Source organism: Bombina bombina, chromosome 8 (genome assembly GCF_027579735.1).
Source record: "Bombina bombina isolate aBomBom1 chromosome 8, aBomBom1.pri, whole genome shotgun sequence".
Taxonomy (NCBI): Eukaryota; Metazoa; Chordata; class Amphibia; order Anura; family Bombinatoridae; genus Bombina; species Bombina bombina.
Window position 1 is genome coordinate 200,977,581 of NC_069506.1, and position 72,089 is coordinate 201,049,669.

The following is a 72,089-nucleotide window of genomic DNA, read 5'->3' on the forward strand; positions in this document are numbered from 1 at the left end:
TCAGATACCTCTGATCTCCTTGCACAAGATACACACCCAATAGTATCCCAACTCTCTGCCCTTTTCTTACCCAAGATTGAGCAGCTTCAAACTGGTATGGACACACTATCTACAGACTTTAAAGCTTTTTCGTCACGTCTAACAAATGTGGAACAGAAGGTGGAGGAGAGTGAGGAAAGACACAGAGAAGCTTCATCATCTATCACCAACCTCCAAAAACAAAATAAGATGCTACAAGCCAAACTGGAAGATTTGGAGAACAGGTCAAAGAGGAACAATATCCGTATAGTTGGAGTTCCCGAATCCGTCCCATCAAGGGATTTGACAGAATTTGCGGAAACAGTTCTCCCAGGCCTCTTAAAACTTCCAATTTCTAGTATACCATGCGTAGTTGAAAGGGCCCATAGAATTTGAATGTTGCAGAGAAATAATGTGGAAGAAAGAGCCCCAAGACAGATAATGGTGCGTTATCTTAACTACAAGGACAAAATGTTGATGATCAGAGCCTGCAGACAGATGCCAAATGTTACATTTGGAGAGAAAAAAATATATATCTTTCAGGATTACTCGGCAGAAGTCACGAAGAAAAGGAGGGAATTCTCTCCATACTGTAGAGAATTGATATCTCAAGGGGAATCAGTGGCACTACTATACCCAGCCAAACTAAGGCCTAGATTTGGAGTTCGGCGGTAAAAGGGCTGTTAACGCTCCGCGGGCTTTTTTCTGGCCGCACCATAAAATTAACTCTGGTATCGAGAGTTCAAACAAATGCTGCGTTAGGCTCCAAAAAAGGAGCGTAGAGCATTTTTACCGCAAATGCAACTCTCGATACCAGAGTTGCTTACGGACGCGGCCGGCCTCAAAAACGTGCTCGTGCACGATTCCCCCATAGGAAACAATGGGGCTGTTTGAGCTGAAAAAAAACCTAACACCTGCAAAAAAGCAGCGTTCAGCTCCTAACGCAGCCCCATTGTTTCCTATGGGGAAACACTTCCTACGTCTGCACCTAACACTCTAACATGTACCCCGAGTCTAAACACCCCTAACCTTACACTTATTAACCCCTAATCTGCCGCCCCCGCTATCGCTGACCCCTGCATATTTTTTTAAACCCCTAATCTGCCGCTCCGTAAACCGCCGCCACCTACGTTATCCCTATGTACCCCTAATCTGCTACCCCTAACACCGCCGACCCCTATATTATATTTATTAACCCCTAACCTGCCCCCCACAACGTCGCCGACACCTGCCTACACTTATTAACCCCTAATCTGCCGAGCGGACCTGAGCGCTACTATAATAAAGTTATTAACCCCTAATCCGCCTCACTAACCCTATCATAAATAGTATTAACCCCTAATCTGCCCTCCCTAACATCGCCGACACCTAACTTCAATTATTAACCCCTAATCTTCCGATCGGAGCTCACCGCTATTCTAATAAATGGATTAACCCCTAAAGCTAAGTCTAACCCTAACACTAACACCCCCCTAAGTTAAATATAATATTTATCTAACGAAATAAATTAACTCTTATTAAATAACTTATTTCTATTTAAAGCTAAATACTTACCTATAAAATAAACCCTAATATAGCTACAATATAAATTATAATTATATTATAGCTATTTTAGGATTAATATTTATTTTACAGGCAACTTTGTAATTATTTTAACCAGGTACAATAGCTATTAAATAGTTAAGAACTATTTAATAGTTACCTAGTTAAAATAATAACAAATTTACCTGTAAAATAAATCCTAACCTAAGTTATAATTAAACCTAACACTACCCTATCAATAAAATAATTAAATAAACTACCTACAATTACCTACAATTAACCTAACACTACACTATCAATAAATTAATTAAACACAATTCCTACAAATAAATACAATTAAATAAACTAGCTAAAGTACAAAAAATAAAAAAGAACTAAGTTACAGAAAATAAAAAAATATTTACAAACATAAGAAAAATATTACAACAATTTTAAACTAATTACACCTACTCTAAGCCCCCTAATAAAATAACAAAGCCCCCCAAAATAAAAAATTCCCTACCCTATTCTAAATTAAAAAAGTTACAAGCTCTTTTACCTTACCAGCCCTGAACAGGGCCCTTTGCGGGGCATGCCCCAAGAAGTTCAGCTCTTTTGCCTGTAAAAAAAACCATACAATACCCCCCCCCCCAACATTACAACCCACCACCCACATACCCCTAATCTAACCCAAACCCCCTTAAAGAAACCTAACACTAAGCCCCTGAAGATCTTCCTACCTTGTCTTCACCATCCAGGTATCACCGATCCGTCCTGGCTCCAACATCTTCATCCAACCCAAGCGGGGGTTGGCGATCCATAATCCGGTCCAGAAGAGGCTCCAAAGTCTTCCTCCTATCCGGCAAGAAGAGGACATCCGGACCGGCAAACATCTTCTCCAAGCGGCATCTTCGATCTTCTTCCATCCGGAGCGAAGCGGCAGGATCCTGAAGACATCCAGCGCGGAACATCCATCCGGACCGACGACTGAACGACGAATGACTGTTCCTTTAAGGGACGTCATCCAAGATGGCGTCCCTCGAATTCCGATTGGCTGATAGGATTCTATCAGCCAATCGGAATTAAGGTAGGAATTTTCTGATTGGCTGATGGAATCAGCCAATCAGAATCTAGTTCAATCCGATTGGCCGATCCAATCAGCCAATCAGATTGAGCTCGCATTCTATTGGCTGATCGGAACAGCCAATAGAATGCGAGCTCAATCTGATTGGCTGATTGGATCAGCCAATCGGATTGAACTTGATTCTGATTGGCTGATTCCATCAGCCAATCAGAAAATTCCTACCTTAATTCCAATTGGCTGATAGAATCCTATCAGCCAATCGGAATTCGAGGGACGCCATCTTGGATGACGTCCCTTAAAGGAACAGTCATTCGTCGTTCAGTCGTCGGTCCGGATGGATGTTCTGCGCTGGATGTCTTCAGGATCCTGCCGCTTCGCTCCGGATAGAAGAAGATCGAAGATGCCGCTTGGAGAAGATGTTTGCCGGTCCGGATGTCCTCTTCTTGCCGGATAGGAGGAAGACTTTGGAGCCTCTTCTGGACCGGATTATGGATCGCCAACCCCCGCTTGGGTTGGATGAAGATGTTGGAGCCAGGACGGATCGGTGAACCTGGTATGGTGAAGACAAGGTAGGAAGATTTTCAGGGGCTTAGTGTTAGGTTTCTTTAAGGGGGTTTGGGTTAGATTAGGGGTATGTGGGTGGTGGGTTGTAATGTTGGGGGGGGGTATTGTATGTTTTTTTTTACAGGCAAAAGAGCTGAAATTCTTGGGGCATGCCCCGCAAAGGGCCCTGTTCAGGGCTGGTAAGGTAAAAGAGCTTGTAACTTTTTTAATTTAGAATAGGGTAGGGAATTTTTTATTTTGGGGGGCTTTGTTATTTTATTAGGGGGCTTAGAGTAGGTGTAATTAGTTTAAAATTGTTGTAATATTTTTCTTATGTTTGTAAATATTTTTTTATTTTCTGTAACTTAGTTCTTTTTTATTTTTTGTACTTTAGCTAGTTTATTTAATTGTATTTATTTGTAGGAATTGTGTTTAATTAATTTATTGATAGTGTAGTGTTAGGTTAATTGTAGGTAATTGTAGGTATTTAATTTAATTATTTTATTGATAGGGTAGTGTTAGGTTTAATTATAACTTAGGTTAGGATTTATTTTACAGGTAAATTTGTTATTATTTTAACTAGGTAACTATTAAATAGTTCTTAACTATTTAATAGCTATTGTACCTGGTTAAAATAATTACAAAGTTGCCTGTAAAATAAATATTAATCCTAAAATAGCTATAATATAATTATAATTTATATTGTAGCTATATTAGGATTTATTTTACAGGTAAGTATTTAGCTTTAAATAGGAATAATTTATTTAATAAGAGTTAATTTATTTCGTTAGATTTAAATTATATTTAATTTAGGGGGGTGTTAGTGTTAGGGTTAGACTTAGCTTTAGGGGTTAATACATTTATTAGAATAGCGGTGAGCTCCGGTCGGCAGATTAGGGGTTAATAATTGAAGTTAGGTGTCGGCGATGTTAGGGAGGGCAGATTAGGGGTTAATACTATTTATGATAGGGTTAGTGAGGCGGATTAGGGGTTAATACATTTATTATAGTAGCGCTCAGGTCCGCTCGGCAGATTAGGGGTTAATAAGTGTAGGCAGGTGTCGGCGACGTTGAGGGGGGCAGATTAGGGGTTAATAAATATAATATAGGGGTCGGCGATGTTAGGGGCAGCAGATTAGGGGTACATAGGGATAACGTAGGTGGCGGCGATTTGCGGTCGGAAGATTAGGGGTTAATTATTTTAAGTAGCTGTCGGCGACGTTGTGGGGGGCAAGTTAGGGGTTAATAAATGTAATACAGGGGTCGGCGGGGTTAGGGGCAGCAGATTAGGGGTACATAAATATAACGTAGGTGGCGGTCGGCAGATTAGGGGTTAAAAATTTTAATCGAGTGGCGGCGGTGTGGGGGAACCTCGGTTTAGGGGTACATAGGTAGTTTATGGGTGTTAGTCTACTTTAGGGTACAGTAGTTAAGAGCTTTATGAACCGGCGTTAGCCAGAAAGCTCTTAACTCCTGCTATTTTCAGGCGGCTGGAATCTTGTCGTTAGAGCTCTAACGCTCACTTCAGAAACGACTCTAAATACCAGCGTTAGAAAGATCCCATTGAAAAGATAGGCTACGCAAATGGCGTAGGGGGATCTGCGGTATGGAAAAGTCGCGGCTGAAAAGTGAGCGTTAGACCCTTTAATCACTGACTCCAAATACCAGCTGGCGGCCAAAACCAGCGTTAGGAGCCTCTAACGCTGGTTTTGACGGCTACCGCCGAACTCCAAATCTAGGCCTCAGGCTGCAAACAGCGCAAGGCCCGAAAGTGTTTGAGACCCCACAACATTTACAGATATTTTTGGAACAAATGAAGAGACCCCTAGGTAACATGCAAAGAGAGAGAAGTGAAGAGGACACTGAAACTTAAATCAGGAAAGTATAATGAGACTCTTATAAAGAACTACACCCAAGGCTTAGCAGCCTTAATTGATCAAGAAGAGGGTTGTTAAGAACTCTAAGTGGTATTGCCACGGATTGCATAACCATACTAGAGACTAGGGAGGGGGGGAGGGCTAGTGGGATTATCTGAAGTTCATTTATTCAGTTGTTCTGTTTGTTTGTTAACTTGTTTGTTTAGTTGCCAACCTGTTTATCTGTATTATTGTTTCACAAAAGGGGTTTAACTTCTTGCCTATGTACTATAGCTCATCACTGCAGACAGAAGAATCAATTGACATTTAACTGTGAACTTTATTTGCAGAGCCAGGGAAAAGGGAATTGATCTGAATTCAGGCATTTCGGTAAGACTGTACTCTCTCCCTCTACCAACCAGAAGTAAGTAAGCACAACGCAAAACACAATCACAAATCAAACTACTATTGAACAGACTAGTTTGACATATACTCAGAGACACAAAACATGAAAATTGTGTCATGGAATGTGGGGGGTATCACATCCCCTATAAAGAGAAAGGCTATACTTAAATACCTTAAGAATCAGAAAGCTGACATTGCTATCCTAGAGGAAACCCACTTATCAAACATCGAACACCAAAAACTGAGACAGGGGTGAGTTGGAGAAGTGATTCATACCACATATGAGGCAAAACGAGCAAGAGGAGTCGCTATCCTTTTTAGGAAAAACTTAGAATATACTATTGACAAACAACAAGTAGACACGGAAGGGAGATATGTACTTATCAAATTACAGTGTGAGAAAAAAACTCTAACTATTGGGGGGGGGGGTATATGGCACACACACTAACAAAAAGGAGTTTTGGAGAGACTTGAGCAACAAAATAATACAATTTGCAGACACCCAAATGATTTTGGGTGGCGACTACAACATAGTCCCGCAGACCCCGGCTGACAGGTTTAGGGACCCTGCATCAAACATCTTGCAGACCACAACTCTACGCAACACTAGAAGGGATTCCCTCATCCTGTCTAAATTTCAAAACTCACTAACATTAGCAGATATATGGAGAGACAAACACCCAGAAGAGAGAAATTACACCTGCTCAACACCAGCTAAAAATACACTCTCAAGGATAGACTTATTTTTGACAACCCACTCACTGGGACCTAACATCACTGACGCAAACATCGACGTTCCCACAATCTCAGATCATGCACCTATTAGTCTCAAAATTAACCTTGCACCACGAAGGGAGGGACCCCGTAAATGGTTCTTTCCAAAATATCTCTATGGGGATGTTAATTTCAAAAATACACTGGTAGGGGAGTGGAGAGCATATATGAACTTAAACAACGCACATAAAGATCACACCCAATTGTTTTGGGAGGCAAGCAAAGCAGTCATGAGGGGAACAATAACCTCATACTCGGCAGGCAAATTAAAAAAGATGAAAACAAGAACAGAAATATTACTTAGAAGAGTGTTGAGTGCCAGAAACAAATACCTGCGTAACCCTAACACCACCACAAAACACAACTACGCGGCAGCGAAAGCTGAGAGGGACACAGCACTCAACCAAGACACAATGAGGGGAATGACAGCAATGCAAGCCAAATTTTACAGATATGGGGACAAAACGGGGAAGTTCCTAGCTAGACTTACCAAACTTACCAAACCCAGTAGATATATCAATGCCATTAGAGGGGAAGACACAATACATACAACCACGCCGGGCATACAAGCGGCTTTCAACAAATACTATCAAACACTATACAAGGGAACTGAAGTAGATAGACAGAAACAGGACCTATTCTGGGAATCCATATCTAACCCGCGTATCTCGGAGGAACACTTAAATCTCTTAAACTCAACAATAACAGAGGCAGAGACCTTGAGAGCTATAAGCACTCTATCACTTGACAAAACCCCTGGGCCAGACGGACTACCCGGGGAGTACTATAAATTGTTGGGAGTAAATGTGGCATCAACTTTAACCGCGCTCTACAACAAAATTATGACAGGAGAAGTTACCCCAAATGACCGTTTCACAGAAGCCAATGTTAGCATTATCCCCAAAGCGAACAGAGATCCACTCTTACCCCAGTCTTACCGCCCTATATTGTTAATGAATCAAGACTACAAACTACTGACAAAAATTCTAGCAGAAAGACTGGCAATAGCTTTACCCACTCTAATACACACGGACCAGATGGGCTTTGTAAAGGGACGTTCTTCAGTTTTAAACCTTAGAAAGCTCCAATTCATTCTAACCCATTTTTGGAACAAGAGAAGGGAGGGGAGACTCAGGCAGCATGTGCGCTGTTGTTGGACGCGGAAAAGGCCTTTGACATGGTTCTATGGGATCATCTTTATTACACACTGAGCAAATTTGGCATCACGGGTCTTTTCGCGCACACGGTCAGGGCACTTTATGCTAACCCTAAGGCATCCATACTAGTCAATGGGGTCCCTTCTCCCTCCTTCCAGCTGGGTAGGGGGACCAGGCAGGGGTGCCCACTTTCACCCTTGCTCTTCGATCTGGCGATCGAGCCCCTGGCCATTAAAATAAGAACAGAAACAGAAGGGTTGTGGGTGGGAGAAGTAAAGTGTCATTTGTCGCTTTTTGCGGACGACATGATACTCTACATACAGAACCCGAAAGAAAACATTCCACAAATAATGCAAATCATACATCAATTTGGCCTTGTTTCGGGCTACAAAGTGAACACGGATAAATCAGAACTGATCTGGTTGAAAAAACAGTCAACACACACAGCCCTACCATTTAGCTTCAAACACGTCACAGACTCCTTCACATACTTGGGAATTAAACTCTCGACAGACCCCAAAAATTACGGAATCAAAATCTGTGAATTAATAGATTAATACATAGAATAGTACAAGGAGAAACATCCATTTCACCCATATACAAACTCCAAACGCAACAGACCAACGATTCAGCAACGAAGCACATTAGTGACACTTGGACGGCTATATTAAACACAGAAATTACAGCAGACACAGTAAAACAAAGCATACAGAAAGTGAGGAAGGCAACGCTATCGGTGGTAAACAGAGAGTCACACACTAGACTTATACACAATGCGTATATACCTCCAAAGATCTATAAAAAATGGAGACCAGACTCAGAAGGAACTTGTCAGAAGTGTAGAGCATCAGAGGCAGACATAATGCATATGATATGGAGTTGCCCAAAGATTAACAGGTTTTGGGGGATGGTTGCGCATTGGCTAAAGACAACCTTTAAGATATCTATAGACATTTCCCCCACCACGATAGTGTTTTTGAAGACCCCAACACCACCCTCGGGGAACATGGAAAAGTGGACTAACAATGTAATTTTACAGGCCAGGAAACTGATTTTCAGGGAATGGTTAGGTGGTAAAGCCCCCACGATCCCGCAACTCAAAACAAGTATACAGAGCCAATTAACAGCAGAGGCTGTAGACGCAATAGCAGATGTACAGAGTAGAACTAAGCCCTTCATTCGGAAATGGGAACCATACATTCATACACTGGAAGTCTCCACGCAAACACATATTTTGTATCCTCTTAGGAACACTGAGTTCTTACTAGGAGAACGTATCAAAGGAAACTGGGAATTTCTCTACAAAGAAGAAACCAAATAGACACAACATAACCTACACACTAACAAAAATAGTCTGTTGGTCTTGATGGAGAGGGGGAGAGGAGGTAACCTTGAATGTAACGTGGAATGTGGGAGGGAGAGACTGCTGGGAGGAGTTGGAAGGAAAGATGGGAGGAAAGGAAAAAAGAAAAAAAAAGGGGTTCTGTAAGGTTGAATTTAAAGTTGATCTAAACGTACTGTAATGAAGTCAAATTTGACATTGTATCTGGAAACTAGTTGTTAACTTTTGGCAACCTCTGAAGAATAAATAAAGTTAAAAAAAAAAAAAAAAGAAGAATTAACTAACATCCAAACAACTACGGAACAAGAAGCAGATCTAAATGCTATGTTAGAGGACAAAGTGGAAGACCTAGAGAATAGGAGTAGGAGGGAAAATATAAGGATTAGAGGGGTCCCTGAGTCGGTGTCACCGAAAGAATTTCCGACCTATCTTACAGCCCTTTTTGCTTTTATGCTGGGAGATCCCACCTTAACAAATATTAAATGGGAGAGAGCACACCGTGCTCTGAGGCCAAGACCACCAGATACTGCACCACCAAGAGATATAATAATAAAATTCAAGAGTTTCTTGAAGAAAGAGGAAATAATGATAGCGTCAAGGTTTAAACAACCAATTAAATTCAGAGGTTTAACATTACAATTTTATGCAGACCTATCACCAAGAACACTTCATAGAAGAAAATAATTTGCTCCTCTTACTACTCTATTAAGATCAAAAAGGATAAATTACCGATGGGGCTTTCCGTTTCATCTTTCAGTAATATATGAAGATAAAAGAATCACCTGTTCCAAATTAATAGAGATTCAGGACTTTTGCAAAGCTTTAGGAATAGAGCAACCAGATCAATCACTAAGCCCACAGGTAAAGGGCACAACTGACATTGGAAAGACTGGAAAAAAATGGAAAATGATTCCTGTGAAGAAAAAGGGGACTATTGCTAACTCAGATATAGGAATTGAAAGCCCAAATTCTAGAGATACAGGAGCTCTACTAAATATGGAAAGAGAAGATTCTTTAAGGGACAAATAATTTTATCTTTAATTACTCTAACAGAAAAATATGGAGAGGTACAGTTCTTGATCTACTTTGTAATGTCTTGATCGTTAAAAATTAGACACGATTAACTTAAACTATACTAGATATATATTAAGTAAATATGCATATTAGATATTTGTAAACTATATGTGAAATATTAGAACTATTATAGAGCTACCATAGGTTCTTACTTTGTAAAGAGCTAATTCATATAATCAAAAAAAAATGTTCTCCAAGGTCCTTCCTTAAACTTCACTCTCAAAGAGAGATGCAGTTTTGGCTTTATTCTGAAGTCATTTATGGTGTTTTTTTATATTTTAATTTAGGGTATAAGTTATATTACCAATTAACTACCAGGATGGTTAGAAATATGTTGAACTGTATGACTTATGTCTATAACAGATATTCAGCGATATTAGTTATGTATCAATTATTTTATAAAATGTTTAAGCATCTTCAGTAATATATAATCCATAAATCCAATTCCTATTTAGAATATGGCACATACTAATAAACAACAATTAATTTTAATTACACATAATGTAAAAGGTTTTAATATACCCCAAAAAAGGAAACAGGCATTTCTAGACTTTAAGCTTAGAGGGGCGGATATCTTGATGCTTCAAGAGACACACTTCAGACCAAATAGAGAGCCAAGATATTTTGAATCTAACTTTGATCGCCATTACCATAGCTCGTTCAATTCTAGGCAGAGAGGAGTTAGTATTATACTTAGGAAAGGGATACCATTTTTACTACATAAAGTAGATAAAGATAAAGAGGGTAGATAGTTGGCAATAAAGGGATTACTATACGGGAGCCTAGTGACAATTATAAATATATATGCACCTAATAAAACTAATATTGATTTTTTTTAAAAAATGTATTTAATAGAATACTAGACTTTACTCAAGGAATGTTAATTCTAGGAGGAGACTTAAATTTCCCTTTTGATCCAAAGTTAGACTCTTCTACGTCAAAATCCACAGTCTCTCAGAAAACACTTAAAACTATCTGGTCTATTTTTGCTAACAAACATGTACATGACTCATGGAGATATCTTTCTTAACCCCAATAAAAGAGACTACTCCTTTTTCTCATATTCAAGTAAAACATATATTGATTATATTTTTCTTGATCAGAAGAGTTTACAGTTTATTAATAGAGCCTATATCAGTCATACCTCATGGTCAGACCACTCAGCAATGATAATCTCTTTAGACTGGCCTACTAAACCAAACACCCCCTTCCTGTGGAGATTAGATGACTTCCTGTTGTCTGACCCAGTTATTATACAGAAGCTCTCTATGTCACTCCAAGAATTTTTTAGTATAAACAAATCACCGGATGTGACTCCATCAATATTATGGGAAACACATAAGTGTTACGCTAGGGGGATCTTATAAAATTCAATGCATACTTGAAAAAAAAAAAAAAGGGAAAAATATAATTCCTTAACTTCGGATCTATCGAGATTAGATCATTTACATAAACTTCATCCTAAAGATGACAATATATTAAAACAACTGACAGATACTAGGCAGCTATTACAAAACCAATTAAACCAACAAGCTTGTCAATCAGCTTTCTATTTAACCCCTTAATGACCACAGCACTTTTCCATTTTCTGTCCGTTTGGGACCAAGGCTATTTTTACATTTTTGCGGTGTTTGTGTTTAGCTGTAATTTTCCTGTTACTCATTTACTGTACCCACACATATTATATACCGTTTTTCTCGCCATTAAATGGACTTTCTAAAGATACCATTATTTTCATCATATCTTATAATTTACTATAAAAAAATGATAAAATATGAGGAAAAATGGAAAAAAACACACTTTTTCTAACTTTGACCCCCAAAATCTGTTACATATCTAAAACCACCAAAAAACACCCATGCTAAATAGTTTCTAAATTTTGTCCTGAGTTTAGAAATACCCAATGTTTACATGTTCTTTGCTTTTTTTGCAAGTTATAGGGCCATAAATACAAGTAGCACTTTGCTATTTCCAAACCATTTTTTTCCAAAATTAGCGCTAGTTACATTAGAACACTGATATCTTTCAGGAATCCCTGAATATCCCTTGACATGTATATATTTATATTTAGAAGACAACACAAAGTATTGATCTAGGCCAATTTTGGTATATTTCATACCACCATTTCACCGCCAAATGCGATCAAATACAAAAAATCGTTCACTTTTTCACAAATTTTTTCACAAACTTTCGATTTCTCACTGAAATTATTTACAAACAACTTGTGCAATTATGGCATAAATGGTTGTAAATTCTTCTCTGGGATCCCCTTTGTTCAGAAATAGCACACATATATGGCTTTGACGATGCTTTTTGGTAATTAGAAGGCCGCTAAATGCCACTGCGCACCACAAGTGTATCATGCCCAGCAGTTAAGGGGTTAATTAGGGAGCTTTTAGGGAGCTTGTAGGGTTAATTTTAGCTTTAGTGTAGTGTAGTAGACAACCCCAAGTATTGATCTAGGCACATTTTGGTATATTTCATGCCACTATTTCACCGCCAAATGCGATCAAATTAAAAAAAACGTAAAATTTTTCACAATTTTAGGTTTCTCACTGAAATCATTTACAAACAGCTTGTGCAATTATGGCACAAATGGTTGTAAATGCTTGTCTGGGATCCCCTTTGTTCAGAAATAGCAGACATATATGACTTTGTGTCACAGTCCTTATTCTGGAATCTAAAATTACAGAAGTGTACCAGTGAGGAATAGGACCACAATTAGCTGAGTTCAACATGAAAGTATAAAAGTATTGAGTGTAGCAAAAAGATACTGAATACAGCAGAATGCTACTATGGAAAGCAGCTGTATTCTTATATCACCAGGCTGTAATTAATGTTGTAGGATTTGTTGGCTATTTCTCCCTATGCCTGCCACCTGTGCTCTGTGTAAGCACTAAAATATTTGCAGGAGGGAGGAATAATGCCGGGAAATCCATAGGAGCAGATTATGCAAACTTAACAAATGTTTGTTATAGAACAAGGCAAGGTGAAATGGCCCAGAGTAGAATTATTAAGTAGTATAGTATGCCTACGTGTATAAGATACCAGCAAGTTAATAAACTGCCCTTAGGAAACCCTTACTTGGTTCAGGGAATAGGATTGGTATCTGGTATTGTATATGTGAACGCACGCATCAAGAAACAAAAAGAGGAATTGAAAGGTAACAGCTTAAGTATATATACCGGAATGTAATGCGATTTAGAATAGGAGGTTTAGCACTTACATTCGGCTTGTTAGAACGGAGCTCCGGTTTGTGAGAGCGCTCAGTTGCAGAGCAGTATGCAGCAGGCGGATGACGTCACCGCGATGAGACTGAAGACGGCAGTTAGTGAGTAAGTCTAATGTATTCCCCGTGAGACGTGCAGCAGCTTCTGAGAGGAGAGGAAAATGGAGACAAAAGTTAGTAAGGAGTTAGAGATGGAACTCCGGTCCGGTAAGCGACAATTTAAGGCAACTGAAATGAACAGCGTTCAAAACAGATGAGGAGGCTTGGATACCAAAGGCAGCAATGCTTCAATACTAAGCAAAGTAGGTAGGGCCTAGATCAGCTATAAATAGGGTGGAGTTGGAGACACAGAGAGAAATCTTAAAGGCACAGTGATTGCTGGACCATAAAGTTAATTCAGATAAATGTCCTGACAGGATCCCCCCTTCAAGGAGCACCCCCGGTGATCAGGGACCAGGAGAATCCGGATTCCTCTGGTGGAACCGAGTTACAAGCCTAGGGGCAGAAATGTTAGTAGCCGGTTCCCAGGAGTCATCATCTGATGATTAGCCCTTCCAGCTCACAAGGTATTGTAAAGCTCCACGAAAAATACGAGAATCAAGAATCTCTCAAACCTCATATTCCAACTCGGGATCAACGGTGACAGGGGGGTGATAAAGATGAGATGAAGAATCTCTAAGTGCTCGATAAGGCTTCAGTAGAGATACGTGGAACGTTGGGTGAACTTTCAGGGTGTCAGGCAATTTGAGACGAAGAGCGTTTTCGTTAATCACATGTTCAACCGGGTACGGTCCAATGTATAGGGGAGAGAGTTTCTTTGAGGGAGTGTTCATCCTGAGATTTTTTGTGGAGAGCCACACTAAATCGCCTTCAACATATTTCGGAGGAGGGGTTCTGTGTCTATCGTAATACCTTTTGTACGTCTTCTTTGCATTTTCAATAGAGGATTCAATAATTCTGAAGTTGGAAGAGATCGTATCCGAAAATTCTGAGATGGTAGGTGATAAGGAATCCTGGGTAGGAAGTAGCTGAAAATTAGGATGAAAACCATAGTTGGAAAAGAACGGAGTTTGGTTAGTTGTAGAATGTAAGGTATTGTTGTAGCAGAATTCTGCAAATGGTAGATGGTCCGCCCAGAGATGCTGTTGAGAGGAACAGAAAGATCTTAAGAATTGTTCAAGCCACTGATTACAGCGTTCGGTTTGTCCGTTGGACTGTGGATGATATGCAGAGGTCAACCTTCTATCAATGTTAAATAATTTACAGAATTCATTCCAGAGTCTACTGGAAAATTGGGTGCCTCTGTCACTGAGGATGGTTTTGGGTAGACCGTGAAGTTTAACTACATGTGAGATCAGTAAGTGAACGGTCTCCAGAGAGGTAGGTAATTTCCTAAAAGGGATGAAGTGACACATCTTTGAAAACAGATCTACAACGACCAAGATAGTATTGCATTTTGAGGATAAAGGCAAATCCACTACGAAATCTAGAGCTATTTCTGACCAGGGTCTCTTTGGAGTAGGTAACGGAAGTAACAGGCCGTATGGAGGTTGTTTCTTCCTTTTTGAAGTAGTACAAATGGCACATGATGATACATGTTCTACGATATCTTTAGTCATGTTAGACCACCAATAATTCCTTTTTGCTAACTCTTGCGTCTTGGCGATGCCAGGGTGACCAGCGAGCAAAGAATCATGGACTGAATGTAGTAAGGATGTTCGGAGAGTTGGGGGAATGTATAACCTACTGTTATGATAATAACAACCATCAGAATGGAGCTGTAACAGTTGTAGGGGTTTAGTTTGGTCCTTTTGTTGTTCATGGCGAACAATAGGTATGGAATCATATGTGAAACAGATGAAGTTTTGTGATGGAAGCAGGGATTGATGATGCAGGCGGGACGGAGTGTCCAATGGTAGGCGTGAGAGGGCATCAGCTTTATGGTTTTTTGCAGACGGTCGGTAGGTTATCAGAAAATTAAATCGAGAAAAGAATAAGTTCCATCTGACCTGTCTTGCAGAAAGAGTTCTTGTGGATTTCAAATACTGAAGATCAGTGTATATTAATGTTGGGATGGTAGTGCCTTCTAGAAGATGACGCCAGTGTTCCAGTGAGAGTTTTATAGCTAGAAGCTCCTTATCTCCGATGGGATAGTTTTGTTGCGCCGTATTGAGGGTTCTTGAAAAAAAAGCAACTGGATGTAAAGGTTGCTTAATATCCTGTCTCTGGGATAGTACCGCTCCAACTGCATAGTTGGAAGCGTCGACTTCTAAGACATATTGAAGTTTTGGGTCTGGGAAATGCAGGATGGGAGCACTTGTAAATTTCTGTTTGAACAGATCAAAGGCTTTTTGTGATTCATCTGTCCATTTAAAAGGTATATTGGCTTTTGTCAGTCTGGTAAGTGGGATTGCTAATTTAGAGAAGTTTTTTATAAATTTTCTGTAAAAATTAGCAAATCCCATGAAGGACTGTACCTGACGTCGAGTTCTAGGTGTAGGCCAATCTAGGACAGCCTTTATTTTGTTATTCTCCATCCTTATACCTAGGGGAGATATCTCATACCCCAGAAATGATATTGTCTGAGAATTGAATATGCATTTCTCAGCTTTTGCATACAAGAAATTTGTTCTGAGTCTAGAAAGAACTTGCCTAACATGGGAGACATGTTGTTCTAAGGTTTTGGAGTAAATCAGAATGTCATCCAGATACACAACGATAAATATATCTAGGATGTCTCTGAATAAATCATTGATTAGATGCTGGAAGGTAGCAGGGGCGTTACATAACCCGAATGGCATGACGACGTACTCGAACAAACCGTAGCGTGTCCGAAACGCCGTCAGCCATTCTTCTCCAGCTCTAATTCGGACAAGGTTGTAAGCACCTCTGAGATCAAGTTTTGTGAAATATTTAGCTCCCTCTAATCTCTCTATAAGCTCAGGGATTAGAGGTAGAGGATAACTATTCTTGACCGTGATTTTATTTAGTTGTCGATAATCAACTATAGGTCTGAGGGAGCCATCTTTATTTTTAACGAAGAATATACCTGCTGCTGCAGGGGAAGTTGAGGGTCGGATGAAACCCTTCTTGAGGTTTTCGTCAAGATAAGTTTTTAAGTGTGCGAGTTCTGGATTGGAAAGGGGAAATATGTGCCCACAGGGGATCTCTGAACCTGGGTATATTTCAATGGGGCAATCGTACTTCCTGTGTGGAGGTAGACTTTCAGCCTCCTTTTTACTAAAAACATCTGCAAAGTCTTGATAAACTTCGGGTATGGTGAGGTCAATGGGAGCTACTGAGGTGTGTAAAATAGCAGGTGGGAAACAGGTTTTTTCACAATAATCAGAGTGAAACAGAAGTGTAGAAGTATTCCAGTCAATGTGTGGATTGTGAGTGTGTAACCAATAAACACCAAGGATAACAGAAGAAAGAGGTGAAGAGATTACGTCAAAAGAAATGTATTCTCTATGATGATCATGTGTTGTTACAAGTAAAGGGATGGTATGGTATTTTACTGGCCCTGTAGTTATAGTTTTGCCATCTATACCTCTCAAACAGACAGGAGACCTTTTTTGCATCAAGGGTATTTTATTAACATCAACGAATTCTTTGTCAATGTAAGAAGCTGTGGCACCGGAGTCAATTATCGCGGATGCGGGGAGACGGTGTTGATCCCACTGCAAGAGAAGGGGTAATTTTAGGTATAAAGCATTGGTATCTTGAGTAGTACAGCAATAAGAAGGTTGCAAGTTCTTACCCTTGTTTTGTCTGAGAAGGGATGGACAATCTCTGACTGTGTGGTCTTCTGAAGCACAATAAAGACAGAGGTTGTTAGATCGTCTTCTTAGCTTTTCCTGAGGGGTTAAAGGGCCCTTTACAAAACCGATATCCATAGGTTCTGTAGTAGTTTTTGATGTTGCTGAGCTATGGGATATAGATACTGGTCTTTTTTGATATGGATCATGTGTGGATTTTTCCTGATGCCTTTCTCTTAGGCGTCTATCGATGGTAATGGAAAGGGTCATAAGCTCCTCTAGGGTAGGGGGCAGTTCTGAACGTGATAGCTCATCCTTAATCCCATCAGAGAGCCCTAACCTGAACTGGTTCCTGAGCGAAAGATTGTTCCATTGGGAATCCTTTGCCCATTTTTTAAATTCGGTGATGTAGTCCTCTACAACCCTTTTCCTTTGTTTGAGACTACGCATTGCATTTTCAGCTGTAAGCTGTTTATATGGGTCCTCATATAGCTGACCCATAGCTGCAAAAAAAATTTCTAAAGAATTCAAAACATCTTCGTTATTCTCAAAAAATGAGTTAGCCCAATTACGGGGTTCACCCCTTAAATAGGAAATAGTGGTGAGAACTCTGACCCTATCATTTGGGTATGTATGTGGTTTAAGTGCAAACATCAATAGACATGCATTTTTAAACTCTCTATAGAGAGATCTGTCTCCATAAAATTTTTCGGGAGCACTAACCTGGGGTTCTATAATGGGTACTCTTTTATCCACTACATCCCTGATATAGGCTTTGAGCGTGTCATTCTCTAATTTTAAGGTGTTGAGGCCATCTGTTAGCAAATCAACCCTTTGCTTTAGAGTTTGCATATTAGCGTTGATCTCTGCTGGGTCCATAGTTATGATGGCTTAGTATTCTGTCACAGTCCTTATTCTGGAATCTAAAATTACAGAAGTGTACCAGTGAGGAATAGGACCACAATTAGCTGAGTTCAACATGAAAGTATAAAAGTATTGAGTGTAGCAAAAAGATACTGAATACAGCAGAATGCTACTATGGAAAGCAGCTGTATTCTTATATCACCAGGCTGTAATTAATGTTGTAGGATTTGTTGGCTATTTCTCCCTATGCCTGCCACCTGTGCTCTGTGTAAGCACTAAAATATTTGCAGGAGGGAGGAATAATGCCGGGAAATCCATAGGAGCAGATTATGCAAACTTAACAAATGTTTGTTATAGAACAAGGCAAGGTGAAATGGCCCAGAGTAGAATTATTAAGTAGTATAGTATGCCTACGTGTATAAGATACCAGCAAGTTAATAAACTGCCCTTAGGAAACCCTTACTTGGTTCAGGGAATAGGATTGGTATCTGGTATTGTATATGTGAACGCACGCATCAAGAAACAAAAAGAGGAATTGAAAGGTAACAGCTTAAGTATATATACCGGAATGTAATGCGATTTAGAATAGGAGGTTTAGCACTTACATTCGGCTTGTTAGAACGGAGCTCCGGTTTGTGAGAGCGCTCAGTTGCAGAGCAGTATGCAGCAGGCGGATGACGTCACCGCGATGAGACTGAAGACGGCAGTTAGTGAGTAAGTCTAATGTATTCCCTGTGAGACGTGCAGCAGCTTCTGAGAGGAGAGGAAAATGGAGACAAAAGTTAGTAAGGAGTTAGAGATGGAACTCCGGTCCGGTAAGCGACAATTTAAGGCAACTGAAATGAACAGCGTTCAAAACAGATGAGGAGGCTTGGATACCAAAGGCAGCAATGCTTCAATACTAAGCAAAGTAGGTAGGGCCTAGATCAGCTATAAATAGGGTGGAGTTGGAGACACAGAGAGAAATCTTAAAGGCACAGTGATTGCTGGACCATAAAGTTAATTCAGATAAATGTCCTGACACTTTGGCGTTGCTTTCTGGTAATTAGAAGGCCGCTAAATCCTGTTGCGCCTCACACGTGCATTATGGCTAGCAGTGAAGGGGTTAATTAGGGAGTTTGTAGGGAGCTTGCAGGGTTAATTTTAGCTTTAGTGTAGAGATCAGCCTCCCATCTGACACATCCCACCCCCTGATCCCTCCCAAACAGCTCCCTTCCCTCCCCCACTCCACAATTGTCCCCGCCATCTTAAGTACTGGCAGAAAGTCTGCCAGTACTAAAATAAAAGGGTTTTAAAAAAAAATATAATTTTTTTAGCATATTTACATATGCTACTGTGTAGGATCCCCCCCTTAGCCCCCAACCTCCCTGATCCCTCCCAAAACCGCTCTCTAACCCTCCCCTCTGCCTTATTGGGGGCCATCTTGGGTACTGGCAGCTGTCTGCCAGTACCCAGTTTACAATAAAAAGTGCTTTTTTTTGTTTGTTTTTTTCTGTAGTGTAGCTTCCCCCCCCCCCACACACAGACAAACCCCCACCACCTTGCTGATCGTTTTTTTTTTAATTTTGACATTTTTTTAATATTTTTTATTTCCAGCATTTTCTGTAGTGTAGCGGTTCCCACCCGCTCCCTCCCCGTACACGCGCCCGCCCCCACCCTCCCGTGCACGCGCGCGCGCCCGTGCGCGCCCCCAGCCACCCCCGCCCACGATCCCGCCCCCCTTCACATCAACAGGGCCATCGATGGCCGCCACCCGCCTCACGGTCCGGCTCCCACCCACCAACGCAGGGAGCCACGATCTCTGGTGCAGAGAGGGCCACAGAGTGGCTCTCTCTGCACCGGATGGCTTAAAAAGGTTATTGCAGGATGCCTCCATATCGAGGCATCACTGCAATAACCGGAAAGCATCTGGAAGCGAGCAGGATCGCTTCCAGCTGCTTTCCACACTGAGGACGTGCAGGGTACGTTCTCAGGCATTAACTGCCTTTTTTCTGAGGACGTACCCTGCACGTCCTCAGTCGTTAAGGGGTTAAAAAGGATTTTTTAATGAAGGTAATAAATCTGGGAAACTATTAGCAAGGGTACTTAAAAAGAAGAGTCTTAAATCTTATGTACATGAATTAAAAACTAAAGAAGGGAAAAAAGTTAAGACTTTAAAGGAAATAGGACAAATTTTTAGTAATTATTATTCAGAATTGTATAATTTACAAGACAAATCCTCTTCTGAAGATTTTGTCAAAGAATGTAAGGAATATATTTAAGGTACAGGTCTACCATCTCTCTCTATAGATATGAAAAATATGTTGGATCAACCAATAACAATTAAAGAATTAACAGATACTATCAAAAATTTAAAAATGGGGAAAAGCCCTGGTACAGGCGGTTTAACAGCAAAATACTACAAAACCTTTTAGAAAATACTTATTCCCCATTTACTAACTGTTTTTCAACAAATATATATAGGTAACCCCTTTCCATTGAGTATGTTAGAAGCTAGAATGGCTGTTATTCCAAAACCGGGGAAATCAATGGATTTTCCAAGCGACTACAGACCTATTTCCATACTAAATTTAGATATAAAAATATACGGGAAAATCTTAGCCACTAGAATAAATAATTTTTTGCCCCATCTTATCCATCTTAATCAAGTGGGTTTTATTCCAGGGAGAGAAGCAAGGGATAACACTAATAAAGTCATACAGATTTTAGAATTTGTGAAGAAAGAAGGTATCCCAACTGTTATCTTAGCGATGGATGCTGAAAAAGCTTTTGATCAGCTTAACTGGCAATTTCTACGTTTTACCTTATATCAATTTGGTTTTAGTAAATTATTCGTAGAACTAATTTTTTCCTTATATAAAGCCCCCTATGCAACTGTTAAATTTAACAACTCTCTATCAGTACCGTTTAATATAAGTAATGGAACACGGCAAGGGTGTCCATTATCACCCATATTATTTGCATTAGCAATTGAAGTGATGGCATCTAAAATTAGACAAAATGATAAAATACACAGCATTAATATAGGTGATATTAACTTTAAAGTTTCACTATATGCAGATGATGTTCTCTTCACACTATCTGACCAAGTTAAATCTATCCCTGCAGTTTTAACCACACTTAAAGCTTATGGTAAATATTCCGACTTTTCTATAAATCATTCAAAATCATAACTTTTGAGTTGTGGACTAAACAAAGTTAATCTTCAATTAATTACCCAAAATACAAATTTAAAAATAACCTAAAATATTATAAAATATTTGGAAATTACCATAGCAAACAACCAAAAAGATCTAGTTAAACTAAATTATGACAAACTTTCAAGAAACCCAGCTAGAAATAAACAGAGGGAAAAATAGACCTCTCTCCTGGTTAGGGAGAATCCAAGCTGTAAAAATGACTATCCTACCGAGACTACTATACTTATTTCAAACACTGCCAATCCCTCTACCTACCTCTTATATTACTAAGTTTCAATCTCCATTAAATAAATATATATGGCATGGAACTGCCCCAAGAGTATCTAAAATAAGCCTTTATCTTCCAAAGGATAAAGGGGGGGCTGGGGGTACCCTGTTTATTGAAATATAGGAGGGCAACAATACTACAAAGAATAGTCGATTGGAGTAAGAATTCAAAACAGAAAGAGTGGGTACAATTAGAGCATAATTTAATACAAGTTAGACAGTTAGGAGGCAATTGCTGGTTACCAATAAAAAAATGACCTAAAATAATACAAGAATACCCTATTTTAAAAGAACTGTTATGAACATGGAAAATCATTCTTAAATTAAAAATCCTATTTCAACAATACCATCCCCACTTACACCTATTATATTAGATGAATCCTTATCATTTAGTGAATATATAGGAGAAATCAATATACGAACATTGGAGGACTCATTACCATTCTATATTTTTATGAATTGAAACACTCTAAAGTCAAAACTAGAATTAACTAATATTGGGGTGAAGATATTTAACCCTTGGTTTAGGTATTTTCAGCTTAAATCTTTTTTAATTACACATTCAAAGAAACAGGATTTAACTAGACAAAGGCTCCCTTTTGAAGTACTCTGCTCAGGAAAATCACCTACAAAAGGCATACTATCACTTATATACAAAATAATAATGACAGCTACAACTTCTGAGTTACCATCATACACTAAAGTATGGTTGCGAGAACTTATAATACCCCCTACAAGGAAAGAATGGAATATAATTTTTTAACATCATGCCAAAGCTTCAATTTCAGCTAGTATACAAGAAACAAATTATAAATAATTGATGAGGTGGTATTTAACTCCTAACAGGGTTAAAGCAATATTCCCTAACTCCTCTGAACAATGTTGGAGAGAATGTGGAGAGATAGGTACATTGTTACATATATGGTGGTTATGCCCAATAATATTTAATTATTGGTCATTAATAATAACAGAGATAAATAGATTATTATCAATACAACTACCTTTAGAACCGACAACAATTCTACTGTATAAATTAATACCAAAATTACCAACAGTATATATAGAGATAGAGCATTGTATATCCTTTTGAATAGTGCCAAACAGATAATACCAAGACTTTGGAAACAGAAAAGAGCTCTGACAATAATAGAATGGAAATCACAAATACAATACTCAATATCAATGGAAAAGCTACATTATCAATTGATGGATCAGATGGATTTATATTATAATATAGTGAAGTGAATGTTTTACAAATAAAAGTATAGGATCACATCTGAGGTATTAGGTCAAAATGAGAATGAAATGTGAAGGAGATTAATTAAAATTATATATTGCTGAAGATACTATACTATATTATATTAAATTAGTTAAATTTTTTCTTTTCTATGAATATAAATATTTAGAGTTATTTTTCGTTAGGCTTTATATACACACTTTAAATTCCTAATTAATATGAATTATTGTTGTTAAGGAAAAGCCACCAGATGATGGCAATGGAATCTATGGAAACTTACGGGATCTTTTTCCTTTCTCTTTTTGTGGACTATTAATAATTTAAATATAAAGAAAGATACCTTGTGGATACCTGAGTTAAATTTGACTGATTATGTTTCATGCTGTTTATCTATATTATCTATATGTTAAAGTGTTGAATAAAGCCTTTAAAAAAAATAATAATAATAATAAAAGGAATTCCTATTCTAATACCCCATTTACAAAAAAACACACCACAAAATAAAAAAAACGAATCTATAATAAACTACCAATGTATTGCCCTAAAGTTAACAGCTCTTTTGCCAATAAATTAAACAAATACCCCAAACATTACAACCCCCCCCCCCCGTTAAGTGAAAAAAAATCTACCCATTGCCCTGAAAAGCATTTAGCTCTTTGCAGCCCATTAAAAATAAAAAAGGCTTAATCTAAAAAAAAACACCCCAAAAACAAAAAAAAATACCATTACAAAAAATAACAAATGAAATTATCCAAAATAATAAAAAGTATTCCTATTCTAATACCCCTGTTTAAAAAAAACAAAAAAAAACACCCAAAATAAAAAACAAACTAATAAACTACCAATAGCCCTTAAAATGGCCTTTTGTAGGGCATTATACTAAAGTCAACAGCTCTTGACACTTATTAACCCCTAATTTTCCGTCTCCAACGTCGCCGCCACTATACTAAAGTTATTAACCCCTAACCCTAAGTCTAACTCTAACCCTAACACCCACTAACTTGAACATAATTAAAATTAATCTAAATAAAAAATTACAATTAATACCTAAATAATTACTATTTGAAACTAAATACTTACCTATAAAATAAACCCTAAGCTAGCTACAATATAACTAATAGTTACATTGTATCTATCTTAGGTTTTATTTTTATTTCACAGCTAAGTTTGTATTTATTTTAACTAGGTAGACTAGTTAGTAAATAGTTATTAACTATTTTCTAACTACCTAGCTAAAATAAATACAAATTTACCTGTAAAATAAAACCTAGCCTGTCTTATACTACAATTAAATAAATTGCATTAATTAAATATAATTAACTAAATTACAGAAAAACAAACACTAAATTACACAAAATAAAAAAGAAATGATCAAATATTTCAACTAATTACACCTAATCCAATAGCCCTATCAAAATAAAAAAGCCCCCCCAAAATAAAAAAACCCTAGTCTAAACTAAACTGCCAATGGCCCTTAAAAGGGCCTTTTGCTGGGCATTGCCCCAAAGAAATCAGCTCTTTTACCTGTCAAAAAAAATACAAACAACCCCCCAACAGTAAAACCCACCACCCACACAACCAAATCCCCCAAATAAAATCCTATCTAAAAAAACCTAAGCTCCCCATTGCCCTGAAAAGGGCATTTGGATGGGCATTGCCCTTAAAAGGGCATTTAGCTCTTTTTCAGCCCAAACCCTAAGCTAAAAATAAAACTCACCCAATAAACCCTTAAAAAAACCTAACACTAACCCCCGTAGATCCACTTACAGTTTTTGAAGACCGGACATCTATCCTCAACGAAGCCAGGAGAAGTCTTCATCCAAGCGGCAAATAGTCCTCAACGAAGCCGGGAGAAGTCTTCATCCAAGCGGCAAGAAGTGGTCCTCCAGGCGGGCGGAAGTCTTCATCCAGACGGCAAGTGGATGAAGTGGATCTTCGGGGGTTAGTGTTAGGTTTTTTTAAGGGTTTATTGGGTGGGTTTTATTTTTAGCTTAGGGTTTGAGCTGAAAAAGAGCTAAATGCCATTTTTATTTTGTGTAATTTAGTGTTTGTTTTTTTGTAATTTAGTTAATTGTAATTGTAATTTAGTTAATTGTATTTAATTAATGTAATTTATTTAATTGTAGTGTAAGGTTAGGTGTTAGTGTAAGACAGGTTAGGTTTTATTTTACAGGTAAATTTGTATTTATTTTAGCTAGGTAGTTAGTAAATAGTTAATAACTATTTACTAACTATTCTACCTAGTTAAAAGAAATACAAACTTAGCTGTGAAATAAAAATAAAAGATAAGCTAGATACAATGTAACTATTAGTTATATTGTAGCTAGCTTAGGTTTTATTTTATAGGTAAGTATTTAGTTTTAAATAGGAATTATTTAGGTATTAATTGTAATTTTTATTTAGATTTATTTTAATTATGTTAAAGTTAGTGGGTGTTAGGGTTAAGGTTAGACTTAGGGTTAGGTTTAGGGGTTAATAACTTTAGTATAGTGGTGGCAATTTTGGGGTCAGCAGATTAGGGGTTAATAACAGTAATGTAGGTTGCGGCGATGTTAGAAACAGCAGATTAGGGGTTAATAATATTTAACTAGTGTTTACAATGTGGGAGTGCGGCGGTTTAGGGGCTAATATGTTTATTATAGTGGCGGCGATGTCAGGAGAAGCAGATTAGGGGTTAATAATTTTATTTTAGTGTTTTTGCGATGCGGGAGGGCCTCAGGGTTAATAGGTAGTTTATGGGTGTTAGTGTACTTTTTAGCACTTTAGTTATGAGTTTTATGTTACGGATTTGTAGCATAAAAGCCATAACTACTGACTTTCTATTTACAGTACGGATCTTGACAGTATTGGCTGTACCGCTCACTTTTTGGCCTCCCAGGCAAACTCGTAATACCGGCGCTATGGAAGTGCCATTGAAAAAGGACTTTATGAAAGCTGCGGTAGTTACATTGCATTACGGCCAAAAAAGTGTGCGGTACAGATATACCTGCAAGACTCGTAATACCAGCGGTAGTGAAAAAGAGCCATAACACTACTTTTTCACTCATAACGCAAAACTCGTAATTTAGCCATTTGTTTGTTATTTTTTGTAATGGTAGTTTTTATATTTTTTGTAATTTTAGTGTTTATTATTTTTTGTAATAGTAGTTTTTTTTTTGTAATGTTAGGTTTTATTATTTTTAGTAATGTTAGGTTTTTTATTTTTGGTATTATTAGATTTTTTTTAAACAAGTAATGTAAGGGTTTTTTTTTAGTTTAAGCTTATGTTTTATTTTTATTTCACAGGTAAGTTTGTATTTATTTTAACTAGGTAGTTAGTAAATAGTAATACTGTAACTAGCGTAGGTTTTATTTTTATTTCACAGGTAAGTTTGTATTTATTTTTAAATAGATTAGTTAATAATTGTAACTTTACTTTAGGTGTATTTTAATTATGTTAAAGTTAGGGGTGTTAGGTTTAGGGGTAATTTTTTAATTTAGCTAGTTTTGATGTGGAGGGATGGCGGTTTAGAGGTTAATTATTTTATTTAGTGTTTATGATGTGGGGGGGCGGCGGTTTAGAGGTGAATAGCTTTAGTTAGTGTTTGCAGTGTGGGGGGTGGCGGTTTAGAGGTTAATAAGTTTAGTTAGTGTTGGCTATGTGGGGGGATGGCGGTTTAGAGGTTTATAGGTTTATTTAGTGTCAGCAATGTTGGGAAACGGAGGTTTAGGGTTTTTTAGCTTTATTTACTGTTTTAGTTAGTGTTGGCGATGTCGGAGAATGGCGGTTTAGAGGTTAATAGGTTTAGTTAGTGTCTGCGATGTCGGGGAATGTCGATTTAGAGGTTAATAGGTATAGTCACTGTCTGCGGTTTAGGGGTTAATATCTTTATTTAGTGTCAGCGATATCAGGGAATGTCGGTTTAGAGGTTAATAGGTTTAGTCACTGTCGGCGGTTTAGGGGTTAATAGCTTTATTTAGTGTTTTAGTTTGTATCGGCGATGTTGGGGAACGGCAGTTTAGAGGTTAATAGGTTTAGTTAGTGTTGGCGATGTGGGGGGATGGTGGTTTAGGGGTTAATAGCTTTAGCTAGTGTTTTAGTTAGTGTTGGCGATATCGGGGAATGGCGGTTTAGAGGTTAATAGGTTTAGTTAGTGTCGGCAATGTCGGGGACCGGCGGTTAAGCGGTTAAAAGGTTTAGTTAGTGTCGCCGATGTCTGGGGAACGTCGGTTTTGAGGTTAATAAGTTTAGTCACTGTTGGCGGTTTAGGGGTTAATAGATTTATTTAGTGTTTTAGTTAGTGTTGGCGATGTTTGAGAACTGCGGTTAAGATTAGAACAATGAAAAATTCCGAATATGAATAAAGAATGTATCTGAAAATTTGAAAACTGATTTATTAGAAATTTGACTGAAACTAATTGCACTTGTCTAGTGATGATATCCCAATATCCACACAATATATAACCCATTATGTTTAGCTGTGGTATATACGTAGTAATGCAGTACAAACGTTTCTCAGAGATCTCAGTTTTCTTATGTTTCAATAGGTCCTGTTGTGTCATATCTACCACAGCCTCTCTTGCCGACACAATGTTCTCGTTTTTGTATTCCCTTGCTATAAATCACGGTGTCATTTTCCCCAATTGTGTCTTTCTTAATTCCTCAAGGGAATTATTCCTGGCCCCCCTCAACATTTGTAATTTCGGTTTTTCCTTTATTTGTGCTCTTGGGTGGCAGCTCTAAGCTTGCAGTATCAAATTATGATCTGTAGGTTTCTTATATATAGTGTGGTCCCCAGATGATCATCTTGTTTGAGGAGCTTGATGTCCAAAAAGTCCATCTGTGACTTATCAGAAGAAACTTTCAATTTGATAGGACAATTTAGTGCATTGAATTCATTGTACCTACCTAGTTAGATGTTTTTCTTCTCCCTGCCATATGAGGAAAATATTGTCAATGTAGAGACGATAAAAAATTATCTGGTGTTTTTTATACACTTGCATCACCTCTTCATCTATAAATTGCATGTAAAGGTTGGCGAATGAGGGTGCCATGTTCGAGCCCATGGCCGTCCCTGTCAGTTGGAGATAGAAGGATGTTTCAAATTTGAAATAATTAAGTTTTAGGCAAATGGAAATTAATTCAATGATGAATTATGTTGGTGGGCCAATATATGGATATTTCCTCAGACACCTTGAGATTACTTCTATTCCTTCCTGGTGTGGAATCACTGTATAGAGGCTATCAATGTTCATACTCACAAGGTAATCTTCAATGGTTACCTCTACTTCGGTAGTCAATACCTCAATAAGTGTCCATGAATCACGCAGATAAGATCTCATGTTGACCACATAAGGTTGAAGTAAATAGTCCACAAATGTTGCAATAGGCTGTAACATTGAATCACTTGCAGATACTATCAGGCATCCAGGTGGTGATGTGGCATTCTTGTGGATCCTGGGGATGGTATATAGGATGGGTCTGACAGGAGGTATGACTGTCATCCATTCTTTAACACTATTGTCAATCCATCCCTTCTGCCAAGCCTCATTTATAATGCCATCGATAAAGGTTTTGTATCACAATGTGGGATCACCTGCTAGGCGTTTATAGGTGTTTACATCCAATAGTTGTGTCTCAATTTCCTCTTTGTAGTCTTTATAATTTTGGAGTAAAATTGCCCCACCCTTATCCGCAGGGCGTATTACAATGCCAACATCCTTGGCCAAACCCTCAATAGATGCTCTCTCTTCAGGGCTTAGGTTGTTTCGAACTCTTGATCTATTAAGTATTTTTATATCATCTTGTACCATCCTCATATATGTACGTATACTTGAATTTGTAGTTGCAGGATAAAACGTACTAGATATTTTAAACGGATACAATTTGTCTTCTTTTTTATCTTGAAAGAAGTCACCCAATTTGAGTAGTCTTTTAAACTTGAGTGTGTCAATAAAAGGGAAAATCCATCAGCTTTCGTTGTTGGGACGAAAAAGTTCTTTATTTAAAATCTTTGTTTCATTCTCAGTTAACACATGATCACTGATGTTGATCACTATATCCTTCTGTTTCTGGGTGGTAAGGAGGGACTTCTTCCAATACCCTCCCTCCTGACATGAGTTCTCCTCCTCCTCTCCTTCCTAGTCCAGATCTGGTGGCAATCCCTAAAAAAGGCTGTGATAAGCTGGTGGTCTGTGCTGTTTGTTGTTGATGGTCTGTATGTTCAGTGTCAGAGCCTTAGCTGGAATCTATTGTGGTGAGTCTCCAGTTGGTGTATACGCGTTGACTCCTCTGTCTGTTGGGATAAAATCGCCTTCTTTTTTCAGGCCCCAATGTCCATCTATAGACCTTCTTTTCTTTGTAGTCTTCTGTGACATATCCAATGTTCTTGTTTTTTAATGCTACCAAATTATCCTTATATTCCTTTAATTGTGAGGCTAGTTTCACCGTCCAGTCCTCGCTGGAGTCATCTTGTAAAACCAGTCCTTGATTAGACTCAAAAGATTCTATTTCTATTTTTGTTTTTTCCAACAGGGCTCTGACCTCTTCTACCACCAGCAAGATCAAATATAGTGAGCACTTGTTTAGAACAGCACACCAGCGTTTGCAGAAGTCAGGGTTGTTTCTGCCTATGGACCCTAAAGCCTCTGGGAATTAGTTTTTTTCTGTGGTATTCAGAAAGATAGATTCCATGAAGTTGTAGGTCAATTTCTTTCTTTTTTTAACTTCAATTTCTGTAGATACACAGTTTTGGCATCATCCTCCGGTGTTGCTGGGATCTCAGCCTCAAATAGAATTCTCACTGCATCTATGTTAGGGTCAGTGTGTCCATCCCCTCAGTTTCCATAGGTAAAGTGGGTACACTCTGGAATACAGAAGCCTCCTCCATGTTGTTCAATATGCTGATGAGTAAGTAAGGGTGAACAGTCCAGAAGTAGTGTACAAATAGTCTAGTGCTAGTATAGTGCGGGTGTGTGACAGTGAGATAGGTCCAAATCGTTTCTCTTGGTGGGTGCAACCGGAAAAATTATATAATAGGTGTTGCAGGTGCACTCTCACTGACCAATGTCCAATAAACCAGGGTGCTAGAGTAACAACAATAGCAATTTCAAAAAAAAATCTGCACTCACTAGATTTGAAGTGAATAAAAATCCTTTAATTTCAAATTGTATATATATATATATATATATATATATATATACTGCACTTCTGATATGTAAGACTGAACATAATGTTCTTAAAGGGACAGTACACTGTAAAATTGTTTTTATATGAATGTATTTTCAATGACTTGTTATACCAACTGCAGAGTATAAAATTTATGAGAAATTGCATTTTTTTGTTTATTTGTGTATATGAAGTAGCTGGTTTTGTGCTTTTAAACCACAACCTATTACAATGGGTTGAGCTTCAGGTAATATCAGATCTCATTATGTTATCATTTTTATGTACACAGACTTGCTTCCTTATCTTATATTTGTCTAGAAAACCAAAGCTCAATACTTAGAGAGAACAAAAAATTATCATTTTATTACTTAACTATCCTGCACCCCACTGATAGTGTAATCTCTTCTGCTGGCTGTGTTTACTTAGGCTATTCAATAGAATTATTATTATTATACTTTATTTATGAAGCGCCAACATATTCTGCAGCATTGTCCATGGATACAATTCATTTAAATAAAACAATACAAGACTTGTAAGAGACAGGACAACATTTACAAACACATACAGGAGGGATTGAGGGCCCTATTCCCGTGGGAATTTACAATCTAGAAGGGTATACTCCAGTATAGAAACTTTCAGTATAGGTTGGGATACCACAGGCTAAATCAGCTATTCCAAATGTCAAAATAGGGGTAAATGAGCTACTTGTAAACAATTTAAAACACTCCAGCAGGTAAAATGAATCATTGGGAACAATTTAAAGGGGAGCAATTTTTGGGGTGAACTGTCCCTTTAAGTACTCTGTACCCTTAGGCAAAGTAAGCAGCAGTCCAAGGGTAATTGTCATGCAGGGCTCACTTTGGAGAGGTTACACTGCTGGATGTCCTGCTACCACTGAGAAACAACTTCAGGACATTTGAAATGCCTAGAGGGTAAGATTTTTAACTTTCTAATCAGAAGACTGAAACATTCTTCCAGTTGGCATGCACTTTAATTGCTCAGTATTTAGGGAGTTGTAGGTTTGTTTTGCTTTGTTAATAAACCAATTACCATAAAAAGATAAGGTCCTAGAATCTAATTTATTATATGACAGGATACTAAAGTGAAGTTAGATGATGCATTTAGGGTACGTACTGATGTGCTCTAATGATGTATTTATGTTAGTGATTCCCAGTTAAACTGCCAGGTGATATCATTACACTTAAATGGACACTAAAGAGACTGAGATATTTTTTATATAAAATGTTTAGCCATGCAAAGAAAAACAACTTGTAATAGACTTTTATTAGGAATTTTGCCTTTTTTTCTTTAGTTTCGCTTATAAAATTGTGAATGTTCTACTGCTAACTTCAGAAGGCTAACCCTGCTAGATTGTTTGACAAAACAAATTATATATTTTCCATATTATTATTATTTTTTTTACAAAACGATAAAGAAAATATTTTTTAGACCTAAAGTAGTACAAAAAAGGAATGATTTACAAATTGTCAAGAACAACTAATAACACAAAAGGGCCGATTTATCATGGCCCGAATGGGGCCAAATACCCCTGTTTCCTTCAGGCTCGCCAGAAACAGAAGTTAAGAAGCAGCGGTCTGCCTCTGAGGCTGCGGACATCAATCCGCCCAATCGCATATGATCAGGTTGATTGACACCACTGCTAGCGGCCGTTTGGCCGCAAATCTACAGGGGGCGGCATTGCACAAGCAGTTCACCAGAACTGCTTGTGCAATGATAAATGCCGACAGGGTATGCTGTCGGCATTTATCAATGTCTGCCAGACAAATGAAAAATCGGCCCCAAAGTGTCAAAAAGTTGAGATTTTTGCCTTTATTAAAGAACAGCATGTGAAGGTGGAGAACATATTTAATAATAGCAAAAAAAGTGCTGCATGACGTAATAAAGCAGATGTATTACATTACATATAAGCAGTCCGAAAACATTGGAAAATGATTAATTATTGATTTAACATGATATGTAATCTTATTAGAGCTGCAGAATATTTTCTTTCTGCTTCAAGATAAAGACTGTAGAAATAAAACTAGATTTATAAATACAAATGAATCAGTAGGACGAAATTTAAATAGACATTAGAGTCAAAATGTAATACTTAAAAGTATTGGATAGAGAATGAAAATGTAAACAACTTTCCAATTTACTTCTGTTATGGATTTTACCTAGCTCTCTTGGTATCCTTTGTTAAAGAGTAATCCTAGGTGAGCTCATGGGTGTGCATGTATCTTTAGCCATATGGCAGCACTGTTTGCAACATTTTTTATAACAACGTTGTACATAGTGACAAACACGGCAGCCATAGACTGCTAAAGACACGTGCACACCCCTAAGCTCCTATCAACCTACCTAGTTTTACTAGCAAATCAAGCAAATTGGATAACAGAAGAAAATTGGAAAGTTGTTTAAAATGACATGATCTATCTGAGATATGACATTTTCATTCTGACTTTACTGTCCCTGTAATTTTAACACAATAGAAATTGAAGAACATAGATTTAGTGCATTTAAAGGGACATTAACCCCAACAATTTTAGTTCATGATTCGGATAGAGAATACAATGTTAAAAAAGTTTCCAATTTACTTCTATTATCAAATTTGCTTTGTACTCTTGCTATTCTTTGTTGAAGAGATACCTAGAGAAGTACCGTGCACATGTCTGGAACACTACATAGGAAAAAGTGCTGCCATCTATTGTTCTTGGAAATGTAAAACATTGTTGCAAAACTGCTGCCATATAGTACTCCAGAAACACGCACACTCATAAACTTACCTTACTGCTTTTCAACAAAGGATAATAAGAAAACAAAGGCAGTGTAATAGTAGAATTAAATTGGAAAGTTGTTTAAAATTGTATGCTCTATCTGAATCATGAAAAAAAAATAATTGCATTTATATCCTTTTATGCACACAATATAATACTCAGATTACATTTTTTTTTTTTTTTTTCGAAATTGGAAATATTATATTATCCAGATTTTTTAGAGCTCACTAAATATTATTAATAGACAACATAAAGGGGAATGGAATTTAGAAAATAATGTGGGGGGGGGGGAAGATTACAAGACTCTTTGGGAGGGTAGGGGGTCCCCATGGTAATGGGATTGGGAAAGATCAAAGGTATAATGGAACAGAGATAATGTTTATATTTTTGTTACACGTTAAATAAATGTGTTTATACATTTGTAATATATTATATAGAAGTTCTATTTTTTTAAGAGCTTTACGTTAATCCTAGATTATACAGAGCAATCTCATTTACAGAAGCACATATTCAACTATTGAACAGAGCCTATTTAACTCCTCTCTCAATGTCTAGATGGAAAAGTTGAGAAAGTATTAAATGCTCAAGATTTATCTCATGTGAAGCCGACCGGATCCATGTTTTCTATGACTGCCCTAAAATACAGCAATTCTGGTGCAAAGTAGAATATTGGCTTAACAAATCTTTACCAATTAAACTCAAATTTAAGACAGAACAGATTATAGTTCTCTTAGAGGAAAAAGATATATACAATAAACATCTAGTTAATACAGCTATATTAGTGGTGAGACAGATAATCTTAAGAAGCTGGAAGGATAAGAAAGCGCCCAGATAGCAGCCTTCATAAAACACGTCGCTTCAAGTAGCAATAGATTCAAAAGACCCTATGATTTTTCTAGATAACAAATTAAGATTATTTTTGACAAAATGGGAAACGTATATATTATCACTCCCAGACACCACTCAAAGTCAAATCTTATCTCCACTTCAGGACCCCTCTTTTCCAACAATTATTGTTGACAAATAAGGAAGGTTAATATCAGAAGTCAAAGTTAGTGGTTTGAGTCACCCTTAGGTTCTGAATATGACTATAGATGGGGAGGGGAGGAGAGATTAGAGATTATCCCTTTTTTTCCCCCTCCTTTTTCTTGTATGTCTCTTCGTCCTTTGTAATGTTTTTCTTTTGTTGCATTGTCTAAATAAGTTTGAATATACATTCTTTAACTTTTCTTTTGGCTTAGATAATTATATTATAGCACTTCAACATTCATCTGAGAATTTGAGAATATATATTTTCCTGTTTATCTTATGAAAACCTCTTATTGATATGTTCCAAGGGTAACTTCTTAAATCTAAGAAGGTATTTTGCATTTACATAACCGGGATTTGTGAGATTTAGTATATGTATGTCTATAATATAAAATGCCAATTTGTCATACAACCAGCAAAATGTATTCTGAGTTTCTAGCAAGCCTAAGATATTACGTCTTTCTATTTTTGTTGTTTTAGCCAAAGCTCAAAATACATGTAAACATTTTCAAAACAATGACTATATATCACTGTATTCTGTTTGTTATAATGTATTACGTCCTGTGAGGCGTTGAAATAGGCCACCTTTTTTTGTTTGCTGCAAAAGGCCTGATTGTATACTTTACTGGAGACAAATAATACAAATATTATTAAAAAAAAAAGTTTTTTTTTTCCTTTTGTGTCAAATTGAGCATTAGATCAGTATAGTTTGAAAATGTTAAATTATTTAAAAAGCAAAGCCTTTTATACTAACATAATGACCGTGGCTAGCCTTGCTGTTTGCAGACTCAAGCCCAGATTGGCTACTACAAATAAGGCTTCTTGTAAATAGGTGTTTACTTTTAAGCGTATATTTAAAAAGAAAATGTATTGGATGGCTAACTATTTGACACACACATTCTTCATATGCTGGAGCTGCACAGGAGTAGGCGATTAACACCTAGGGCTAGTATATATTTTAAATTTATCTTCTCGTTTTTTTGTGAATCCTGTGAGAACTGCAAGTACATATCGTCCAGACTTCACAATCCTAATCCTGCTACATCCTATACAGCCATCCTGCTACATCCTATACAGTCATTGTTTGATTACCATAGCCACTCATTTATATGACCTTAGCGGGAAAGGGTTTTGCAAAACAAAATTTAATATGCAGTTATTAGTAATGCATTTATTCTGCATGATGACATTTTTGCAATATAGTGTTTAATTGCTGATATATACTATGCATACATTTAAGATGTGTTTTATGTCCCTTTACATATCCCCCAGGGCGTCGTATTTCTATCACAGTCCTCTATCACTGGCAGAATCAGGAATGTGTCCTCCCCTAAACATTCAATTACTTCCTGGACTGTACCAACCCAAGTATGCATTGTCAGCTAAACACCTTGATCTAACAGGATACATTCCAGAGAAAATGTGGGTCAGTTATCTCTTTCCAACTTTAACATATGTTGATACTGTAAAACACTTCAAATAGTTTGTAGTACACCGCTGGTATTCAAACCTGTCTGCATGCCTCCCTAACAGGCCAGGTTTTCAGGATTACCTTGGGTTAGAGCAGGTTAATAACCATGTTTACTAATTAGCTGATTATTTCACCTGTGCTCCAGTTCAGATATCCTCAATTTGGCCTGTTAGGGAGGTGGTGGCGGCCTGAGGACAGGTGTGAAAACCAGTGCAGTACACCGTGCACACATTACACTGTCCTTTCTGAACGGGAGCACAGGTGAAATAAATCGCTGATTAGTAAACATGGTTATTTTACCTGCTCTCATCCAAGGTAATACTGAAAATGGGGCCTGACGACAGGTTTGAAAACCAGAGCATAGACGTCCTTTGTACATGTCTGGAGATGTCTTACAGATCTCATTTTACACCTACAGGTCTCTGGGTTTTTTTGGGCCAAATGTAACCCCTTAATGACCATTGATGTCTGGTTTTGAATGGGGCTTGCATTTTTGATAGCGCTATTCCAGGATGCCTGCAGCCGGAAGGGATGTTATAATAGCACGGTCCTGCCACTGGCAGCGAGACCTGCACTACTATGTCCTGAAAAACACTTAACAACCAGCGACGTACAGGGTATGTCACAGTCATTAAGGGGTTAACCTAGCGAGGTTGTCTCAAGATATGCAATTTGCTTTTTACACTTATAGAAAAAGACACGTATGTGAAATTTGAAGCAAATGCGAGTTAAAATACACCAAAAACACCACAATTTGATTTGTGTTTTCTCAAAAAAATAAATTCTTGTCAGTGCAGTGTGCTCTTGCCTGCAACAGGTTTTTTCCCCACAGCATTTACTTGTTGCTTAGTAAGTAAAATATACATTGGGTATATACAACTCTAGCTGAACACAAGTGTCAGCTCTAGGGGCGCAATACAGATGACTACTACAATAATATAAAGGGTTCTAGAAAAATACCCAAAAAGGTGCAATGTCTAGTACATACAAAAAAAGAACACATACAATATAGAGCTATAGAACCTCAGAGGACCAGACAATAAAAACCACAGGATAATGTCTCTATAGAATATTGGTACCAGTCCTTAATAGGGACCAAAGATGTAAAAACCCTCTTGATGTGAATATTCTTGCTGTTTTAGACAGGTACAGCTCTTTCTGTATGGATCACACCTTGATCCAGGAGTCAGCTCTTTGCCAAATAAAATTATCAGGATACAAACTTTCTCTGTGAATACAATCACAAAAAACAAAGGCGCCTCCTAGTGTGATACTGTGGATATGAATGGAGAGATGGATATAAGCTGAATGGATGCTCACAAGTGGAGCAGCACCCAAATGTGCTAAGTCAGGCGTACTGGGAATTTGCAGTGTCCCAGCTCACTGTCTCAGCATCAGTGCCGGTATCCGTGAAGTCCTCAGTGGATATAAACAAGCTCAGACTCTTATAATAATGTTAAAATAGACCACAATTTAATGGCAAATAAAAGTCAGATATCAACCATATGACTCTGATATTAAAAGGACAGAATGCTTTTGTCCTTTTAATATCAGAGTCATATGGTTGATATCTGAGCTTGTTTATAGCCAGCTTCATCTCTCCATTCATATCCACAGTATCACACTAGGAGGCGCCTTTGTTTTGTGTGATTGTATTCACAGAGAAAGTTTGTAAAAATATACATTGCATTGATATTGGTTTACATCCCTGATGGAATTTGTATTCTCAGTCACTTAATTTTTCTGTGACCAATCAGAACCTGTTCTAAAATGAAATTTGAGACTCATTGTAGCATTGTCCTATACACCAGTGTTTCTCAACCACGGTCCTCAAGTACCCCCAACAGGCCACGTTTTCTTTATAGTTGAACCCGTGCACAGGTGAAATAATCAGCTGATCAGTAACCATGGCTACTAACCTGCTCTCACCTATCAGCTGATTATTTCACCCGTGCTCTAGTTCAGCTATAATGAAAATTTGGCCTGTTGGGGGTACTTGAGAACCGCGGTTTAGAAACAATGCTATACACAAACTCTGGATACTATTTATATATCTAAGACAGTAAAATGGTGCTTCATCCACATTTACAGCAATATTAAGCACTACACTTGTTTTGATGTCTTTTTCTACTATCTAATACATTATTATTATTATTATTATTATTATTATTATTATTATTATTATTTTATTATATATTTCCCATTTTACAGAAGGTTTGATGCACAACAGTCTAAGTTTGGCAATACTGATACACTACATGATATTGCTAATGTTACATTTCTTTTTCTGGTATACTATTTTTAGCATTATTCCACTATACTCAGTTTGGTGAAAATCATGTTTCAGATATATATTATCACACTAGCACTGGTTGGGGCACATTGAATATACATTGATCTGATATGTATGCATAATAAAATGTACACCATCTCAGTATGCAGCACCTCTAATTCCCTCTGTTTGTTTGATGTAATGGAATAAATGCATCTTATATTTACTTTGATATAAAAGAAGTGCTTACTACAGGGATAAAATGAGTATGGAATGAGTCTTGTCAGAGCAATTGTTTGGCGGGTGCCTGAGTCTGTATACAACATAGCACAGAAAACTGCCACAGAACTCTTTCTAACAGCCCCCATTATTATGTTAATATAAAATGTTTTCCCCAACATTCTGTTTCTCAGCAATTAATCTAAGATCCTTTGTAAACTGTAGTAGTCTGTTTATCATCTACTATTCTATTATATTTGTAGCTTCTTGCTTGGAATTTCAAAATGCATTATTCGCTAATTATATCTATCTATCTCTGTATATATCTATCTATCTATCTAGGTCTACCATCTATCTATCGAAAGATATTTAAAAGAAAGTGTTGGATATGTTGCAGAGAGAGGGCTTACTTACATCATGATCAAAGACAGAATAGGTAAATACAGGGGGATTTGTTTCCTGAGGAATAATCTGCAGCAGAAATAAGTACAAAATGACTTTCTACTATGACAAGTGTCTACACTACCGAGCAGGGTGACACAGTGATGCCACAGAGCAATCACACTGCTGTTATATAATGCAAAACTGACTTCCTTTTTTGCAGTGGTTGTAGCTGAACCACTCACCTAGTTGATAATAACTATAATAAACAACAAACATATATAAATTACAAAAAAATAGTAAGCCTGTGTTTTTATTCATAACCCCAGAAAATGTAGCTGTTTTCTCCTGTGTAAGGGAAGAATATTATTAGCCTCTCTGCCTGCACTCATTTGTTATTGTTAAACAATTTACTGCGTGCTGACAAAGTCATCCTAATGTAATGTGTAAGTGTACTGCTGTAACTTCTGCTTGGGTAAGACTTTCCCTCTTGACCCCCCCCCCCCCTGCTAATTAACGTTATTTACCATAAAGAACTCAGAAACTAAAGCTAATAGAGCGGATGTTAAATAAATTGTTACAACAAACCAGATTCCCCTAGATTCTATATGTATCCTTATCATCTGCATTGATGTAAAACCTTAAAAATAGTGGTTATACCCAATGTGTGTTTCTGCTCTGAAATGTTTTGTTTGGCTTTGATTTTTTGCATAAGTTTCACTCTTGATACATTTGGTTTACTTGTTGCTAGTTCCATTAAAATATATTTATAAAATGTTACAAAGTTTGTGCATGAGCATATATACTTATTGTAAAACAACTAGGTCGTTATGCAAGCAAAGTCATGATATCACTGTCCTATATTAGCAATACACAAGATTTACCATTACAAAACCAAAATGAAAAATGTTGTTTATCTGTTTTCTCTTTTCATACTTGTGCTGCTTTGGTAATAGTCGAACACAATGCAGCCCCTTCCAACTGAAATAATAGGTTTTCTTACACAATGGGATGAATACCCCCAAGCACTTTAAATGCCATTACCCTGATAATCCCTTTAACTGTCTTGATTGCTGTCCATTCTTATATTCATTTATATTCATAGCCATGGGGGCAGGACTGCTACCTACTATCTACGAATTAATTTACAGAAACCCAAGTGAAGTTTCCTGAAACTGAGAGTAGACCTCACAATTCACCAACATTCTGGAAAGTGCAGGTAAGTGATCTGGAGTTAACTTTTATCATATGAAAACGCAGGCACAAATGATTGCATTATATTTGTTTTCTAAAAATGTAAAGACAGAAGTCACATATGTAAAGCAAACAGCTGTATCACCTTCAGTGCACATTTCTCTATGTAATTAAGACGCAACACTTGTTAGCGTTAAAGAGACATAAAATTCAAAATTGAAATGCACATCCATTCATTTAGCTTTTGAATAAAACAATGTTGTCACATAGGCACAAGTAAAATGCATCTTTTAAAATGCATGGAACATATGTGCATATGCCCTGTGCAACCTCATTCGAATTCAAAAAGCTGACAGTGTCATGTATTTGTCAATGAGGTTTATGTCATTACAGATCTTACTCTCACTATTAACAAGCACAGCTTAAATGCAGATGCACTTGGCATATGTACATATGCAACATGCACAGTAAAAGGCTATACACTAAAACATTGATGCATTTTACTAGCAAATGTATTTCTAATTTTGAAAAACCTTCCTTTCCTTACTTGATATGTATTCCTATGCATTCATATTTTGAATTTAGTGTCATATCATTATGGGAAAAAGTACATGGTATTTTTAAATCAAAACGAGACAAATATGCAATTTATCATAACAAGTTATTTGTAATGGCAAACTGAGAATTGGAACTCGTGCACCAGAGGCTGCTGACCTGCAGGTAAATGATAATTTGGTAACAACCTTAAAAGTATATTATATAAACTTTATTTATATACTTTATATATTATATATATTCATAGCACACATAATCAGTTAAGCACTGCATTGCAGAAGCTCTGCATACAAATAAATGTTAAAATCATATACAACTTGTCATTTTGTTTGCAAACTTTGGCTTGTTGTGAAGTCAGGTACATACCCATTGACAAGTGTCTTGAGCATGTGCCTTTTCAGCTTTACTGTGGCTAGTTCAGTGCCATGTACATGGTTTAGGCACTAATCTAGCAGTCATGTAAAATATTGCAGGGTCAGGATTTTTAGATCTTGTAGTATATGTAATTTGGGTGTTCTAGGGGCAGTGAGATAAGAACTGTTTTCAGGGTTAAATCTCAGGTAAACCAGGCAACATAAATAAAGTACATTGCAAAGTTGTTTATATAGATATAGATAGATAGATATTGTACATAATTTGTATAATTAAAATTCTGAGTTTCTTATCCCTTAGTAGTAAAAATAAAACTCTCAATTTGAGTACAGGAAGATTTGTGTTACTGCCAGTGGTTACTTTGCAATTGGTGTGTGATCTAGTTTTAGGTTTGCTAAAGCTACATTTTAAATGTTTTATTTTTTTTAGATCAGAATGAATTTCAGAGACCTCTCAAGTGACAAAATAAATGATATATAAATGATCTTGTTAGAATAATATATACACTAGGAGTACTTGTCTAACTGGGAAGCTATGTGAATGTGTTTCTAGGTCAGTTTGTCTAGTTTGTAGAAGCTGATTGATATAAAAAGATACATTTGTTCTCATCTTATATTTTATCTGCAGATTTTCAGGTACATAGCACTGTAACAGAGAATTATGTCTCAAGGAGGGTGGGTCAAGCTTTTATTGGCTCTGGCATTTGTTGCTTATGTGACAGAGACTGAAGGAGCCGCCGCTTACCGCCTCTGTGGTTCACAGCTGGTGGAGACTCTCTATATGGTGTGTGAAGGCAGAGGTTTCTTCTACAAGTCACTGAAAGGTAATTTTTTTATTTTTTTTTAAACTTCTGCATCTATATCCTCATCTTTTACTTACAGAAATCAACTAAGCAGTGACAGGTCTATTCTTGGGGGGCTGCAAGTGCTGGGCATCCCTAATCATTATACATTTGTAAGGCAATCTTTTTTTTTTCTTTACACTTAATTTGCTTTGCCCAGAATGAGACAGATAAAACTAAAGATTTTTATTTTTAAAAATTATAAATAAATTCTTTACCTTTATTTTGTGATTGAAAACTGATTTTGCCCTCTGAAACTACCACCCATACTGACAATATGAAAACTAGCACTCAATAAGGAAAAGTTATGTAAACAAGAGGCAGCATGCATCAATCAAGTTTCCAGTGGTGGTGGAAGAGATAGATAATACAATGTTCCTTTTCAATTGCACTCTCTATATGCACACTCACAGAGATAAGATACAGAGTTCTTAATGTATAGAAAAATAGATAAGTTTAGGAGTTTTTCTGAAGGCTCAACCCATTTATAGTGCTGTTAAACACAGTAGAATTGCATAATCAATAAATGCATAATAAAAATACAATTCATAAAAATGTCAAAATTTAGTTACATTTTAATTCCTAATGCATCATGTAACAGCCATCAGCCAATCAGAAAATGCATATAAGTATATCCTGTGAATCTTGCACATGCTTAGTAGGAGCCGGTGCCTCAAAAAGGGTGCATATAATAAGATTGTGCATATTTGGATAATAAAAGTGAATTATAGAGTTGCTTAAAATTTTGTGCTCCATCTGAATCATTAATATTTCATTCTGACTTGACTGTCCCTGGCATCAATCAGCAAAAACAGCCATTTAATATACAAAAATAAACGTAAATGGGTAATTTTCCATACATTTTAGACTCTGCAGCTACTTTAATAAGTCATTGAAATCACCTGACTTATAGCAAATTGTAATAATCCTCCAAGAACAGACATCCAGTCATAACATACTGCCTGTAAATCAATTCCTTATGCTAAAAAAACAATAAACACCTTGAGATTTTAATAAAAAATGGTTTAGTTATGCATAGTGAAACAGTTTTGCAATATATTCATTATTTATTTTAACCCCTTTTCATGTAATTAACTCTTGAAATTGTGTTTTTTTCTGATGACTTCTCAATGTTAACCCTGCTGCATATGTTCCCTAATTTGATTTAACAAATAAGAACTGCAAAACAATACACTGTATATGAGCTAATATGAATATGAGTAGCATTTGCGGGTACAGATTCAAGCCCAGACTAATTCCTCCAAATAAGGCAACTGCTGGGTGGTATTAATTTGTTTAAAAAATGTTTAGACTTGGCTGATATGTTATTCTATAGCAAGGCACCAGAAGTGTTTTGTAATTACAAGGTGTTTACTGCCCCTTTAATACATATTTGAATCCATAAACATTTTTGGAGAACACTATCAAAACTGTATATAAAGCATTTCTTTTTTATACAAACACTGTATTTCTGATTAGTTAAAGGGACATTGTACTCATACAAGCAGCAGATAAGTGTTACTTGTATTTCAAGTATTATAAACACCCTTTATAAAGAACTGGGCTCTCGCATTCTCACCCATTCCCCAACAAGAGGCAGATTTCTGCTGATTTCTCTTGTTTACATAGGTTTTCTGAAGCCATTACTGCAGTATTGACATTTCTCCAACATTGGTGTGTCCGGTCCACGGCGTCATCCATTACTTGTGGGAAATATTCTCCCCCACAGGGAAAGGCAAGGAGAGCACACAGCAAGAGCTGTCCATATAGCTCCCCCTCAGTCATTCTCCTTGCCGCTCTGAACAAGTAGCATCTCCACGGGGATGGTGAGGAGTTTGTGGTGTTAGCTACGTGTGTTATTACTGTCACTTCAGCGGCGTCCTTTTGGTTCGAGGAACTAGAAAGGTCGCTCCAGAAAGAGACTTCCTATGAAGAAGTCATGGACAGAATTCACGCATTAAAATTAGCTAATTCCTTTATATTGGATGCCGCCTTTCAAATAACGAAATTGGCGGCGAAAAACTCAGGTTTTGCTATAGTAGCGCGGAGGGCGCTTTGGCTGAAATCCTGGTCGGCAGATGTGTCGTCCAAGACTAAGTTACTTAATATTCCTTTCAAGGGTAAGACCCTTTTTGTGCCGGAATTGAAGGAAATTATTTCAGACATCACTGGGGGTAAGGGCCATGCCCTCCCACAGGATAGGCCTTTTAAGGCTAAGAACAAGTCTAATTTTCGTTCCTTTCGCAATTTCAGGAACGGACCGGCTAATAACTCCACTGCCGCTAGACAAGAAGGTAACGCGGCCCAGCCCAAACCCGCTTGGAAGCCCATGCAAGGCTGGAACAAGGGTAAACAGACCAAGAAACCTGCTGCTGCTACCAAGACAGCATGAAGGGGTAGCCCCGATCCGGGACCGGATCTGGTAGGGGGCAGACTATCTCTCTTCGCTCAGGCTTGGGCAAGAGATGTTCCGGATCCCTGGGCACTAGACATAGTCTCCAAGGGATACCTGCTAGAGTTCAAGGGACTTCCTCCAAGGGGAAGGTTCCACCTGTCTCGCTTATCTTCAGACCAGATAAAGAAACAGGAATTCTTACATTGTGTAAGAGACCTATCAAAGATGGGAGTGATAAACCCAGTCCCCTCCGGGGAACAAGGTCTAGGTTTTTACTCAAACCTGTTTGTGATTCCCAAAAAAGAGGGAACTTTCAGGCCAATTCTGGATTTAAAGATATAAACAAGTTCCTCAGTGTTCCATCCTTCAAAATGGAAACCATTCGGACAATCTTGCCGACAATCCAGCAGGGTCAATATTTGACTACGGTGGATCTAAAGGATGCGTATCTGCATATTCCAATACACAAAACTCATCATCAGTTCCTGAGGTTCCCCTTTCTAGACAAACATTACCAGTTCGTGGCTCTTCCATTTGGTTTAGCCACCGCTCCCAGAATTTTCACAAAGGTGCTAGGGTCCCTTCTAGGGTCCCGAGGGGCATCGCTGTAGCACCTTATCTAGACGACATCCTAATCCAAGCGTCGTCTCTTTCCAAAGCAAGGGCCCACACAGACATTGTGTTGGCTTTTCTCAGATCTCACGGGTGGAAGGTGAACATAGAAAAGAGTTCACTGTCACCGTCCACAAGGGTTCCTTTTCTGGGAACAATAATAGATTCTGTGGAAATGAAGATCTTCCTGACAGAAGTCAGAAAGCTAAACCTTCTAAACGTTTGTCGAGTTCTTCATTCTATTCCTCAACCCTCCATAGCTCAGTGCATGGAAGTAATAGGACTAATGGTCGCAGCAATGGATGTGGTTCCTTTTGCTCAAATTCATCTAAGACCATTACAGCTGTGCATAATCAATCAGTGGAATGGGGACTGTACAGACTTGTCTCCCCAAATTCAAGTAGACCAGGTAACCAGGGACTCACTTCTCTGGTGGTTGACCCAGGATCACCTGTCTCAGGGAATGAGTTTCCGCAGACTGGAGTGGGTCATCGTCACGACCGACGCCAGCCTCTTGGGGTGGGGCGCGGTCTGGGACTCCCTGAAAGCTCAGGGCCTATGGTCTCGGGAAGAGTCGCTTCTCCCGATAAACATTTTGGAACTAAGAGCAATATTCTATGCGCTCCTGGCTTGGCCTCAGCTAGCGGAAGCCAGGTTCATAAGATTTCAGTCGGACAACATAACGACTGTTGCGTACATCAATCATCAGGGGGGAACAAAGAGTTCCCTAGCGATGAAGGAAGTAACCAAGATTATCCAATGGGCAGAGAATCACTCCTGCCATCTATCTGCTATTCACATCCCAGGAGTAAACAACTGGGAGGCGGACTATTTGAGTCGTCAGACTTTCCATCTGGGGGGTGGGAACTCCACCAGAGGTCTTTGCTCAGTTAACCCAATTATGGGGCATTCCAGACATGGATCTAATGGCGTCCCGTCAGAACTTCAAGATTCCTTGCTACGGGTCCAGATCCAGGGATCCCAAGGCGACTCTAGTGGATGCATTAGTGGCGCCTTGGTCGTTCAACCTAGCGTATGTGTTTCCACCGTTTCCTCTCCTTCCCAGGCTCATAGCCAGGATCAAACAGGAGAAGGCCTCGGTGATTATGATAGCTCCTGCATGGCCATGCAGGACTTGGTATGCAGACCTGGTGAATATGTCATCGGCTCCACCATGGAAGCTACCTTTGAAACAGGATCTTCTAGTACAAGGTCCATTCGAACATCCAAATCTAGTTTCTCTGCAGCTGACTGCTTGGAAATTGAACGCTTGATTTTATCCAAGCGTGGGTTTTCGAATTCTGTGATAGATAATCTGGTCCAAGCCAGAAAACCTGTGACTAGAAAGATTTACCATAAAATATGGAAAAAATATATCTGCTGGTGTGAATCCAAGGGATTTCCTGGAGTAAGATTAAAATTCCAAAGATTCTCTCCTTTCTCCAATAAGGTTTGGATAAAGGGTTGTCAGCTAGTTCTCTAAAAGGACAGATTTCTGCTTTATCTGTCTTGTTACACAAACGACTGGCAGCTGTGCCAGATGTACAAGCTTTTGTTCAGGCTTTGGTTAGAATCAAGCCTGTTTACAGACCCATGACTCCTCCTTGGAGTCTAAATTTAGTTCTTTCAGTTCTTCAAGGGGTTCCGTTTGAACCTTTACATTCCATAGATATTAAGTTATTATCTTGGAAAGTTCTGTTTTTGGTTGCTATTTCTTCTGCTAGAAGAGTTTCTGAATTATCTGCTTTGCAATGTAATCCACCCTATCTGGTTTTCCATTCAGATAAGGTTGTTTTGCGTACTAAGCCTGGTTTTCTTCCAAAAGTTGTTTCCAACAAGAATATTAACCAGGAAATAGTTGTTCCTTCTCTGTGTCCGAATCCAGTTTCAAAGAAGGAACGTTTATTACACAATTTAGATGTTGTTCGTGCTTTAAAGTTCTACTTAGAAGCAACAAAAGATTTTAGACAAACCTCATATTTGTTTGTCGTTTACTCTGATAAGAGGAGAGGTCAAAAAGCTACTGCTACCTCTCTCTCTTTCTGGCTGAAAGGCATTATCCGATTGGCTTATGAGACTGCCGGACGGCAACCTCCTGACCAAATCACAGCTCACTTTACTAGGGCTGTGGCTTCCACTTGGGCCTACAAGAACGAGGCTTCTGTTGATCAGATATGTAAGGCAGCGACTTGGTCCTCTCACTTTTGCCAAATTCTACAAATTTGATACTTATGCTTCTTCGGAGGCTATTTTTGGGAGGAAGGTTTTGCAAGCCGTGGTGCCTTCCATTTAGGTAACCTGATTTGCTCCCTCCCTTCATCCGTGTCCTAAAGCTTTGGTATTGGTTCCCACAAGTAATGGATGACGCCGTGGACCGGACACACCAATGTTGGAGAAAACAGAATTTATGCTTACCTGATAAATTACTTTCTCCAACGGTGTGTCCGGTCCACGGCCCGCCCTGGTTTCCTAATCAGGTTGAATTTTTTTTTCTTTATACACTACAGTCACCACGGCACCCTATAGTTTCTCCTTTTTCTCCTAACCGTCGGTCGAATGACTGGGGGGCGGAGCCAGAGGGGGAGCTATATGGACAGCTCTTGCTGTGTGCTCTCCTTGCCTTTCCCTGTGGGGGAGAATATTTCCCACAAGTAATGGATGACGCCGTGAACCGGACACACCGTTGGAGAAAGTAATTTATCAGGTAAGCATAAATTCTGTTTTTTTTATATAGGTGGATGATTCAGCAGGAAAAGCAGCTGTTTCACTTGAAAAAAATAAATAAAGGAACTATTTCTAAACAATTTAAAACATTACAGCAGGTAAAATGGTTACCTGTAAACAAAGGAGAAAAAATTTGACATTTATTGATTATGTCTAATCACAGCGCGCCCGATCGTGCCACTGAAGTGAATGTAGCTCACTCCCGCTACCAGATCAGAGCGGGAGCGAGCTACATTCACTTCAATGGCGCAATCCAGCACGCTGTGACTAGACAGCGCGCCCACAAAACACTTTTGAACAACAAGACCTACTCAGTAGAACCTTAAGCGGAGTCGAACTTTGGAATAACAAATCTGGAAATGCTTTAGAATTATAACGCTGCCGCTAAGATAATGTTATATAATTCTGCACTATGTGCAGACTTATATAACATTATTTTGTATGTTTATTGTCCCTTTAAGACAATTTTAACTTGCATAACTGTGATAGGTTACATGTAACCTTCATAATTATGAATAAACAGAAACATATAAAAAAATGTAAAACCAAAAATATCCTATTATGCAAGATGAAACTATTTTACCATCACAAAATATATATACCAAAACGATAATAAATTTACTATTGTTTAAATGAATGTCCTTGTATTGATGATATAAGGTTGGCCACTCACTTTGTCTGCACAAATTGTGCACATATAGATAAAACAATGTTAATAACCTTAAAGTACGAACAACATGATCCCTATACAGTCCAATACTTGTGTTTTTGCCACTACTAAAAATTATACAATCTGAATGTAATCAACTACTAATACCCCTAATACATGATAAGCACTATATATATCAAATGAAAAGACAACAATAGCTGTTTATGTATGAAGTACCTCATAGTAAGGAATGTCTCTACACACTTTCATAAACTATAGCAGGGTGAAAACGACCAAATAAAGATTAACATTGTTTATTGAGCCCAAGATATAAAGGGCCAAATGAGCTAAAGCTCTCTGGTTTGGCGAGATTATCGAAGATGTCTCGTCAGTATTGTGAGGTCCCTCAAAGATTTTTATAAAGGCAAATTTTAGCTTGAGAACTGTTTATCTAACTATGCAGAGTTCTAGATACGAAGGGGAGACACTTGTTTAACAATATAATACTCAAAAAAGCCCTCAAAGAGTTTGCGTAATTTCTCTCCATGCCGGCGAGTTCTTGATAAGTTAAATAAGTGAGTATGCTTTGGTCTTCAAAGCCTTACGAAAATAAAAAAAATCCTCCTTAAATATACATGAATTTTAAAAATGTTAAAACCTATATTTCAAGCAATAAAATGTCAACGTCTCTTAAAATCAAATTCAATAACTTGTAATGTTGCATATTGTTCTTGATACCTAAGTATAATTTTTCAAATTAGTCTCAATCTATAAACCAACCAAATAAAAACAAAAAGCCCTCTGTCAAGTGGATTACCATTTCTTAATGTAAAATGACCCGCTACATTTCCTCATGTTTTTAGTGCACGTTAATTGGAAGTAAAGCTGTTGAGAAAAAACATAAACAACAACCTGAAATGTGTATCTTTGTGAACCTAAACAGCCTATTTGTTTGAGATAGATGCTAAATTCTCTCATTTATTTCTGCAGGGTCAGCGCACAAGAACCCTTTGCGCAACCTTCTAACTGGGAAACGACAAAACCAGAGGAAAAGGGGCATAGTGGAAAAGTGTTGCTACAGTTCTTGCACTTATTATGACCTTGAAAACTACTGTAATAACTAACACCTGAACAGGACAAAAGAACCCAGGCATCTAAGATCCTGAAAGAAGAACCCATTCTTGGCACGAAAGATAAATATGAATGGGGTCTAAAACCAATTACATGAGGGATCACATTGTTTTCCCACCTGTGCTTAGATTTTTTGTTTGTTTATTTGATTGTTTGCAGATGTTTCAATCATTTAAACTTTGCATAATCCCTGAAAGCCAAGGTTCCACCAGACTGGGAAACAATCACACAAGAGAACGTGTTACAGGTTCAACAAGGTTATCAGTGAATGTGTGATTCACAAATACCTTTTGCTGTAGAGAAGGTCGATTTATAATAGTTAGGTTTACTCTACTATGGGGAAAATTTATCAAGATTGCAAGAAAGACAAGTTCCCAAGTTTAGAGCCTGTCCGCTTGCAATCGCCACTTGCAATGCACCATCGCATGGTAAAATTTAACATTGCACAAGGGGTCTCTCATGCAATGCCACCCCCTGCTCTCATACATCCAGTTGAGGTTAGTTTCTTCTTAAATTTGGGGATGCAAGCTCACTCATGCAGTTTAATAAATATTTTCCTATGTATGCAGATTACATCAGTTTACATCAACAAATGACTACATCATTTTTAGGAAAGCAAAAATCTAATGCAATCTGATGGAGTCTATTTATTCAGTACATGTATCCAGTACAGATCTGTTTTTCTTTCACATATATATTATTCCAGATGTCATTGGAACCACTTTTTGAGTAACTCTAAACAAAGACTGTATTGGGATATATAAGACATTTCTACAGCATTGGTTTTGTTGTTGTTGTTTTTTTGCTATCATAGAACTTTTATTTGTGGAATCCAGCTGGTGAGACACCTCAAGAACCATCATTAATGTAATTCAAAAATCTTAGTGGGGGGTAATTAAATAAGACCTCCCAGAGGCACACAGTTGGCCGTGAGAATCGAAGCAACAGACAAAACAATTTATTGGCACCGTTAATTTAAATGTAACTATTGCAATCTTGCTATTACAGATTTAGCAAAGGTAGAAATACTTTTAGATCAAATATTTTCCAAGGGTTTCTGCAAACAAACAAGGGTGCAAGTTTAACCCCCTCATGGAAATACTAGGTATCATGAGAAAAATCAAACAAAAAATCAACAACCTAAATAATTGTAACATTCTGAAAGCTACAATGGGAAGCTCCTAGAGGTAGAAAACTATTACAAAGATACTTTTCTTAACATGTTGTCTACACCCATCATACTAAATTGCGGTCATCTAAACCCACCATCTCCAAAAAAAGGGCCCCTGTATATGAAAATCACTTCCAGAGAAGGATTAGAGGGACAGTCTACAAATTGTTATTGTTTTAAATATAGATAATCCCTTTATTACCCATTTGGTAGTTTTGCATAACCAACACAGTTATATTAATATACTTTTTACCTCTGTGATTACCTTGTATCTAAGCATCTTCTGACAGCCCACTGATCACATGACTTTTTATTTATTATCTATTGACTTGCATTTAGTACTGTGTTGTTCTAACTCTTAAATAACTCCCCTTGGGCGTGAGCACAATGTTATCTATATGGCGACCATGAACTAGCAGTCTCCTGTTGTGAAAAGCTAATAAAAAAACATGTGATAAGAGGCTGTCTGTAGTGGCTTACAAACAGGCAGACATTTAGAGGTTTAAATGTTATAAAGTTTAGTTTAGTGTAAACTGTCCCTTTTAATGTCAGTGGTACAAATATGGCAACGTTTGTGTATTATTTTAAAGATGTTCAGATGTGGTCAATCTGAAATGTCGCCACATGAAAAAAATTACGTTTTTATGTTTTTTAGATACTGAAGTGTTTATATAGAATGTGAAACTGTGAGGTGCGTGAAGAATTTGCAGCATTTATTAATATGGCGACTAAGGTGTGTTTGTTAGTACCGTGTGTGTTTGTGTATGTGTGCTTGTGCATGTATGTGTAATTTTTTTATATGCATGCATGTGTGCTTGTGCATGTATGTGTAATTTTTTTATATGCATGCATGTGTGCTTGTGCATGTATGTGTAATTTTTTTATATGCATGCATTTATGTGCTTGAGCATGCGCGTGCTACTGCATGTATGTGTATCCTGGTGTGTGTGAGCTTGTGTATGAGTGTGTGTGCTTGTGCTTATGAGTGCTAGTGCATGCATGTGTATGTTTGCACATGTGAGTACTTGAGTGTGTGAACATGTACATGTGTGCTTCTGCAAGTTTGTGTGTATGCTTGGACATATGGAATGGGTGTGTGCTTGCATATGAGTGCATGACATGATTGCTAGTGCATGTGTGCACGTGTTTGCACATGTGAGTGCTTGAGCGTGTTTGTACATGTGCATGTGTGTTTGTGTGCATGCTTGGGCATGTGGGTGTTCTTGTGCATGTGTGAGTGTAGATACTGTTGAATGTATATAGTGTGATTCTGCTTTGTACAGGGTGAATTGTGGAAGATAAGTCACTACAGCATGTATACGTGCTTACTGAATCAGATAAATTACATGCATGTATCTTCTGCAAGACTAAGTATATTATCCAGTGAGGACAAAAAGGCAATGAGAGAAACAGAGACGAAGGTGTTTAGCAACATAGAAAGAAAGGAAACTGTGTAGACAAACAGACAATTTGAATTAAAGAGATACTGAACCCAATTTTTTTCTTTCATGATTCAGATAGAGCCTGCAATTTTAAGCAACTTTCTAATTTACTCCTATTATCAATATTTCTTCATTCTCTTGGTATATTTATTTGAAAAAGCAGGAATGTAAACTTACGAGCCTGCCCTTTTTTGGTTCAGCACCCTGGATAGCGCTTGCTGATTGGTGACTGCATTTAGCCACCTATCAGTAAGTACTACCCAGGTGCTGAACAAAATATGGGCCAGCTCGTAAGCTAACATTCCTGCTTTTTCAAAAAAAGATACCAAGAGAACAAAGAAATTGATAATAGGAGTAAATTAGAAAGTTGCTTAAAATTGCAGACTCTATCTGAATCATGAAAGAAAAGATTTGGGTTCAGTATCCCTTTAAGATATCTGTATCTATGTTGTGTATTTGTGTGTTCAGATACTATTGTAATGTTACCTTCATATCTGAAAATGTAAGTTAGTGAAATAAATTAATTTGCATCATGAGTTGTCTGTCTCTATCAGTGAAAGTTGAAAAACTTATGCCAAACTTTTTGATAAATCTATTTTTTTTTTTTTTTAAGATAAATGTGTTTTTTTTTTACCATGCTTTGGTTCTACAATGTTTAATCAGGCAAAGTTACTATTGAAGATTTCTCATAGCATTCACACAGTTTGACCTTGGATCTTTCATTACTGTACATGGGTAAATTCTATTGCAGTTTAAGGGAGACAGTCATATAAAATGTTTAATTATGCATAGTAAGATAACTTTGCAGCATGCTTTCATTATTTAGTTTTGCCTTCTTTTCCTGTAATTTAATCTGAAAATTGTGGATGTTCCAGTCCTGAAAACTGAAAGAACACATGGCAGGTTTCACAAGTCTAACCTTGCCACATACACTTCCCTAATTGTCAGTTTATTATCTTGTTAACATAATGACAGTGGCAGACACAAATCCAGTTTGGAGTATTTTTATTCTTCCTTTTTTCCCCTTTTTACTGTGCGCTAGCTAATGCCCATATATTGTTTGTTTTATTAGGCTCCATTACATATGCGGCGTCGCCCGCAAAAGCCGGCGACGACGGTTTTTACGTGGTTTTGGTATCCAATATACAGCGCCACATATAAATGCAACAAAACAATTTATTGGCACCGTTAATTTAAATGTAACTATTGCAATCTTGCTATTACAGATTTAGCAAAGGTAGAAATACTTTTAGATCAAATATTTTCCAAGGGTTTCTGCAAACAAACAAGGGTGCAAGTTTAACCCCCTCATGGAAATACTAGGTATCATGAGAAAAATCAAACAAAAAATCAACAACCTAAATAATTGTAACATTCTGAAAGCTACAATGGGAAGCTCCTAGAGGTAGAAAACTATTACAAAGATACTTTTCTTAACATGTTGTCTACACCCATCATACTAAATTGCGGTCATCTAAACCCACCATCTCCAAAAAAAGGGCCCCTGTATATGAAAATCACTTCCAGAGAAGGATTAGAGGGACAGTCTACAAATTGTTATTGTTTTAAATATAGATAATCCCTTTATTACCCATTTGGTAGTTTTGCATAACCAACACAGTTATATTAATATACTTTTTACCTCTGTGATTACCTTGTATCTAAGCATCTTCTGACAGCCCACTGATCACATGACTTTTTATTTATTATCTATTGACTTGCATTTAGTACTGTGTTGTTCTAACTCTTAAATAACTCCCCTTGGGCGTGAGCACAATGTTATCTATATGGCGACCATGAACTAGCAGTCTCCTGTTGTGAAAAGCTAATAAAAAAACATGTGATAAGAGGCTGTCTGTAGTGGCTTACAAACAGGCAGACATTTAGAGGTTTAAATGTTATAAAGTTTAGTTTAGTGTAAACTGTCCCTTTTAATGTCAGTGGTACAAATATGGCAACGTTTGTGTATTATTTTAAAGATGTTCAGATGTGGTCAATCTGAAATGTCGCCACATGAAAAAAATTACGTTTTTATGTTTTTTAGATACTGAAGTGTTTATATAGAATGTGAAACTGTGAGGTGCGTGAAGAATTTGCAGCATTTATTAATATGGCGACTAAGGTGTGTTTGTTAGTACCGTGTGTGTTTGTGTATGTGTGCTTGTGCATGTATGTGTAATTTTTTTATATGCATGCATGTGTGCTTGTGCATGTATGTGTAATTTTTTTATATGCATGCATGTGTGCTTGTGCATGTATGTGTAATTTTTTTATATGCATGCATTTATGTGCTTGAGCATGCGCGTGCTACTGCATGTATGTGTATCCTGGTGTGTGTGAGCTTGTGTATGAGTGTGTGTGCTTGTGCTTATGAGTGCTAGTGCATGCATGTGTATGTTTGCACATGTGAGTACTTGAGTGTGTGAACATGTACATGTGTGCTTCTGCAAGTTTGTGTGTATGCTTGGACATATGGAATGGGTGTGTGCTTGCATATGAGTGCATGACATGATTGCTAGTGCATGTGTGCACGTGTTTGCACATGTGAGTGCTTGAGCGTGTTTGTACATGTGCATGTGTGTTTGTGTGCATGCTTGGGCATGTGGGTGTTCTTGTGCATGTGTGAGTGTAGATACTGTTGAATGTATATAGTGTGATTCTGCTTTGTACAGGGTGAATTGTGGAAGATAAGTCACTACAGCATGTATACGTGCTTACTGAATCAGATAAATTACATGCATGTATCTTCTGCAAGACTAAGTATATTATCCAGTGAGGACAAAAAGGCAATGAGAGAAACAGAGACGAAGGTGTTTAGCAACATAGAAAGAAAGGAAACTGTGTAGACAAACAGACAATTTGAATTAAAGAGATACTGAACCCAATTTTTTTCTTTCATGATTCAGATAGAGCCTGCAATTTTAAGCAACTTTCTAATTTACTCCTATTATCAATATTTCTTCATTCTCTTGGTATATTTATTTGAAAAAGCAGGAATGTAAACTTACGAGCCTGCCCTTTTTTGGTTCAGCACCCTGGATAGCGCTTGCTGATTGGTGACTGCATTTAGCCACCTATCAGTAAGTACTACCCAGGTGCTGAACAAAATATGGGCCAGCTCGTAAGCTAACATTCCTGCTTTTTCAAAAAAAGATACCAAGAGAACAAAGAAATTGATAATAGGAGTAAATTAGAAAGTTGCTTAAAATTGCAGACTCTATCTGAATCATGAAAGAAAAGATTTGGGTTCAGTATCCCTTTAAGATATCTGTATCTATGTTGTGTATTTGTGTGTTCAGATACTATTGTAATGTTACCTTCATATCTGAAAATGTAAGTTAGTGAAATAAATTAATTTGCATCATGAGTTGTCTGTCTCTATCAGTGAAAGTTGAAAAACTTATGCCAAACTTTTTGATAAATCTATTTTTTTTTTTTTTTTAAGATAAATGTGTTTTTTTTTTACCATGCTTTGGTTCTACAATGTTTAATCAGGCAAAGTTACTATTGAAGATTTCTCATAGCATTCACACAGTTTGACCTTGGATCTTTCATTACTGTACATGGGTAAATTCTATTGCAGTTTAAGGGAGACAGTCATATAAAATGTTTAATTATGCATAGTAAGATAACTTTGCAGCATGCTTTCATTATTTAGTTTTGCCTTCTTTTCCTGTAATTTAATCTGAAAATTGTGGATGTTCCAGTCCTGAAAACTGAAAGAACACATGGCAGGTTTCACAAGTCTAACCTTGCCACATACACTTCCCTAATTGTCAGTTTATTATCTTGTTAACATAATGACAGTGGCAGACACAAATCCAGTTTGGAGTATTTTTATTCTTCCTTTTTTCCCCTTTTTACTGTGCGCTAGCTAATGCCCATATATTGTTTGTTTTATTAGGCTCCATTACATATGCGGCGTCGCCCGCAAAAGCCGGCGACGACGGTTTTTACGTGGTTTTGGTATCCAATATACAGCGCCACATATAAATGCAGCACGTATATTTCACCCGTCGGCCGCAATTTTTACTCCCATAAGCTAACATTGGTATCCAATATTCAGCGCAAGGACTTACGTGGCGAAAATAGAGACATTTTACTCCATTTTCACCTCGCCACACAAAGGCAGCTGCAGCAAGCTTTGCGCTGAGTCTGTGAGCACCGTAACTCCCGTAACTGCCTGAAAATATAAACTAACACCTAATGCATGCGCAATATCTATCTACTTGTCAACCGCAATCCCCCATCGCAATAACTAATAAAGTATATTAACCCCTATATCTGCCATCAAACCCACACCGCAAGTAATAGTTAAATTATTAACCCCTATATCTGCCAACCTCAACATCGCAAACTACCTAATGTATTAACCCCTAATCCACCATTAATTCACATCGCAAAGTTCCTATTAAACCTATTAACCCCTAAACTTCCATTAACCCACATCGCAAACTACCTATTAAAACTATTAACCCCTAAACAGCCATCCCCCACAATGCAAATAAATAATTAAATTACTATGCCCCCTAACCTAATGCCCCCTAACCTAACACCCCCTAAATTAACCCAAATGACCTAAATTAAAAAATACTAAAGCTACTAACTATTAAAATAAAAAACCTAACATTACTTTAAAAATAAAAAAACTAAGTTTACATGAAGCTAAAATTACGGAAAATAAAAAAAATCTAATATTACAGAAAATAATAAACAAATTATCAAAAAAAACAAACAAAAAAAAACCTAATCCCTATCAAAATAAAAAAGCCCCCCCCCCCAAATAAAAACACCCCCTAATCTAATGCTAAACTACCAATAGCCCTTAAAAGGGCTTTTTTTGCAGGGCATTGCCCTAAGTTAAACAGCTATAAAAAAAAGTTATAAAAAATTCTAAGTCCCCATAACAGTAAAACCCGCCACCCACCAAACCCCCCAAAATAAATAAACCTAACGCAAAAAAACCTAAACTACCCATTGCCCTGAAAAGGGCATTTTTATGGGCATTGCCCTTAAAAGGGCATTTAGCTCTTTTGCTGCCCTTAAAAGGACATTATTTTCTGTAATTTTAGCTTAACTTAAAGGGACAGTCAAGTATAAATTAAAGGGACAGTAAACCTTAAAAATAATGTTATATAATTCTGCACATAGTGCAGAATTATATAACATTATTTAGGTGCTATAGCCATAAAAGCATTTTTTCCTTTTATATTTTGCTAAAATACGGCGCTTTTACAGACCCGCTCTCTGCTCTCTGCTGAGCGGGTCTGTAATATTCAGTCAGCGCATCGGGCCAGCTGTATAGTCACAGCCCGGCCCGACCGCGCCATAATACTAAGTGCAGCTCGCTCCTGTACTTAGTCTTATGGCGCGGTCGGGCCGGGCTGTGACTATACAGCTGGCCCGATGCGCTGACTGAATATTACAGACCCGCTCAGCAGAGAGCAGAGAGCGGGTCTGTAAAAGCGCCGTATTTTAGCAAAATATAAAAGGAAAAAATGCTTTTATGGCTATAGCACCTAAATAATGTTATATAATTCTGCACTATGTGCAGAATTATATAACATTATTTTTAAGGTTTACTGTCCCTTTAAACTTTCATTATTCAGATAGGACTTTTAATTTTAATCGACTTTCCAATTTACTTTTATGATCAAATTTGCTTTTTTCTCTTGGTATTCTTAGTTTAAACTAAACATAGGTAGGTTCATATGCTAATTTCTAAGCCTTTGAGGGCTGCCTCTTATCACATGCTTTTTAAATCTCTTTTCAACACAAAGAGACAGAAAGTACACGTGGGCTATATAGATAACACTGTGTTCAGGCACAGAAAGTTATTTAAGATCTAGCACAACACAATGCTAAATTTAAGACAATAGATAATAAACAGTCACAGTCATGTGATCAGGGGGCTGGAAGAAGGTTCCTAGATACAAGGTAATCACAGAGGTAAAAAGTACATTAATATAACTGCGTTGGTTATGCAAAACTGGTGAATGAGTAATAAAGGGATTATCTATCTTTTAAAACAATAACAATTCTATGGTTGACTGTCCCTTTAAAATTTTTTATTTTTTTATTTTTTTAAGTAATGTTTAGGTTTTTTTATTTTAATAGTTAGTAACTTTAGTATTTTTTAATTTAGGTGATTTGGGTTAATTTAGGGGGTGTTAGGTTAGGGGGATTAGCAATTTAATTATTTATTTGCGTTGTGGGGGATGGCGGTTTAGGGATTAATAGTTTTAATAGGTAGTTTGCGATGTGGGTTAATGGCGGTTAGGGGTTAATAGTTTTAATAGGGACTTTACAATGTGGGTTAATGGCGGATTAGGGGTTAATACATTAGGTAGTTTGCGATGTTGGAGTTGGCAGATATAGGGGTTAATAATTTAATTATTACTTGCGGTGTGGGTTTGATGGTGGATATAGGGGTTAATAATTTAATTATTAGTTGCGATGTCGGTTTGATGGCGGATATAGGGGTTAATAATTTAATTATTAGTTGCGATGTGGGTTTGATGGTGGATATAGGGGTTAATAATTTAATTATTAGTTGTGATATGGGTTTGATGGCGGATATAGGGGTTAATAGTTTAATTAGGCATATTGCGTTGTGGGGGGTTGTCAGTTACGGGGTTAATACTTTTATTAGTTCCTATGTGAGTTTGATGGCAGATACAGAGATTTTATGTGTCGGGTTTATTTTTGGGAGGCGGTTAGATATTTATGGGAGATTTTATATATTTTATTTTTCTTAGGTGACGGCAGTTTCTAAAGTGCCGTAAGTCACTAGCGGCTCCAGATATTTGTATTTATGGTCAATTCTCTAGTTTATCCGACTTATGGCACTTTATGAACTGCCGGCACCCTATATGTAATACCTCAATGTGCGAGGTGAAATTATGGGCGCCGCCGGTTGCAGCACTTGCGCTGAAGCCTGCACCGTATATGTAATCTCGCCCATTGTTCCGGTTGGAGGAGGAGCGAGCGAGCTGCTGCAGCTCCAGAGCGTGTCTGCCTCGTGTGCGAGAGGCGCTAACTACAGCCCTCCTAACGAGACCCTAGGATCCATTCAAGGGAACCGGGTCAGGATCCGGTGATCAGCGTTCCGGAAAGACACCCAAAGTCCTCTACAGATCTGGAGGTGAAGAGGGGAATGTCCCCGCAGGTTCAAAGAGGAGCAAGCTGAACGGCTCAATACCTCAAAAGGAGAACGGCAGGGAGGAGCATAAAAGCAACAGCGAGAGGTCCCCTGCATGCTGAGAGGGCAATCACCCCTCCTCGGTCACGCTACATACAATTGGGGGTTTCTTTAAAGGAAAAAACGCTCTCCAGAATACTGCTTTGATGGAGGGAAAGCTAAATCAAGGCAGTTAGAGAGTGGATGTTTTAAGCGCCCCACAAGAAGGAATAATCTGGATTAGGAAGTACATACCAGTTCCAGGTCGTGGAGGTATCCTTCCTTTTTTTGTTGTTGTTGTATCTCTGGAGTTGAAAAGGGGAGTGCATATCGTTCTTTCTGGAGGAACAGGTGGTAAGGAAACATGCACCACCCAGGTAACATTTTTTCTTTGTCTCACTAGTTGATTGGATGCAAAAATGGTGACTTATTCTTGGATATACAGGGGTAAAGCACTATAAACTTGTTGGGAAGAGAAAGGAAGAAGGAAAGAAAAAAAGGGGGAGGATATGCTGGCTTGAGAAACTGTGCCAATGTAAAATATATGTTTTCCCTGAGACTTTCCTGAGACTCCTGTGGTCCCCTATAGAGAAGCAAAACAGCAGACAGACCAGCAAAAGTAGACATTTGCAATTCCCCATTGTGGACATTATATTATGCATATAGACTGGTAAAAAGCTGAAAAAGTGAACTTCGCTTTTATTTGTTATTTCTATTTCTTGTTGTCTCTTCTTTCCCTTTTTTCTTTTTTTTTGCTATAGGCCCTCGTGTTCATTTAAGGATGGAATGACAAATGATGCTGCAGATTAATTGATGCAAACTAGCAATATTGTTTTGCTTTTTTTTTTTTTTTTCTTTTTCTTTTTGTATGATAATAGCATAACCTGAGGTGCTTCATTGAACCTAAGATTGTGTTGAGAGGGTAGATGGGGTACACAAAGTATCTAGAGGGAAATACTACTTCTGTAAGCCTAAATATAATTTAACCTTATATTTATATTGTAAATTTATACCTAAGCCTGACACTAACAAAGCGGCTGGTTATATCAAATTAGGTTAAACTAATATGGTACAAGAGGTACATTGAAATTGGTGAAGTAGTGGGCCACTCCTAGGCTATAAGGTTCAATCATACAAAAATCTTACAGCCAATAAAAACCTGAAGGTATAACAAAAAAAGGTAATCTAAGGCCTAGCAGGGGGTGATGCTCTTTTTAAGATATACACTGCTGCTAAAGTGATACTGTATACAGAATAGAAGGTAGCTGTCTTCCATAAGCATTGTATTATTTTTTGAACACAAAGTTGTTTTCTTTTGGTTTTTATTTATTTATTTTTTTCCACAACAGGGGGAGCGCCTGTTTAATTAGAGTCATCACACATAGATTAAAATATATGAACACAGTAGGGGAGATAGAGAGTAGGAGAATTCACATGTTGCAAGTCAGGTTCACACATGGATAGATATATATCACAACACAAGAATAAATCTCCAGCTATGGCTGCTAGAAGTAGGGAGAAAAAAAATAAAGGAAGCACCGAAACTGTGTCAGAAGCTATGAATGAGAGCATCAGTCAGTTAGACACACAGGCCTTGATTAAGGTGATGTCAGATGTCTTTGTGCCTCAGTTTGATTTAATTAAATCCGAGATTTCAGGTTTGACAAATGAAGTTAGACAGTTCTCTAAAAGATTAACTGAAGCCGAACAACGCATATCAGATGTGGAGGACAGAGTTGAGAGTCAGGAGTTGAATATTGTTGATATGAAGAGGAACTACGATAGGTTACAAAAAAAAGTAGATGATCTAGAAAATCGTGCACGCAGAAACAATATTAAGGTAATAGGGCTATCAGAAAATACACAATATAAGGATCTGAATCTATTCATGTCTGAAATTTTACCAAAACTCCTGGATATGCCCCTTACGGACATACCTCTTACTGTGGAAAGAACGCATAGAATAGGGAATAGAAGGGAAGATAGTAACACTGATAGACCCAGACCGGTAATCACTAGATACTTGAATTTTCAGGACAAGGTAAAATTGTTGCAGTATTTTAGGAAGAAGAGGGATATAACCATAGAAGGTAAAAAAATCCTTATTTTTCAAGATTTCTCAGCAGAGTTATCCAACAAAAGGAGACTAATGTCGCCTTTTTGTACACAACTGATTAATAAAGGATACAGTGCCACACTAATATACCCAGCTAGGATACGAATTCAAGGAACTGAGGGGACAAGATTTTTAGAAAATCCAAGAGAGGCTGAAGTTTTTATAAGAGATGAGGTAATATAATAAAGGTTGAATATAATAAAAAAGGAATTGTTGTATCTAATGAGCAGGTCAGATAAGGAATGTAGAGTTCTTTTGGGAAAGGGGGGGTTGGGGAGGGAAAGGGGGGTTTATATATATATATATATTTTATTTATTTATTTATTTATTTTTTCTCTCTTTTCTCTCTCTCTCTCCTACCCTTGGCGCAGTTCGCGCGTGGCTGGAAGGTCTAAGATTGAAGAGATCAAATGAATAATCAGTTTAGATGTGTCTCCTGGAATGTGGGCGGCATCACCTCCCCGATAAAAAGAAAGGCAATTCTGACACAACTTAAGAAATTGAAGGCTGATGTAGCCCTCATCCAGGAGACACACCTGAAAGGAGAAGAACTGATTAAACTGAAAGCTGGTTGGGTGGGGGAAATAATTGGAACCCCTTGCTCTAAAAGAAAAAGAGGAGTTGCAATTCTTTTGAATAAAAAACTCCATTATACTATTTTGTCCTCTGAGTTAGACTCAGAAGAAAGATATATGATCTTAAAATTGGAAATTGGGAGAAGAATATTTACTATATGTAATGTCTATGGCCCTAATGATTATAACCCATCATTTTGGATGGAACTTCAATCTCAGTTATTAGAAAAGACAGATGGAGTTCTTATATTAGGCGGGGACTTCAATATGGTGTTTCAAATTCCCTTAGACAGAATTAGAAAAGGGGAGGTCGGGAGGAAAACAAGAAAAGATAAGCTGGAGGCTAAGTTACTGCGTAAATTTATAACTAACCTTAATATAAAAGATGTATGGAGAGAGAGAAACCCGATGGATAGGGAATACACATGTGCCTCTAAGGCTCATATGACATTCTCTAGGATAGATATGTTCATGACCTCAGAGAGATTAATGGGACTGGAGCTAGAAGCAGAAATAAGAGATATAGTAATATCAGATCACGCCCCAATAACTCTTAAAATTATTTTGAATAATAATAACTCTCCTATTAGACGATTTAGGTTTCCTAACTATCTGATCAAAGATAGCGGATTTAAAAATATGTTGAAGACAAAATGGCAAGATTTCTACACAAATAATGTAGAATACTTGGAGAAGCCAGAGATATTCTGGGAAGCATCAAAAACGGTAATTCGAGGTGAAGTTATTGCTTTTCTGTGCAAAAAAAAGAAAAAACAAAAATTCAGAGAAAAAGAAATGTTAAAGAGATTGTCTTCAGCATATAATAAATACCTAGATGAACCAAATAGCAGGAATTGGCAGCAGTATGTGGAGGCAAAGGAGGCTAGGGACATCTGGCTTATTAATAAAACTACTCAGGAAGAACTTAGGTTGTCTGCAAAGTTCTATAGACACGGAAATAAATCAGGGAAATTCCTAGCCAACTTGGTTAAGAAAGCAAAAGGACATAGCCATATTGGGTGTATAAATATAAATGGGAAGGTGGAACATAAAACAGAAGATATTTTAAACCTATTTAAAGACTATTATCAAAAGGTTTATAGTGCAGGAGAATTGAACCCTGAAAAAAAGCGGGATTTCTGGGCAAAGATCTTAAAACCCAAGCTTGAGGAAATAGAAAGAAACAAACTTACTGAACCAATCTCAGAAGAAGAGGTTAGTAATTCTATTAAAAACTTAAAAAATAATAAGGCCCCGGGCCCAGATTTATTACCCAACGAATATTATAAAATACTTATAGAGGAGGTAGTTCCAAATTTAACCTTACTATTTAATCAATACCTTAAAGAAGGGAAAGAAATGTCATCTCATTTTACGGCATCTTGGACAACGCTAATTTTAAAACCAAATAAAGATCCTACATTGATGGAGTCATATAGGCCCATATCCCTATTAAACTCGGATTATAAAATTTTAACAGGTATCATTGCCAATAGATTTCAGGCAGTATTAAAATCTATAATCCACACTGACCAGACAGGCTTTATGGTAGGAAGGAATTCCGCTTCTAATTTACGTAAACTGTTTTTGGTGTTAGATTCCATAAAAAATGAAAAACATTTACAAAAAGAGAAAAATAAACACAGAAAAAGGGATAGACCTAGCTTAGCTATACTCTCTCTAGATGCACAGAAAGCTTTCGATTCCGTGGAATGGGACCATCTATTTACTTCAATGTCAGAATTTGGGTTTCCAGAAATTATAATTCAGCTAGTTAAAAATATCTATAAAAAACCAGGTACTGCAATTTTGGTAAATGGTCAGATATCTGAAAATCTTTTGCTAGAGAGAGGTACCAGACAGGGATGTCCTCTCTCACCGCTTTTATTCAACGTAGTGATAGAGCCCTTAGCCATAATGCTAAGAGAAAATATACAAGGCATAATGGTGGGCGAATATGAGAGCAAAGTCTCTTTATATGCAGATGACCTATTGCTATATGTTTGTAATCTTAAGGATAATATCCCGCTAGTATTGGAAATAATAGAAGATTTTAGTGCGTTCTCAGGCTATAAGATCAACATAGGTAAATCTGAACTGATGATACTGAGGGAGGATAAAGATTGGAGTCCAGGGAAGCATTTCAAGGTAGTTCAAGAGGGTATAAGATATTTAGGCATACTAATCTCAACTCAAGAAGAACTACTATATAGTTTAAATTATATACCCCTGTTCAGGAAAATAAAAGAAGATCTAAAAGCTTGGTCCAAGTTACCACTATCAATTACCGGTAGGGTTAATATATTCAAAATGATAATGTTTCCAAAAATTTTATATCTCATTCAAAATTTGACTATTCTGATCCCAAAGAAAGATATTAGAGAGCTTATGTGGGCGGTAAGGCAATTTATATAGAACAACAAGAAACCTAGAATATCTGTGAATAAATTACACCTACAAAGAGATACAGGGGGATTAGCCCTCCCAAACTTGGAACATTATAACTGGGTAATGCTAAGTAGAATAGTAGTAGAATGGATAACCGGGGTTTCGTACTTCACGGTCTCAGAAATCGAAAAGAATTTATGTATGCCACATATTTTAACAAACCTTATACATTGCCCATGGCGAAGTCTGCCGACAAATATCAAAAAAATAAAAACTATTGTTAATCCCATAATAGCATGGCAAAAGTTGTGTGTTAATCTGGGAATAGAATATAAGATGTCCAAATATCTTCTAATACAGAATAATCCATCCTTTCCCATGGGTTTTAACTCTCCTTTATTTCAAAGCTGGGGGGCCAAGGGGTTGGAACACATATGGCAAGTATTGGACATAGAAAGAAAGACAGTTAAATCATTTGACTCTTTGAAAACTAATTTTGCAATAGAAAACAGAGATTTTTTTGCCTACCTGCAGGTCAGGCATTATGCCCAACAGCTTATCAAGGATAATGGTTGGAACTGGGGATGGGAGAAAATTGAATCATGGATAAAAATGGTTACGCATGGAATTTACTCAATCTCACCTTGGTATAAACTTTTCTCCATGAAGGAAGGTCAAAAAAATTTAGACAACTTAACGAATAAATGGAGACCCTACATCACGGAGATAGATGAGTCTAATGATAAGATAAGGGAGTCAATCGCCCAAGTAGCAAAAATAACAATATCTGAAACTTGGAGAGAGGCCCACTTAAAGTTATTATACCATACTTGTTAGGGGTAATATGAACCTGACGGCAGCCATCTTGTTTCGCGCAGCCATTTTGTGATAATAACATCCATTTTGTAATGAATAGACTTTATTATAGCAGTTATTATGTAGTGAGAACTATGCATATGTTAGTAAGAATTGTATTAGTATTACTGGCCTTGCAAATGTTCCTGGCAAGGCGCCTGGAAGTCTGTTATCTAGGTAAGATGGCCAAACGACCTTGCTTTAGGCTGAAATATGCGCACAGATATATTTTTGCTACTGTCATAAGAAATACTCCTTCATACTCCTCTTTTTCTCATGTATTTTTGTAAGCTTCTGTTGTTCATGAAATATGGTACGAGATGACGCGGTCCTAACGTGTCATCCCCTTAACCCTGTATGCTGTTATAAGAAAGGCTTGCACTGTGCAATAAACAGAATTGGCTTTCGATCATAATGCTGCGTGGTCTGAGTCATTCTAAGGGGCCCTTATCAGGTAATCTACATATGCCTCAGGTGGTACACTAGGCCCCAGGCTTTGGCCTGCACTGACACTTACCCCCTGAAGGGGACACCTAACAGTTTTGGCGTCAGGACAGTGGGATTCGCAGGGAGTAACTATGAGTGCTTTTACCATGCTTTCTTTCTGTGAATTTGAACCTAAATTTAGTCTGGTAATAGGTGTTGATGATAATGATATAAGGTTAAAGGGGTTCCTGTGGTTGAAGCACAGGTTTGCGGAGGTTAAAGTCCTGCCGGCAGTTGTGATACCCCTCCAGACAGGTAATCAGTCCTGTGCTGGGACACGACAGGTATTGTGAGTCCTGTCGGTGATAAGCGCGCAAGTAATATATGTATGCCAGTCGACGGGAGGTTCTTTTAAGATAAGGTCCCCCGGGCAACTTGGCAGTGAAGTGAGTAAGTCTCACGTGTGTTGAAGTTTCCCATATTCATTCCCATAATAGAGTTTTGCTACCCACCTGAAGCTCATGTTGATATCTGATGCTTGCTTTGCTTTGTTTGTGTTTTTTTTTATGCTGTGCGTAGAAAATATTAAGTGGCTGTGCATGTTATTATTGTATTGAGAAAGGGGAACTGCTCATAGATAAGAATGCACAGAGAAAATTACATGTATAAGGTAAAAGAAAAGAAGAGTTAATAGTTTCTGCAAAAGACAGAAATATTTTTTTAAAAACACGGTCAGTAAGTACTGCTGTTTGATAAATAGAGAAATCTCTGTGTTAAAGAATGTAGCAGGCAAAGAAGGGGGGCCACCACTGAGCGCGCACATAGATCAGAAGGAAAAAAAAAAAAAAAAAAGAAAAGAAACCTGTTACAGCAGCTTCGTTTGTAAGATTTTTTTTTGTTTGCTTGCAGTAACAAAAATGAAATTGTGTATATTGAGATGCATAATGTGTGATGGTCTGTAGGTTCTCACTGTGGTATGCGTGTGACAGATTTGCTTTAAACCAAAAAACAGAATGTATTATTTGAAAATGATTATCCCACTCCACGCAAAAAATGGCCATTTTGCGTGGAATCGGAAAAAAAATGCATTGTGGAAATGGTGAAAAGTTAATCTAGTGTTTTTTATATATATATATATATATATATATATATATATATATATATATATGTATGTCGTACGCTATGAAATAGATGTTTTTCTGAGAAAGGAAAAAAGGGAGTGAATCTCTGGTATGCGAGATGGAATGAACTTGTGTGTCTGTATCGTAATAATGTTTCCTTCTGTTTCTCTGCTGGGAAATCAGATGTTTTTTAGAAGATATTTGGTCATGTTATTTTATATACCTGTATTTTAAAGTCACCAGCATGTTTTAAGTATGTGGTATTCATATGCAGTTTTAGTTTTAAGTGATAATTGTTGTTCGGCATGTAAAGATATGATATTGTTTTTGCAAGTGAAGTAACGGCTTTGAAAGTGGCTTTGAAAGTGCGATGGTGTGTGTGATTTTTTGTCACGCTCTGGTAAATATGAAATTGTTTCTGGTATGATTAATGGGTTAACGTATGTTGTATTTGTAAGGTCTGTGCACGGCGTGGGTGCACACAATGAAATATATTTATAGGCTGTAATTGAAAGTTTTTCTAAAAGGGCGTCCGTTTTTGTTGCAAGTAAATTAATCTGCAGGTCATGCTACAGTACAGAGGTGAAATTGGTGTGGTAAATCATACAAGCAGCCTAAATTATGGTTAGGATATACATATGTAATTTGCGTGATGAATGGTTAGTCCTTAAAGGGACGGTTCACTGTAACAAGGTGTTGCTAGTAATGTATTGTCCATGACTTGTTATACGAGCGGCATATTATCTTATATTTGTCTGGAAAATCAGAGCTCAGTGCGTAGACGGAGCAATAGAAAATTGTCATTTTCTTATTTAAAGAACCAGTGCAATAACCCTGTATTAGTATTTTGCTAAATATATTTTTAGAGACCTTTCTTTGTATATATTTATTTTAAATTTGCTGGTCAGATAGCAGATATTTTTTTTTTGAGCATAACTTAATTCTCTCTGTAATGCAAACTGAAGTGATAAGTTGTCTACAATTTTAATGTAGGGATCCGTGAGACTAGCGGACAGAAAAGAAAAAAAAAACGAGAAAAAACAGAGGAGTGAAAATATTTAAAGGGATACAGGAAAACTGATATAACATCTGAGAATTTAAGGGAATATTTACAAAAAAGACGATGAGGTTTACTGTAAGCCTAGCACTAGTATATTTCACTGTGTTAGCAGTTTTAATTAAAGATTATTTTTAATTTGGTTAAAATGTCCCTTTAACTAGCCTGCATCCCACTGTGAGTGCGTTCTTATGCTGCTTATGCTTGTTTAGGCTATTTAATGAACGTCAGTATGCATTTTTTATTGTAAGGATCATTGGGAATAATTTAAAGGGGAAATTGTATTACTATTCTTTTTAAGAAAGCTTATTTTTTTGGTGTTATATACGGTTGTTATATTTGGCTGGACAACTGCAGAATGGTGAATATCAAATTATACATAATATTAAATCCAATAATTTTTTTGTGGTTAAACTAATTAGCATTTATTCAGTTTTCGTGTGAATTTTATATTTTTAAGCAGTAAACAGTGTTTCTCCTTTAAGTAGAAATGAAACTTTGAGCTCGCCTCACTATCCTTGAGAAGAATGATAACACTGTGCATGTTTTGCTTTTCTTTAAAAAAAAAAAAAAAAAAGTTTCTCTGTTTGGCTTTGTTGCAGAGAGAGCGATTTGTACTTTACATTTAAAGAGGCAATACTGGTGTTCTATGTTATAAAAAATGATAACTATAAATTGCTCACTACAAAGAAACAAGTATTTATATTATATTCTGTCATAGAATATAGCTTAAAAAATGATAATTTTATTTCTGTGGCTGTCAAACTGTATATCACAGATATAACTCTTTGTTATTTAAAATAACCCCCACTGCGTTCAATGAATAAATGAAATATTATTTAATGAAGTGATTTCAGTGACACTTTAAAATATATATAGTTATTTTGTTATTAACTAGTTTACCACTATTATTGCAATGACTTTGACTGCTGCTTAACAGCTAAGCCGTGGTCTATAAGGTGTCTACAAATAAACACCCCTAATTAAGGCAATAGGGGTCAGCAAACAAATGATGCACATTTTATCTGATTCTACTGCATTTATATAACTTGTTAATTTATCTGATCACAGTTTTAGTTTTATTAATATGGCTTACGTGTATTTTGTCTCTTGGGGTTGTAATGAGATTTATACAGCCTGTGATAAGAGGCAGTCCTCAAAGGTTTAAAAAAATTAGCATATAAGCCTACCTATGTTTGGTTTAATCTAGGAAGGTTGGTTAAAATTAAAAGTCCTATCTGAATAATGAATTTTCATTTATCCTAGAATGTCCCTTTAACAGTGGCTACTGTGGTTATCTGATCTTTCCCAAATAAGCGCAATTTTATTTGTGCAATCTGCAACTTAAGTTTCTTGGGCATCTGCTGTGATTGCTTTCTTTGTGTGATATTCAAGTTTTGTACATAGTGGATGTTTTTAATTGTTTGTCATGTTCTGAGTGTGTTGCATTTCAGCAAATGTCAGAATATGTGTTGCATTCTAAGTTAATTGTAGTTGTTTGAAATTTGTGTCAGCAGCTAATGTTTCGTTTTGTGTAAGACAAGAACGATTGGTTTTCATTGTTTGTTATGTTTTTCTCTTTTGTGGACAGCATATTGAATTGTGAAGTGTATTTCATTTTGCTTGCTATTGAGAATTGTCTCTGCATGAGTGGAGTGCATGAGTTATCGTTTAGTTTCTTGTTATCTTGTGTTTGCGTGTCATATGAGATGTTTCACGCAAACATGGGGGAAGTATTGATGAGTATTGATGAATATCGTTATGTAATGGGGGTGATTGCTTTTAGGAGGTGAACCTAAAACGTTTTGAATCTCCTCGTACAATGTTATTGTCTAACCACCAGCTGTGCCCTAAAATTTCCTTGTCTTACCCCTATGCAGGATGCACTACGTCCCTAGGATTAGATCTTTTTATTGTCTTTCTGTGTTTTATTTTGCTCTCATATTTCAGAGGCCTAAAATGTTTTATTTTTCTATTTTGTTCTTAACACTATATTTGTATTTGCAGGATGAGATCATGAAGCTGTCTTCAGAGATTAAAAGACACTAACTGAATTATTTTTGAGTTTCCATATTTAGGTGAAATCTGTACAGGCAAAATTCCATAAGTGCACTCTTCAAAAGATTAAAGATTGAAAGCAAGTAAACCTTTAAAGACAGAAAAGAAGAAAATGAAAGACCTTTTGTCAAGCTTGTTTTAACCACCATACTGCAGTAAAAAAAAAAGTTACTGAACTATCTGTGGATCCATTCTTTGCTTTGCATGCTGGTACCAGCCCCAGAACTGGACTCTGGGTAATCCATGACTGTTTCCTCTGATGTGTGTCTTCAGGACATAAAGACTATCCTTCTCTGGACTGTGCCTTACCGCTCAATATGGAAGTCCTGTTATGCTGTTACAGGATCAACCAATTAAATTAGGGGAGTATTGTTTTAACCCTATTCCTTATATTGCTTGTTTTGTATTTTCTTGTATTTGTTTTATTTTTATTGATCATACTTGGTCTAAGAAATCATATGCTTCATTGGTATTAGTGCACATTGTAGTTTATGTGCTTAACATAGTAACTCTTTAGATAAATGTAACTGTGAACTTCGCAGCATTGTACCCTATTGAATGGCCCACTGAGAAATATGTTCAAGGAAAATGCTGCAACATAGCATAATATTTTAGACCCTTCACCCTTTAGAACATAAGGAGGACACGTCTAAGCTAGAAGTTTATAGTAAATATACAGAGAAATGTTTCAGGGAATAGCATAATTATAGTTTATGAAAGCAAATGTATTTTTCCCTTTTATTAATTAGTATGGTATTTAGAAAGTGAATTTGGTCATTCCTGATGTTTGTCAAAGAGAGTAATTCTTACCATAAAGATGTGTTTACCTTTAAAAGAGCTTGTAGTTTTAAATGATGTTCTGTTTGTATGCTTTCCTCATATAGGAGTGTGAGAGAATTTAGGTTGGAGAATTATAAGCATTATAGATAGCAGCCATCCAGAATAAAGCAACACAAGGTTCTTTTATTTTTTAGAAGTTCAAAGTGATATAGAGAAGTTGTAAATTATTCTCTGAGAAATGTCAATGTATTTAAGTTGTATTATATATCAACAATGTTTTGTTTGATTTTTAATGACATAGGATAAAAGTGACGTTTTATTTGGACATAATTGTGATTGTATTGCGGTGTGTACTCATCCTGTACTGTTTCTGTTTGCTTCCTAGACTCCCTGTGACTCGAGTGTCTGCTTGCCATGGGTATCCACTGGTTGCCTTGTCTACCCCATGAACAAACCATCAGATTTCCAGTATCTCCCTGCGGAAGAACCGTGGATAAGCACCCCTACTGCAAATGAACTGTTGGAGAACTGTATTATAGCAAAGTGTCAAGGTGCAGCGCTCTCAAATGGACAAAGACTGTTTTTAAAGTATTCAGAGGCCACCTAGAGACAGTTGTGCTGTTGCTATGTCATGCTTTACTGTGGAAAAGGAACTGTTGGACATATTGGGGGGTGCTAGCAATGCAGGTGGAGAGATAGATGATGCAGCGTTGTTTGGGGGTAGATGGGGGCTGGTTGGGTCTCTGTGCTGGTAGACCGGTAGTTTTGGGAAGGCTGGAAGATAGATGGAAGGTATTGGAGGGGCTGTACCTATATGCAGTGACAATTAGCCTATAAAAGTATCTCTTTAGTATTCTTATAGAGTTCTGTTACCATAATATAAGGCTTTACTAATTTTCTATGCCTGTCTATTTTTATGTTATTCTGTTAGAATAAAAGGATGGTATGTTAGGGGTAATATGAACCTGACGGCAGCCATCTTGTTTCGCGCAGCCATTTTGTGATAATAACATCCATTTTGTAATGAATAGACTTTATTATAGCAGTTATTATGTAGTGAGAACTATGCATATGTTAGTAAGAATTGTATTAGTATTACTGGCCTTGCAAATGTTCCTGGCAAGGCGCCTGGAAGTCTGTTATCTAGGTAAGATGGCCAAACGACCTTGCTTTAGGCTGAAATATGCGCACAGATATATTTTTGCTACTGTCATAAGAAATACTCCTTCATACTCCTCTTTTTCTCATGTATTTTTGTAAGCTTCTGTTGTTCATGAAATATGGTACGAGATGACGCGGTCCTAACGTGTCATCCCCTTAACCCTGTATGCTGTTATAAGAAAGGCTTGCACTGTGCAATAAACAGAATTGGCTTTCGATCATAATGCTGCGTGGTCTGAGTCATTCTAAGGGGCCCTTATCAGGTAATCTACATATGCCTCAGGTGGTACACTAGGCCCCAGGCTTTGGCCTGCACTGACACTTACCCCCTGAAGGGGACACCTAACAATACTTATTATACACCAGAGAAGGGGGCAAAGTGGGGTAATACCCATTTTAATAGATGTCCTAAATGCAGTCAACCTGCAGCTGATCTAATACACATGGTATGGGAATGCCCCCCAGTTAAACAATTTTGGTTTAAAATTGAGTTCTGGCTACAGAAAATTTTAAGGAGACCCAGTAACTTTAAATTAGAACACATAGTACTCCTATCTAGGAACAAGGAATGGGGGAAGACTGGAAATTGATAAATATTTCAATACTTGCGGCCAGAAGTATAATCTTTAGACAATGGAAGAATAGCAAAAAACCCAACTTCTCAGAGTGGAAAAAATTCTTGATAAAACAAGCAATTATTGAACAGTTTGATATACAAGAACTGAATGAGCTTACCAGTAGAAAGTATAGGAAGAAATGGGAAAAATTGGTACATTCACTTCCAGATACTATACAGGAACAATTTTGGCATCCCTTTCGGAGATCAGTTGAAAACTAAGGTGAAGCCATAGTGCGGATTGCGCTGGAGCATGGGGAGGGAGAGAAATATTTTTTTTTTTTTTCTCTTCTGTTTCTGTTTTGGGCAAGGGGTCGGGGGTTCAAGGGAATAAAAAACCTGAATATAAGTACAGAATATATGATGTAAGATGACTTATATTGTACTTAGTATAGATACATAAAGAGCAGTATGTATGGTAATTACATAAGGGCCTAGGTTAATCTAGGTGACAATTTGTAAAACACCCTGTGTGATGAAAATTGGCCCAAATGTGAGGCTGTCTATTGTTTCTTCTTTCTTGTGTTTATACATGGTAAAACACCCTGCGAGGTGAAAGGTAAGCCTATCTGAGAGGCTCTGTATATATATTTTGGGATTATAAATAAAGCTATGAAAAAAAAAATCTCGCCCATTGTGTGATTTTTCAAAGAGATATTTAATTTGGAATGTAGTTAGAACACAAATGAGAAATTGTATGAGTTAAATGAGTGGGATGGTTTGCAAATCCTTTCTGTCAAAGGGCAACTGTGTTAAACTGGCAAATCTTTAAGAAAAAGTAGCAAATTCAAAAGTATTAATATGTATAATTGCTCTGCTGGGATATCTTGTTTAATGTCATATATATACCAATAATGGTATATAGACCCTTAATGCAGAGATATTATAATGTGAGCAGTGTCTGTACACCCTATGAGTTACAAAAGACTATCATGCTACAGCCACAATACTACTGCATCATTATATAATATTTCTTTTAAATTCTTGTAGTGACAAAACCATCAACGCCACCACCATTTCACTGTAGCAGAAAAAGTAGCAATACT

General features: G+C 37.2%; 1 protein-coding gene across 1 annotated transcript; it reads left to right on the forward strand.

Annotated features, from left to right (window-relative positions):
* The first annotated feature begins 40,405 nt into the window (after positions 1-40,405).
* Positions 40,406-58,680, forward strand: LOC128638932 (insulin-like). Its single transcript, XM_053691064.1, has 3 exons — positions 40,406-40,568; positions 47,957-48,079; positions 58,652-58,680. Exons 1-3 carry the CDS (start codon positions 40,406-40,408, stop codon positions 58,678-58,680), a joined length of 315 nt encoding a protein of 104 aa, XP_053547039.1.
* Positions 58,681-72,089: the final 13,409 nt, after the last annotated feature.

What these genes read in the sequence shown, in the direction of transcription:
- LOC128638932 (XM_053691064.1), top strand. Translation starts at nt 40,406, where the DNA reads ATGTCTCAAGGAGGGTGGGTCAAGCTTTTATTGGCTCTGGCATTTGTT. An exon ending in CTTCTACAAGTCACTGAAAG is followed by an intron (nt 40,569 to 47,956) that starts GTAATTTTTTTA and finishes TTATTTCTGCAG; the next exon opens with GGTCAGCGCACAAGAACCCT. An exon ending in TTATGACCTTGAAAACTACT is followed by an intron (nt 48,080 to 58,651) that starts GTAATAACTAAC and finishes TTTTTGCTATAG; the next exon opens with GCCCTCGTGTTCATTTAAGG.